The sequence below is a fragment of the Hakea prostrata genome, chromosome 4 (assembly GCF_041222555.1).
Source record: "Hakea prostrata isolate BN-2017 chromosome 4, UWA_Hpros_2, whole genome shotgun sequence".
Lineage (NCBI taxonomy): Eukaryota > Viridiplantae > Streptophyta > Magnoliopsida > Proteales > Proteaceae > Hakea > Hakea prostrata.
In genome coordinates, this window is record NC_142603.1 from 7686235 (window position 1) to 7749181 (window position 62947).

General features: G+C 37.4%; 7 protein-coding genes and 2 pseudogenes across 8 annotated transcripts in view; 1 reads left to right on the top strand and 8 right to left on the bottom strand.

Moving 5' to 3' along the window:
* LOC149017562 (cold shock protein 2-like) overlaps positions 1 to 460 on the bottom strand; it is a 1294-nt gene extending 834 nt beyond the window's left edge. Inside the window, exon 1 of the mRNA XM_089151898.1 lies at positions 1 to 460. This exon is cut by the window's left edge and continues 834 nt beyond it. Coding sequence (XP_089008024.1) covers positions 1 to 391 — 391 coding nt within the window. The 5' untranslated portion in view covers positions 392 to 460.
* A 3427-nt stretch (positions 461 to 3887) lies between these two features.
* On the bottom strand, positions 3888 to 6889 carry LOC149017563 (ferredoxin--NADP reductase, leaf isozyme, chloroplastic). Its single transcript, XM_089151899.1, has 9 exons — positions 6609 to 6889; positions 6257 to 6491; positions 5992 to 6125; positions 5651 to 5729; positions 5472 to 5563; positions 5240 to 5317; positions 4594 to 4656; positions 4246 to 4480; positions 3888 to 4155 (listed from the first exon to the last, which is right to left on the bottom strand). Exons 1-9 carry the CDS (start codon positions 6711 to 6713, stop codon positions 4088 to 4090), a joined length of 1089 nt encoding a protein of 362 aa, XP_089008025.1. The 5' UTR covers positions 6714 to 6889; the 3' UTR covers positions 3888 to 4087.
* Positions 6890 to 10006: 3117 nt separating this feature from the next.
* LOC149017564 (uncharacterized) lies at positions 10007 to 13760 on the bottom strand. The gene has a single exon (XM_089151900.1). The coding sequence runs from the start codon at positions 13294 to 13296 to the stop codon at positions 11308 to 11310; it is 1989 nt and encodes a 662-aa protein (XP_089008026.1). The 5' UTR covers positions 13297 to 13760; the 3' UTR covers positions 10007 to 11307.
* Positions 13761 to 19048: 5288 nt separating this feature from the next.
* On the bottom strand, positions 19049 to 20174 carry LOC149017565 (chaperone protein dnaJ 11, chloroplastic pseudogene; annotated as a pseudogene).
* Positions 20175 to 29013: 8839 nt separating this feature from the next.
* LOC149017566 (uncharacterized) lies at positions 29014 to 30009 on the bottom strand. Its single transcript, XM_089151246.1, has one exon. It carries the CDS (start codon positions 30007 to 30009, stop codon positions 29053 to 29055), a length of 957 nt encoding a protein of 318 aa, XP_089007372.1. The 3' UTR covers positions 29014 to 29052.
* A 3326-nt stretch (positions 30010 to 33335) lies between these two features.
* Positions 33336 to 40114, top strand: LOC149017567 (translocase of chloroplast 120, chloroplastic pseudogene; annotated as a pseudogene). The gene is made up of 2 exons (XR_016172826.1): positions 33336 to 33639; positions 33960 to 40114. The product of XR_016172826.1 is annotated as a translocase of chloroplast 120, chloroplastic pseudogene (transcript).
* Positions 39076 to 41125, bottom strand: LOC149017568 (putative amidase At4g34880). Its single transcript, XM_089151902.1, has 5 exons — positions 40634 to 41125; positions 40310 to 40524; positions 39954 to 40193; positions 39594 to 39792; positions 39076 to 39435 (listed from the first exon to the last, which is right to left on the bottom strand). Exons 1-5 carry the CDS (start codon positions 41123 to 41125, stop codon positions 39076 to 39078), a joined length of 1506 nt encoding a protein of 501 aa, XP_089008028.1.
* A 2620-nt stretch (positions 41126 to 43745) lies between these two features.
* Positions 43746 to 45026, bottom strand: LOC149017569 (uncharacterized). The gene has a single exon (XM_089154400.1). The coding sequence runs from the start codon at positions 44971 to 44973 to the stop codon at positions 43927 to 43929; it is 1047 nt and encodes a 348-aa protein (XP_089010526.1). The 5' UTR covers positions 44974 to 45026; the 3' UTR covers positions 43746 to 43926.
* A 1946-nt stretch (positions 45027 to 46972) lies between these two features.
* LOC149017570 (protein PSK SIMULATOR 2-like) lies at positions 46973 to 60380 on the bottom strand. Its single transcript, XM_089151901.1, has 13 exons — positions 60230 to 60380; positions 59697 to 59934; positions 57877 to 58202; positions 57604 to 57696; positions 57413 to 57503; positions 56604 to 56697; positions 54684 to 54781; positions 54258 to 54327; positions 51023 to 51126; positions 49354 to 49470; positions 48624 to 48700; positions 48345 to 48389; positions 46973 to 48168 (listed from the first exon to the last, which is right to left on the bottom strand). Exons 2-13 carry the CDS (start codon positions 59928 to 59930, stop codon positions 47301 to 47303), a joined length of 2217 nt encoding a protein of 738 aa, XP_089008027.1. The 5' UTR covers positions 59931 to 59934; positions 60230 to 60380; the 3' UTR covers positions 46973 to 47300.
* Between the last annotated feature and the right edge of the window lie 2567 nt (positions 60381 to 62947).

Genomic DNA, 62947 nt, shown 5'->3' on the forward strand with positions numbered 1-62947 from the left:
CACCACCACCACCTCTCCGACCGCCACCTCTACCGCCACCATTATATCCATAACCACCACCATCTCCTCTTCCAAAACCATAACCACCACCACCACCACGACCGCCCCCCCTTCCACCACCACCACCGCCGCCGTAACCGTCCCTGGAGTTAGTTCCCAGAATACTGGCGCCGTCCGGACCAGTGACATCAGCGGCTTTCGGCCTTCCGTCTTCCCCCTTCTCGATCACAAACTCTACCTGCTCCCCTTCGGCAAGGCTCCGGTAACCATCAGACTTGATCGAAGACTGATGGACAAAGAGATCTTCGCCCTCATCTGGGGTGATGAACCCATAACCCTTCTGGGAATTAAACCACTTCACAACTCCGGTGGATCTGCCTCCATGCGCCATTCTTTCAGAAACCCTAACCCCCCACAGGAAAGAAAACCGTAAAACCCTAACCCTTGAAACGAGAGGCGGATTACTTCGAGCCTAGTAAATATATATATAGTGAAAAAGCGAGGTGGGCGGGCAACCAATCCTTAGAGACCAACTTAACCTAACCTAACGATCCTAACCTGAGTAAACCTCTCCCGGGGCCCCGAATCCACTTTCGGTGGACTGCTTACAAAATACGCTTGAGTCTTGACCACCTGGAATCGAATCCCTCCCTAGCCACGTCATCTTTAATCACAATTTTAGAAGATAAAAAAAAAAAAAAAAAAAAAAAAATGCGGAAATCCTCTGCCCCTGTCCTTTTCGGCTTTATTCAAATTTTTATGCAGCTTTTTAATTTTAAAGATGTATTAATAAACTCTCATGAGAAAGTTACATCAAACTCAAAAGCCATCGAGCAAAGATAGACTAAGTCACGGCAGTGGGTTTATCCAAGCCAAGTAGTTTTATTAGGGTTTTCGGTGGAGACAAAAGGAAAGGGAGAAATGAGAGCAGCCAGAAGATGAGTAAGTAGAAGAAAGTCCCCCAAAGGGCAAAAAGAAGGAGCAACCTTCGTCATTGATTGTGCAAAGATTGTGCAAAGCCTGTGGAAGACAAAATCATAGACATGAAAGAATCAAGGGCGAGGCAAGATTGGTGCCATCAGTGACTCCATTACCATAACTCGTGATAAGACTAAGATCATTGTTTCCTCTGACAATCCTTTGTCAAAGAGGTATTTGAAGTACCAGACAAATGGTATTTGAAGAAGCACAGTGTGAAAGATCAGTTGCATGTCATTGCATCAAACGAAGACCGGAATGTTTGAGCTACGATACTTACAACATTGTTGAGAACGAGGGTGAGGAAGAGGACAAATCGATCATTAGATTTCAATGTGTTTTCCTTTCAATATTGTAAGGACATCATAAGAACATACTAGTTTAGCTTAATTGGACTTGTCAATGTAATTGAATTCAATCAATTATTTCTATTATTGCTCCAAAAAAACCAAGGAATTAAGAAAGCCATTTTCCTCTCTTAAAATACAATTTCAGAGAAAATTACATGTGACAAATAGGAAAAATAAAGATACATCATCAGCACATAACACAACCAAAATAATGGCATGCACTTCCCATGCCGCTAGTAGTTGTGCAACTAATCGATCATCTGTAACTTCCAATTGACCACCAGTAACTTTTACTAGTATTGCGGCAACATAACTTCATGTGTCAGATCCAAAGGAACCAAAATTATAGGCATTTTATCGATAACACCAAACTTCTGAGAAGCAAGTAAAGCAATTAAGATTGGACGGGGGACATCGATCCATATTTGAGCAACCTAAGAAATTAGACTCTCTTGTTCCCCAATAAGAACAAAGGTCTGCTTTTGTGATCCAAACCTACATCAAAAGTAAATAAAGAACAAAGAAAAAATCCAAAGGAAACCACGAAGGAAAATAGTTTTTTCTCCACCTATCCTAGGAGATGGCCAAACTAAGGGAATGGTTCACTACGTTTGCAAAGAGAGAGAGAGACAGTTCAATCTAGATGGATGTAGCACAGCCTAGCCATGAAATGCTTCCATAAGTTGCATGTCCCAATAGGATCTTGATTCACTAAATTATAGATGTACATAGAGATTTCGAAGGGCTGTAACAGGATGGATTGGGTCAAGGTTTTCGAAACCTGATTCTAACACTGAATGCTCTTAGAAAATCATACCTAACAGGCTAACATTTGGTTCCTCTAAATTACATTTTTGACATTAAAAGTTGGAAACATCCTAATTCTGTTGTTATTACTTCCTTTCTTCTCTTACACCAGTCATCAACAACCGTGGCTGGATAGAGTTTCATTGGGAGATGGAAAATGAGAGGCAAGAGGCCTCTCTACTTTCTTTCTGTAGTCAGCAACAACCAGGACTGTATAAGGTTTCACCGAGAGATGAAAAAAAGGTATATGGCCACCGACTGTATAAGGTTTCAACGAGGCGAGGGTGGCAATAGGAAAGAAATGGAGTTTCAATATGATTCCACTCAAATAGTAACTACTCCCTTTTTTATTTTTTCTTTCAAACAATAGATGATCCTCAACTTTCAAGAAAATACAGGAATCTATCAATACTTCAAATCTGAAGAATAAAAAATTTCCCTTTATTCCTTCTCAAAACCTAAATTGATACTACCTCTATTCATGTTAAACTAAATCTATGAAAAGAAGAATTTTAGATCCTTTTAGTTATTTTCTGCAATGGATCTAGACACTGGAAATGCCTCTTTGCGTTCTCTTTCCCTTCTTTGAGCTTGTGAATTGGTAGAGCATGGGAGAATATTCTTAATCATGTGTTTTTGTTTGGTTTTACATTCTTCTATTCATAATGTTTTCCCTCAACCCTAATTCCTTAATTAGGGTTTTTCTTAGATTCATCTTAGGGAGGGAATATTAGAGTACTCCTTAGACTCAATTAAATAGAAGAGTACTCATCTTAAACTACAAAACCATCTTACCGCCACCTATAACGCAAATTATAGTGGGACCCACCCACTAATATTAACACTTCCTCTTGCTTCATATTCTTCAACACATCTGTATCAGTTTTGTCAAAGGCATCCCTCCATCCCTTGCTTCTGAAGTTTTAATGTTCTATAATTTTTTCTTCTGGGTGAAGGTTGTATGATTTGCAGAAAAAGAAGAGGATAATTTTGGATTTTCATAAACTTAAATTGAATATTTTCATATCAAGGAAAAAAAAATTTAACAGCAGAGGTACCACCTAACTGGAAAGATTGGCAGTAAAGTCATGTTTTTAAATGGCCAAGGTAGGTTTAGGAATCATATTACGGGGAGGTTTAAGTGTCATTCAATCAACTAAGAGGAGAGGCTACTGACATTTCCCCAAATAAAAACTGTATTTATAGCTTCAACTTCATCAGGCATGTGATACCAGGCTTCTAAACTTTGAAGCAAGGAAAGAAAAAAAAGGAATTAGTCAGAAAATAGATTTTGATAGTTCACAATTAGTAATGAAACAAGATCCATATGATCAGCTTGATTTATGATAGGGGTACTATTTGGGTACGCTATAAAACCTATTTCCTTGTGATGATTAAATACAGAAACAACTAATTTCCTCGCAAATTCTCAACAAGTGGTAAACAGAGCACTTATAAATGTTCTCTGAAACAGTTGATCATTGTTTTCTGCAATAAGGTTTCTGTTGAAGAATGTTCGAACTGCTTCCACTATGAACTTCAAATGAAACATCACACTATTCTTTTCTGCAATAAGGTTTCTGTTGAAGAATGTTCGAACTGTTTCCACAAACTGTTTCCACTACGAACTTCAAACAAAACATCACGCTAGCAAGTTTTAGTCCTTTTTAAAGCATTAAGATCCATTAGGAATCAAAATATCGTTGTGTTTTATGCAGGAAAGAAGGAGTTAATATCAACAAGAGCTGAGAATGCTTACGAGAAGTTGAAGTTGGTTCACTCTATATTTTATGATCCATCATCCCTCTTCAGATAAAACTTTTGCAAAGGCCAGTATTACAGCTGTTTTATTAACAAAATTAACAGAAATTGAAAAGGTTACTTATCTACATGGCTAAGTGAAAACTATGAAGGAGCTTCTGTGGTCAGAGACACTTGAAAAGAAGCAAACATCAATAGACTTCAACATTCCACTGCCCTGCCTTCTTCAACTCCCTTTTGTACTCGGTCCAATCAATGCCTGCAAAACATATCAATGCAAAAGTTAGGAGTCCCAAGGAACAGTGTATATCAAATATCTTATGGGAAATCTATCTTGTGTGTCCCTCACCATCTCTAGCAGCTAAAGACACCATTATGTCGTCAATTCCCTTCTCCATTCCCTTCAACCCACACATATAGACAAAGGTGTTGTCTTTCTTGAGCATTTCCCATAATTCCTCAGCATATTGTGCCATTCGTGTTTGGATGTACATCTTCTCACCCTTCTCGTTTGTTTGCTCTCTGCTTACAGCAAAGTCAAGCCTGAAGTTGTCAGGTGTCTTTTCCTTCATCTTCTCAAATTCCTGTCAAATGCAATTCATACATTTTAAGTTTCAACTACTGGAGGAACCCAAACTCAGAGAGTGTATGACAAGAGCTGGAAACGTAATGTAATCACTTTATCAATCTACCTCACCTCCTTGTAAAGCAATGAACTACTTGTGGGAACACCCAAAAAGAGCCAAGCCAAACCATTAAACTGCAAAGAAAATGCAATACTGATTCACTTATCTGGTGATAACTGGCTAGAGGTAATGTAAAGCAATTAGAAGTGATTCACAACTTCGATAAAGAATACAAAGAATTAATTTTGAGAGGGAGGGAAAAGTATTTTATTTTGGTCCCTCCAGCAGTAGATAGGCAGTTGATTGAACAGAAGCAAAGAAGTTTAGAAAATTCTTTATCCTAAAATTCCAAGACCTTCACTTACTGAACCTTCTGCATTGGTACCTTTACATACCAAACCCTGGTCCAAGCCCAATGCAGACTGCCCCAGGCAAAACAAAGGCCAGTTTAAATGGTGTCTTGACAAAAATAATGCCAATCTACTGTCTCCATTGTTACCACTTTTGATATATAAAATCAAACACGAGTTTCCAGTCTGGATGAACAAATTTAAGGTCTAGTATCATTTAGAAGAACCTTATGGGTTCCACTTGCATCCTAATGAAACAAGGTTATCGACCTGTTTGTAAAAGTTGAAGATAACTTCTCATGACAATGGATGAGATGGACTCAAGGCTGATGGTCACTCCATTCTTCTATATGGACATCTCATATACCTTGTAGTCTTCATGCTTCTCAAAGAACATTTTCCACAAGAATCCACGGAAAGGAGCAATTCCGGTTCCAGTGGCAAGCTGCAATATGTCCATAGGAAAATCAAGAGCCAACCATCAAAAGATGCATGAAAGAATAAAGAAAACAAAAAGAATAACCCAAAAGGGTTCAGTATCCTTGCAAAACGAAACCATTCAAAAGATAACGTATTCTTTAATAGTGAGAATAGCTTACCATTATGACAGTGGCATTTGGATCTTTGGGCATAAGCATTTCTTTACCAACAGGTCCAGTTAGCTTCACCTCCGCTCCAGGTTTCAAGTCACCTAATTGTGAAACAGTTAGCCCTGTTAGGAGCCAAAAAATAATGTATTTCGTAACTAGCTCTAGAGGCATAATGATATATTTCTTACATAGAAAGTTTGAGCAGACTCCTTTGACTATTTCTCCCTGATCATTTGTGTAAACAAGCCTCTTCACACATAGAGAAACCTATGGAAAACATATACACAAAAATAAATGCCAGTAAGTGGAACTGAAATGACAAACATTGCATAGATGGAAACAAGTTGATAATCTGTCATCCAAGTATCAAAGTGACATCTTCAGTGCGTCCAAATGTATAGAACAGATCAATGAATCAGATAAGAGCGCTATACTACCCAGAACATCATATGGATTAATACTAAAATGTTATAAACTATTCTAGGAGTTCATGAGGATTAAATGTAGAGAATTTTAACTGAGGACTTACGGTCTTGGAGTCTCCAAAGTCCCCAATGGCGCTGCTGGCAATTGAGTACAATCTCAGTTTATGGGGTTTCCCATTCTTGTCGACACCATCAGCAATTACCCCAACAGATTGCCCTTCTCTGTAAGGGATTTTCCCTGCATCATCCATTGGAACACCCCAAACGATCAATTAAGAGACAAAAGGTAAATGATGCAGAACCAAAATAAATCAATTTGATCGACTTGAGCATATAAAGGTAACGAACAGAATTAATAAGAGCGCATACCCTCGGTGGTGAAGACCATATGCCAAGTTTCTCCGGGCGCGTCGTCACCCGTGATCTTGGTGTTGAGGAGGCATCTGCCAATGTAAGGGTCTTTGGGCTTGAATGCATTAACGACCACACCTTCCTCATTCTTCTTGGAGACCTTCTCTACCTTAGCAGGGGCTTCTGTTGTGACCTGGGCTCTGATAGGAGCCACTTTCCCACCAACAGAGACATTCCTAGAGTACAAGCAACTCTGCAGAATCGAAACCCAGACAATATTATTTCAAGAAGAAACAACCAGGTGAGATGAAAGGAAGATAGCATCCATCTTGATGAATAATTTGTTTCTAAAGCTCGTTTGAATGTTTACCTTGTTAAAGCCGATTCTTTCCAAGGTAGTAATAGAAGTTCTGGTAGGAAAAGAAGAAGAATTGGACGATGGGAGAGAGACTGCAGCAGTGACTGCAGCTGCCATGGTTGTGGTAAAGAAGTGAGAAGACCACTAAGAAAACGAAGAAGAGATGAATAGAAGGTAGGATTTGGACAATCACAAAATTGGGTAATGTAGTGAGGATTGTGGTGGTTTATGGTTGGATTCCTGGAAATTTCAGATCTTCATGAGGATAAGTCTATGTATGAACCTCCTTGTCACTGTGTGTACTATCAATGAAAGAGGTCTGTGATTAAGATTGTAGGGTATCCAACGGTCCCTAATTCAACAGTGAAGCAGGGACCCAGTTCAGAAGCCGATGACAGTACACCTTATCCGTGATCACCTTATCTTTATAGAACACCAACCAAATAGCATCATCGTTTCAGTCTTTCTCTTTTTATCTTTTTTTTCTGGGTGTATATGAAATAAAACCCAGCGACAGGGAGAGAGGGAGAGAATTTTTTTTTTTTTTTTTTTTAGAAAACCATTTATTGAAGGGATGGGCACAAGGCCAACTCTGTGGCAAACTCTCTAGCCCAGGAGGCCCGGACTATTGAGGGTGAGACTGTTTGGCCGTGGCAAACTCTCTAGCCCAGAAGGCCCGGTCTATTAAGGGTGAGACTGTTTGACCGTTATCCGCTACTTGACTCCAAGAAGCCTGATTTAATATTTTTAAGACAAATCATTGTGGAATTTTTGTTGGTTTTGGAGTTTGTTAATTGTTTCCCTCGCAGTTAAATAATGGACTAAAGGAGGGCAGCAAGGAATTTGGGGTTTTTAGTATTAATGTATATTGGGGTTTTTTCCAAGGAAATAAAAAAATAATAATAAATAAAAGAGTTTTTTTTATGTGTGAGATCTCTTTAGAGGACCACAATATATTATGTGTGGGTCTTAACCAAACTAACACCCTTGTTAGTCACTTTTAATATATTCAAATTTCAAATGTGAAATGACCAAAATGTCTTTCAAATTATTTAATATATATTTTTTCTCTTTTTTTTGGATATATATATATATATATATATATATTTTAACAATATAATTAACTGTTAATGACTAGTTATTTCTTTTTAAAATTATATATTAACATAATGTATTAAATAATCTGAGGGATAGTTTGAAATTTGAATATACTTAACAGCAACCTAACGATGTTAGTCTGCTTGAGACTCGCACATACAAAACTGAAAAAAGAAAAATATTGTGAGATTTTAACAAAATGACAATGTTAGTTTGAGTGTTTTTAAGGTTATAATTAGCAGGGGTAGAGGAATGCAAACTCATACTATTTAACGATCGTTGTAACGCACACATAATGTAGCATAAAACATGCAAAAGTTGGACATAAAACTATTACTAATTAATTAATGGATAATTTTCATCTGGACCCCCTGAGGTCTGGTCTATGTCATTTTTAGTCCCAAAAAAATGAAATTTTGCATCTACCTCCCTTGTACTATAGAAAAAGTCAATTTAAGGACAAATTATCACTTTCATGACAAATTTACCCTTTTTTTTTAATTTAAACAAAAAACATAGGAAATAAAAATGAAAAAAAAGAGAGTTAATATTCATTTGTGATTCTCAAAATCTCGTTCTTCAGAACTGTAGCGAAACACCACAACCGCTCTAAGAACATCAAACACTTGAATGTTTCTTCATTCAACTCATTTAACTTTGAATCCCTAGCTTAACTCTCTTGCTTCACGGGGCTACTTTGGAAAACTCAGGTAAGTGGAAACAAGATTCAAGAATTTGAAAAAAGTAAATTTTCATTAAGTGACGAGAAATCCGAAGAGAAATAAAAAGGGAAAAAACCCTAGTTTTGAAAAAAAAAATTATCTACGAATTGCAGAAAGTTTGATGGAGCGGATATGAGAAACCATGGCTAAAGTCAAAGATGTTGTGAAGCAATCATTGGGGATTTGGGAGAAGCTGTTGTTGGCATGTGCCATTAACCGTCATGGAACCAATAGCTGGGACTCTGTGGCTATGGAAATACAGAACCGAAACACTTCTCTTCGTCTTCTGAAGCCACAGAACTATAAACAGAAGTATCATGACCTTAAACACCGGTTCATGGCGAAAGACGATAAGAAGTCAAATCTGAAACGTCCGATAAGAAAGATATGATTCCATGGCTCGAAGGGTTAAGAAAACTTCAAGTGGCAGAGCTTCGACGCGAGGTTCAAGGGCATGATGTTTCGATCTTAAACAACTCTTTTGATTTTGAATGGCATGTGTTTCGATCTTAAACAACTCTTTTGATTTTGAATGGCATGATGTTTCGATCTTAAACAACTCTTTTGATTTCGAATGCTAACAATCGCATTTCTCTGGTTCAAAGATTTGAATTTGAATTTGAATTTGAATTTTTTTTTTCATGTTTTGTTTAAATTAAAAAAAAAAGGGCAAATTTGTCATAAAAGTGATAATTTGTCCTTAAATTGACTTTTTCTATATTACAGGAGAGGCAGATGCAAAGTTTCAGTTTTTTTGGAATAAAAATGACATAGACCAAACCTCAGGGGGTCCAGATGAAAATTACCCTTAATTAATTCTTGGTCCCATCTCAAGTTTTAAACTCAAAAGTGAATTTTTCTCTTGAAAAATTAAAAAGCAACTTTGTCTGTGAATTATTTTTTTTTATTTTAAATGAAAATAAATTTGAGAATTGATAACAAACGCACAAAGTTAAGACTTGTTAGGTTCCACAATGTAATTTGGGTGAGTTGTAAGATCCTTTTGGGATGATACGAAATCATTGAGCTCACATACTATTGGTATAATGCTTTCTAGAACTTAAATAAACTAGATTAAGAAACTGGAAAAGATTTTAATCCATGACTTCACTTCACTTAGCTTTTTGCCGATCTTGTCGCCCAAACTGATGGAGTGAAGAGTTGCGGAAATCTAGAAGAATTTAGTGCAGTGTGGGTATGTATGTGTGTGTTGGTGGGTGAAGGGGCTGATTATTGCACCAGTGGGGCCATGATGAGATGGGCCTGAGGCCCAATCACCAGAGAGAAGACCATTATCATTTGGGCCATGATGGGTTTGGGACCCATAGTTAGCCCGTTGGGCCTTCACATGTGGGGTATTCAATTCGTCTGGTCACTGTTTTATTTATTGTTTTTCAAATGAATATTTCTTTTTATAATTTTTTTTATGGCCAATGCATAATGCATAAGTGAACTTGTTAAAACAGCTAAGGTTGAAATTTGGACTAGGTTTGTCTTTAAAATGCGTGATTTTGATTAAACGTTTTTAATGCAATTTCTTCTTCCTCAATTAATATTTTTTGGTTTTTGGGAGAAACTCTTCATATAGACACCATTATTATTCTTCATATAGTTTGTCTCTTGAGTTCATACCTTTATAATAGTAATATGATAGTAATGATCTTTTACAATTGCTTTATTCGTTTTTCTTATTTCTTTTCTCAAGTTCATGAATCGAAGAAATTACAGAATGAGATATAAACATGGTAAAAGAATTTTGGCTGTCCCGATTCTTTATGATTACCCTTTCTCAAATGTTTGCTTTGAGTGCTATAATTGTTATTTGAAATCAAATGTAAATGATCATATAAGTTGTTAATGGAAGCTTAGTGGAATGGTTGAAAATCTCATTTCTCAATGGAGTAGTCGTGAGTTTAACTTTACCAGCGGCAAAACTTGAGCGTTGTAGATATTTTCATAAAACAATTTTAGAGAGGAGTTCAGCATCTAAACATAAGAACCCTTTTTCAACCAAAAAAACATAAGAGACCTGTTATCATGACAGAACTCTATCATTCATTGCTAATGATATGGATTATGCGGGTTTTCACCATTTGTGACCAAGGTTTTTCTTTATCTTCTTTATCACGAAATCCTAGCCCGTATTTTTATAAAAGGGATCCATGTTCTTCATCTTAGTCATTTCTAATTATTAGGATAAATCACCCATTAGTATTATTTCAGCTTCCAAAAGCAAGTTTTACACTCAAAACTGATTTTAGGGCTTTTCAAAGTAGAAAATCGGTGAGTTATCAAACAGTCAACTCCTAGACGTTTACAATTAGTCTAGAAAAACAATCTTCAATGGAGAAAGATTGAAAAGACTCAAATCGACCAAAAGTTACTGGAAGTGCTCATATTGGAAGTATTTTTTCCAAATATAAATTCTACACTGCAATTTGTTTATGGTATTTAACGTTTTACATACATCTATACAATTAACTACCGAGAGGAAGAAAAAAAAGGCCTCAGTTGAATGCCAAAGCTACAACTAGGGTTCTAAGAAGCAGGGAAATGGGAGCCCAAAGCAACCAAAACAGATCAACATCTAAACCCTGATCACTGAGCTCTTATCATTGGAACGAGAAACAATTTAAGACCAAACCCATCTCTCCCTTTCAAGTTCCATACCCGCAGAAACACCCAAGACATCAAGCAAACAATTGCAATTGGGAGTATCTTCAACTAGAAAACGAGGAAAAACTGAACTTTGATCTTATGGGGATCTCCTTTGAGGACCCAGAAACCTAAATGTTATGTACACTCCACAACAACAACAACAATGGTAATAAAAGGGGGGGAAAAAGAAACGAAGAAGACAACCAATTGCATCTTACACTGTGTGCGCTTTCTCAATGGAATCCCCTTGAACCTCTGGATTGATAGAGCTCCAATCTGCCTTTGGCATCCGGCAACAAGGAGTCCACGACGGAATCTTGAACCATGTAACCCTGCTTCGAAGCCCATTCGAGCACTGTAAGGACCTCTGCTTGTGCAAGTTCTTCACTGTCGGGGACATGTAATGCAATGTAGCATAATAGCACCAAAGCCGGAATCTGAACGATCTGTTCGCTGAAATACACAAGCTGAATGAGATGCTTCACTCCTCCTTCCTTGATTATGGCCTTACAATGATCGCTGTGTAGGTAATTGTCTGAGCAAGCAAACTTGGTGAGAGCAATGGCAGCGTCCCTGGAGACATCACCTTCTGCATCGTCAAGCAAACGCACCAGTGGCCCAATGATCCTCGTTTCGGTAGCTCTGAATGTCCTCGCTAAATGACCCATGGCCTTGACGCAGGGCGCAAGGAGATCCGAATCGGCCTTCTCTACTATTCTCAGTAACTGGTCAAAGACGGCCTTAGCGGCAGGGGAATTGGGCTTGAATGCAGAACGTCTCAGGTCAGCGTCTTCATCGGCGACGGCGGCTATCTCCATCAAGGCCATAGCGGAATTGTATTGGACGTCATCGGTGCCCTTTTCCAGGAGGACTGCGAAGCAGAGCAGGGCTCTAGACTCTGTGATGCTCCTACATATGGTAGAGTTGCCCTTGGCGAGATGCCATAGGGCTTTCGCTGCCATAGCCTTCATGTTGGCTTTGGTGATTGGGTCTTCAAGTTCCCTCGCCTTGATGCTACCTCCGGCCAGAGCAACGTGGTGCGAGTGATGTTGCTGAAGATTTTGTTTGGAGTTCTTGACCTGATTTGGTTGGTGAGTGTCGCTGCCACGGTTAGCTTGTGATTGGGGTGGCTTTGAGGGGTTCTTCATGGCCAGGGTGTTAGTCACCACATCATGCATCTGGTTCGGCTGCTGGCGACCGAGTGGGTGAGCGATCTGACTCTCATCCTCATTGTGATGATTATTATGGTTAACGGCGGCGGGGATGTAGCCGTCGGCATTGGGGTTGTTACTAGCCATTATCACCGAATGGATGGACATAGGCACGGCTTTGTTACTGGTCACCGCATACTTGCTGTGTTCCTGAATGGTTTCGAAGGCCAGATGCCCAACGAGCAAGCGAATTATATTGTTCTGGGCGAAATGATCCTGGCACTTGGGCTGATGGGCGGCAAGTTCAGAGACAGCCCAGGCTACCATTGCCTGAACCTTCATGGTACCTTCTTTGAGGATTTTCGCAAACACCGAACAGACACCAGCGGGGATCATCTGATCAACGCTCTCCGGGTCACGACCCAGGAGACCAATAGCACGGGCAGCGTTTTCCTGGCCTTCGGGTCGTCCTTCTTTGACCAATTTCAAGAGGGGAACCACCCCACCTTCCTCGATGATGAGCTTTCCGTAACGATCGTTGTCGCGAGCGAGAGATACGAGAGAAGCGGCGGCATCGGATCTCTCATCGATGGATCCATTGCAGAGGGTAGCGATCTGTTCCCAGATGAGACAGAGAATGGGTTCGTTGGCGGCGATGGGAGGAAGACCAAGGTACTCATCATCGCGGTCGTCGGAGGAGGCGGAAACGCGGAGGAGCCAGGAGACGTCACCGATGGAGTTCTCAAGCTGAGCGCCCATCTTCTTGAAAGCAGCGGCGGGGATGATGGTGAAGACACGTTTCATGAGGCCATGGGCACGGCACTTGAAGACAAGAGCGAGGGCCTTTTCGAGCACCTGCTCCGTGTCGTCGATGATCCGGCGAGTTGGGCGCTCGTATAAGTCGGAGCTAGCACGGGCAGCCTGACGGAGTAGCGCAGCGAGTTTCTCCGTTTTGGATTTAAGCTCCGCACAGTCCTCCTTCCAAGTGGTGTGGGCTTCATCGGCGAATTTGATCACCTGATCCGCCAATTGAATCGGCTTCGCAAGGATCTCCTTCACGATGTCCGCCATGGCCAACCCCAACCCCAACCCAACCCAACCCACAAGAGATGAGATGGAACAAGATCAAACCGAATACCACACCGGCGTGGAACCCCTTAAAGCAAAAATTCACAGAAAGAAAGAATGAATAATGAATAAATAAACGAAGACGAACTAGTTGTTTATTGATCTGTTGTTTTCCAGAATTCTCAAGAGGAGAAACTCGAGAAGAGGATAAGAGATATATAGGTCTCTCTTTCTCTGTCTCTCTCTCTCTCTCTGTGTGTGTGTGTGACGAGAGGGCAAGCTATAACTGTAAGTGGGTCCTTATCAGAACTCAAAGGGTCGTGGTGGTGGTGGTTGTGGTGGCGCGTCGTGGTGCGTCTACGGCGATTGATGCTGCCTGGGGAACGACGAAACCAGCAAACACTTGTGGGGAATGAGTAGTTGCGATTGGGTGTCTCAGCTGGTGGTGGTGGTGGTGGTGGCTATGAGTAAACGAAAAGGGGTTTAAGTGGTCAAACGCGTTTTCCTCGACTAAGTATTTCTACGGCCCCACCACCATCCCAAGGACCAAAGTCACCAAACTGGTGCCCAAGTCATCAAACCATTCGGGTCGGGTCGGGTCGAGTTGCTCACATTTCTAAAACCTACCCCTTCTTTTAGTATCAAACCATCATCTTCTGGGTTAATCGGGGACCCGAATCCAATATATCTCAGACAGTCAAACAAACCCTCAATTGAAGTACAAAATCAAATTTAACCTTCTTGACTTCTTTCTCTCTCTCTCTCTCTCCCCCCCTGGTTTGGTTCCTTCTGTGGGGAGTAAACCTTGACAGTTGACTTTGACTACGTAAGATCTTTGAAGTCCAAGGTTTACCGTTTACCTCTCTCTTTATAAGTTATAACTCCATGCTCTCTCATCCTCTCCCACCATAATTTACTACTTTAATTTTCTATAAAACTAAAAATTATGACATTAAATATTTTTCTTTTCTTTTTTCAAATCTCTTATTCACATTGATACAACTAGGGATAGATTAGTTCTTTCCTGGTATGAATCTTGCATTTCAAATCTCTTATTCACATTGATATATATATCTTTTATTATTAGTTGGTAAAAATGTATTATATTCTTTAGGTAAATAGATTGATAGGAATTGTAGAGAATGTAAATTATGAGTTGAATAGAGTAGATATACGTAAATATTAAATTGCTTTTTGGGCGTTAAGAACACAGATACCAACTTAAGAATAACAAAATATTCTCTTCTTTAAGTAGTAGAAAGGTAATATGAAAAAAGGAATCAATCAAGTTTTATAGTCTGGTAACCCTAGTGTATAAGGGAATCATTAACTTTAGTCTCTAAAATTGAGATTCCACGTGATATTCTTATGGTTATATTTGTGACGGATCATCTCCCTGTGATAGCATTACTATTTTTTTTTGTATGTTTTTTGATAAACTTCACCAAGAGACTCCATTGGAATTTTTTTTTCCTATTTGAATGGTTTGATGGGGATAGGAATGGGACATTTTAAACCCTTATGAGAAATTGAGAGGCCATGTTTTTTCAATTTCCTTTTATTTTAAGAAACCTTTTGTTTTTTCATGAAACCCTCATAGGTGGTTTATTGATCTGGAATCGCTCACAGGACATCCATCCATGTTATGAGAAACCTTTAATTATTATACCAATAAAATAAATAAATAAATAAAACCTTTAATTATAGCTAAAAATCATAGGTGTAGCAACAAGAGGACATGATCATGTCTTTCCAAAAACAAAAAAAATGGATCTTTACACGTCACAAGCATTTATTTATTCATAAAGTTAGTTACAGAAATGAGAGGACCATTGAATAAAATAAGAACATTTAGATTTGATTAGTATGGATCGTTTTGTCTCGTACGAAGAATAGGTTTCAGGTTCTCGACTTTCATCCATTGTTGCCTCCATAAAAATGGTTTAAATCTTCAAAGTGCTACTCACGATGTAAGATTCCACCAAGCACTAAAAAACACAAATCTCTTTTGTTAAAAGATTTTCTTAACTAATCAGCTTCACGTAATTTGGAGCATAGAAAGTGTCGCATCAATAAAAAAAATTCGAGAATATTTTAGAAACATTTTAAGATAATTAATAGAAAAAAAATTCTATTTCTTCTAACCAACTAATGGTTTTAACCGGAAAAAAAAAAAGAGAAGTTTTCCTTTTGATGCTTTGTTAGAAGAATGGGTAGTCCTCACATTTTTGAGTAGTATGAACAAATGAAGCAATGAAATGAAATCTAGCAAATGTCGCAGTTGATTCAGAATTTGATGTCTTCATTCACGTACAATAATTAAGATTCGTTTCAGAAGAAGAAAAAATCATACATAAAACAACAAAAGCTGAAAAGTACGGTAAAGGCAATTGCTTTAACATGATAAGTTAGAGATACCCATATCTCAATATCAGGATTCTCGATCTACTTGTGACTTGTGAGTGGTAATGGTTAACCCTTCTCATCTTCCCACTTACAAGTTTCAGATTTTTCACTTAAAATTGCAGGAGAAAACTTTGTCCATGGCAGATTTTAAGATCTTACAAGGTCACACATGGCAGCATGTAGATTGATCAAACCGTACTTGTGTTCACCATAGTCTGTGCGTGAGCCTCTAATAAGCGTATGCTTGGTTACATAAACTCAAGGAATCGAAATGAATTGAAATGAGATTTCAAATCAACAGACTACACATAAGTCAAAAGTATAAATCTCTAATTCACGAATCTAAGGATTTGAAATATATGAATTTAGATAACCAAACAAATTCTAACCTCTTGAATATGTGATGTTGAAGAGATCAAAGTATTTTGTTGACTCCATCTGCATACATAAAAGTTGAAACGTACAAATGTTGATTAACCACACCAATTACATGTTAACATGAGCCTCTTCTAGAGTTAAAAGAGTAGATGATTAATTGTCATAAGTGTCTCTTATGGGTTTTTTTTTTTTTTTTTTTTTTTTTTTTTTTCGGGGGTGATGGGGTGGGGTATCTTGTGGTTGATGATACGTGTTTCTAAGTGATTACCATGCTTGTTGGAGAGTAACACAACTAAAAAATATGTTGATTTTCTATCTAACTTTCTAATAATGGAAGTTTGTGACATAAGATTATTGATGTGGAGTGGTGCTTGGATTTAAACCAAATGTAACTATGTAAGCATGCATCCTATACATATAGTTAAGGTACGTATTAAATATTTCAATATTGTCTCGTATGCATAATGGTTCATTAATTTGTCCTATTTTAATTTCTATAATAGTGGTACAAATGAAAGCTTACCACGTCTACAGTGTTAGGCTTGTCTACCAAGGTGGCCTATAGGGAGCTATTGAAAAAACAGTTCCCAGTTTTGCCTAATTTTTTTAATTGGTGGAAATTCTTTCGAAAATTATTTGTACATCCAAAATTTAAAATGTTTTTTATGGCGTTTGTTGCATGCAGGCATTCCAGTTAAGGAACACCTGGCATGGCCCAGTGGAGCTTGGGTGACACTTTGTGTTTGCTGTATGGTAGCTGTGACGAATCAATTTGGCATCCTTTTATGAATTGTTATTGGAGTCAAAGGTCTGGGCAGCAAGACCTCTAGGTTTATAAGTGTTGAACTTTCAACAAAACACTATAAAATAGATCTTTGTCTTGGTTTTATAACTCACGGTTGGACAAACAGATGTTAATATATTTATACCACCGGTCATTATATTATATTTTCAATAATCACAAATTTATGTCCGTTTTAAACAGCAACCCGCCAAAAAATAACAAAAGCAAAATAGAAAATGTCAACCTCGAAAAAAGATGGAAGTCATAAATAATAATAATTATTGTACGAAGAAATATAATAATAACCTTTTATTATTATTTTTTTTCATATTAAAACAAGCTACCTCTTCCCATAAAAAAGAATAATAATAACCTTTTATACAAGAAAATACTAATAACCGATCCATGGATTAAGGGTTGTTTTAAGACTTTCGCATTTTATATAAAAAAGAAGAGAGGATTGAAATTTTATTTTTTCATTTTTTTGGGAGGGCCGGGGGAGGGGATGAAATGTGGTGGGAAAATCAAGTTTGTAAGAAACAAGCCCAAGAAACTGAGCCCATTTTAGCCCAACAAGGTCTTGGTTGAACCCCAAGCTGATAGGGTGGGAATGGACTGGCATTTTCAATCTCAATTCCCAAGGTTGGGTTGGGTTGGGCTGGGCTGGGCTGGGCTGGGCTGAGAAAATTTGATTTCGATTGACTCTTTTTGTCATCTTTCTTCGTTAGCTAGCCTAAAGAGTAGGTCCAACCTTATCTCAGACCAGCCCAATTATTGTAAATGAGAACATTAAGCGAAGTTTTGGCATGAAGGATATGTATTGGTGGTAAAAATGTAAATTGAAACCGTTCATCAAAATTGAATCAAACCATTTATTAAATCTGATCTAACATTGCCATTTGATCTGTAACCTGTAGAAGTTAGTTGAATTGAAAAGAGACTTAGTATGAGGTCATGATTTTTCTTTTTTCTTCTTTGGGTACAAGAATTTTTTTATTAGAATTAAAATATAATATATGTCATCAACAACACACTTTTAACTAAAAGAGACGTTGGTCTTATCGATCGAGTAATTCTACATTGACTATATTGCCCTTGCCCATATTTGTGGCTCTAGCCAAACCTTTTATCTCTAAAAACATATTAAAATAATAAAGAAAAACGGTAGCCGTCCCCTCATTTGACATTTTAGCCCCAGCGCTGGGTTTTGACTGTTAGATATTCTTAAAACATCACCGACAAGATCCATTTAAGAATAGTTTGTTTTCAAGATCTAGCTTAAACCGGTTTGATATTTAAAAAATGGTTGTGTGCTTCTCATCTCTCATGTAAATCTACAGCTCCAAGGATTAATTTATAATTGCATCCCATGCTGTCGGTGGTATTAGCTCCGTTGTTATCCGAGATGATGCTACTACTTACATTGATTTTGGCCTTTCCTTGTGGAATTTCATTTCATGTGTTTCGAGTTTACTTGGTTAGATCTGCTTTGATTCAAGCTTTGTCAACTCCATATCCCTTCAATTATTTTGGTGTCAGATTGCTTGAAGTTAAGTTAATCATCTAAATTCTAGGTCTAATATTTCTTTCTTTTCTTTTTTTTTTTTTGTTTTTGTACGCAAAAGAGGGGATGCAGTAAAGTAGCGGCGATCTAGTGCCCCCGCTACGCAATGTTTGAACTTTTTATCGAGTGTGACCTATGCAAGCATTAGCCCTGCACTACCACAGCACAAACATAATATTGGCCCGTCAGTAGAGCTCCACCGGAGGCCTAGTATAGTCCACAGAATCCAATAACACTCATGTCCAGGCCAAAAAGCACACAAACTATCCAATGCAAGAAAGAGAGAATAAACTCTGGTTCACCATGATATTTTTTTTTTATTACCAAAAACAGGGGCTTCGCTGTCCCTGGCTTGTCATTTTTAGTGTCTAGATGCATTGCATGTCATGTTAATATGATGTAGTTTTGACTGGAGCTATGACACGTAGTAAAGCTTTTCATAAACCCACATCACCGACTAACCTTTTCACACGCCTTCATCGGTGCCAGATGTTCTTCTTTTTGAAACTTATCCTTTTCTCGCCGAATCATGACCACCCAGCTAGTTTAAGAGAGTGAAAGGTTGAAAGCGTATTTTACCAAAAAAACAAAGCCAGTTAGCCAGGCAGAGAGAGAGCGAGAGAGAGCCATAAATGTAAAGGGAAATTTGTTTTCTACATTTGACTTTAAAAGTCTACTTAGCTTAGACAATTTAGTCTTTCCCTTGGGATTCAACAAGCTTTCTCTGCCGTTGTTCACTTATCAGGAAGAAATTTCCAAATTCTTTGTAAGGAAAAAAAAAAAATGAAGAACGAACCAAATACATTTGTTTCTATTTACATACTAGAAAACTAGCAATGTAAAATCGCATTAATGAATGCAAATTTCCATTTTTTTTTTCCTTCTGTTTCTAAAATTTAAACATGGAACAGCCTGTAACAAGTCTTCTTGTGGAGTACAGTTGCAGTCGCTTAATATCTCTTGGCGACTGGTTTCCTTACTTTCATCAAATGATGCACAGTTGAATCATGAATGAGGTCTCTCCCGTTTAAAAACAGGGAGAGATCTATCTGCTTTCGTTTCCTTCACGACTTCTGTTTTCCAGCTAGAATCCAGCCAGAAGCAACCGAGAGACGAGGCATAAGTCTCTACCAGCACTGATCGGTCTCCCAAGTCCGGCGACCCGTGCCGGAAAATCCAGACATGGGAGACGACGCTGAAGCATAAGAGGAAGCAGAATAAGGAGGAGATCTATAAGTCCGTTGCCCAACGAACAGATTCCGGTCGTACTCAGCGCGCTTCTCAGGATCCGAGAGCGTAGAATAGGCGGCATAGATTTTCTTGAACTCATTCGCCGACGAATCTTTCCGGTCGATCGCTACCACGTCGGGATGACAAACGCGCGCCAATTTCCTATACGCAGATTTGATCTCCGGTAAAGTGGCGCCCGTCGATAAACCTAACACCTCATAAAGAGATGCCGACGAAGCCATAATCGAAGAAGAGTAAAGTGGTCTGGTTCTCTCAGATGTGGTGTAGGAAGCAGAGATTCTCGGTGTACGGAATCTCACGGATGCTACCTGAGAAAGAGGAACAGCGACGTTGGTGTTGTGGAAGGCGAGCTGCTTTTGGCCGAGAAAATTAACACAGGGAGAATAGAGCAGAGAAGAAGAAGATGAAGCGAGAGCTACCATCGAAAGGATCGAGAAGAGCAGTTGCAGAGTTAGTTGTGGACAGTTGGATAGACGTGGAGAAGAGAGGATGAGTGAGGGAGTGGATGCGTCTGTATTTATAGAAAACACAAGCGCGTTGCATAGTTGGATTGGATAAGCGATTTGCGGAGGAATTTGGGGTGAGTGGTGGTGGAGGCAGAGTGAGTTAACCATGGTCAAAACACGGGTTTAGGATAACGGGTTAAAATGCTGAGTCAGTCTTTTTTTAACATTCTTATCTGTTCAGAAATCCTCTGCTGACTCAGCAAAAACGCATACAATATTCATATCTATCCGTTCTCTCTGATTGGTCCCATTCAAAACTGGCTTTTGGTGGCTCAGTTCTGGTCTGTTAACCTAGTACGACGCAACCGACAATCAAACCGACTCAGCAATGATACACTTTCGATTCGATGATGCTGTTGATTTTGAGGTTTGTGTCCGAAACCGGTACGTATCAGGTGAACAGATTTTGGATTCCGCATCTTTTTACGAGGTGATTCATGTTCAAACTTGGATGTGTTCATATCTCTAGACTTTTAGAACAATTGCAAGTACTTAATCTAAGAGTGTCAATTTACAGCTTAAAATGTTAAAATTCGCACCGGTCTGTTATAGCCCAAAATACTGTTAAAATATTGTTATTTTCGTTTTACAACTTGCTTTATAATTTTACATTAAATATTATTCGAATCATTATATTATCATTAAATAATTGTTATAAACTATCAGAAAAATTGAGCATGAATTCAAAAATCAAATAGTCATTTTACCACTTGTAAACGGCAATTAAAATAATTAAGTATGTATATCCAATTGAATATACCAAGTTTGTTTAAATTACGTAAATATTTATCTAATCCAAAGGTATTTTCTCTTGCATGTCAAACTAAATATCAATCTAAAAAATAGAACATTCTCATAAAACAAGAACTCAATTTCAAAACAATCAATCATAGCACAAGTTGGAATTAAAAGGGTTTTTTGTTTAAAGATTTGTTCAAGAAAATTATCCGGTGAATCTGGAGGAATGAACTTCCAGTTTTTATGTACTACTTATAGTATTTGAGTTTTTTATTTCTATAAAGTTGGTGGAATTTCTATAACGTGGAATGACTTTTTATTTTTTAATGAAAATTGATCAATAATAATTTTGTTTTCCATAGAATTTTAGCTCTTGTTGTTAAATGTTCAATTTTTTTTTTATTCTTTTTTCTTGCATACCATAAATTATTAGTCTAAACCATTAGTCAATCTGAGTGTAGACCGTTTCTCTAAACCGAAACCGGCCCAAAACAGTTATTGGCTAACGGAATGTATTTAAACTAGATATTTTTTAGCCCAAAACCGTCTAGTTGATATCCCTAACTTAATCCTACAAATGTTCGCCTTGGATCATTTTAGCAACGAGAAGCTATTAACAAATAACAAGTAAGAATGAATGGTGTGCATTACCGCAAGAAACGTTGCAATTCACCTCAACCTTCACCTCCAAGATTTAGATTATTGAATTCATAAAATGGAAGGTAAGCCAATGGCATGAGCAACCACTGTGATTGGCCATCGTTTTGTAGAGTCATGGGTGGTCCAACATTGGATTCCAATATTCCAAGCATACGACAAACTGTTTCCTTACTAAGGGTCTTGTTGACTTGGAACAAATACGTCCTTCTATTTTTATTTATTTATTTATTTATCTTCGTAAAATTTTTTACAAATATCGGCTTAGTGAGTTACTTGTACATATGGGGAGACGTCAAGATTCAACATTGGTTGGGGTCATAATGATATGTCTACCAATTGCCTTTGTGCTTAAAATTTTTTCCAATATAAGAAGGGCGGGCCAAATGTTAATATTTCATACTGGAAGAGGGCCGAAAGATTAAAAAATCCCCCAAAAAACCCAAATTTGGCTTAGTATAAAAAAAATGTTAAAAATGGGACGGGGGTAGTTAAAATTTTGACATCTAATTTATGAAGTATTGCTTTTGTCCATTGAAGCAATCCCTTAGGAAATATATCAAGCATAGACAAAAAAAAACCATGAATGCCTATCATACTTTAACTGTTGATAGGGATGCTATGTGAAAGATATATGACTGACAAACGAGTGCCCAAAACTAGATTATCTTTTAAATCGTTATTAAGTTTCGAAGAACATCCGAGTCACATTTTAAGATAGAATTGACCAGTGAAATGGACGTGACGTCTTCATTTATATAAACCCACTTGTTTTTAAAGGTGCATCACCCATGCTTTTCATTGTAGTATGCAATCCAAGAATTAAGACAAAGTTGATTAGAATCCCCCCCCCCCCCGGATCTTGATAAGTTTATCATTGTGGTCCTAACACGCACTTGCCAAAGATGTTTGAGAATCCAATCTAAATCTCGAAAAATAATGTGCAAAAAACTCGTATAAGATAGGACCACTTGCTATTTGGCAATAGGTTGGGCTTTTGAGTTGCTATCAAGTAAATGTTCGAGATTCTTCTCAAGATTACGAGCGAAGCCTTATTTTATATTATGTAATACCCTTATCCTTAATATATAACTGCTAGTTCAAAAAAAAAATTCTATCTTTTGTAATTTTGTTGGGTGGTTTGTGTGGTTGTAGATTCTCAAAGTTTATAGTTACTATTAACGCCTAACTTCTTTCATTAAAAGAATAAACACGAGATTCCATTTTTGGTACCAAATTTGATATCAAGAAACCGATCATAGTAACAATCAATCGTATGGCCCCAGGCCCAACCCAAAATACAAACAAAAGAAATTAAACCTATGGATTTGATTTGGTTAAGTTTTTTTTTTTGTCACTTTGTCTATCTCATGCCACTTGAAAAATGAAAAGGTAAAGGAAGTTGTCTATTATCCCTTGGAAGGATTTACTTCTGAAATCTTGCAAACAGTCACTTGGAGAAAAATGGGTTTTTATTTTCAGCAGTCATTACTGGTTGCTGTCAATGGTGATGCTCATATCACGTAATCAAAATAAGATTTAACGGTTGAGAATCAAATGGAGGAGTTCCTTCTGAATTCCTGCAAATAGCCACTTGGAGAAAAATGAATTTTTATTTTCTGCAGTCATTACTGGTTGCTGTCAATGGTGATGCTCACATCATGTAATCAAAATAAGATTCAACGGTTGAGAATCAAATGGAGTTTACTTGTAAATACTATTTTTTTGTTTTTACATTTTAGGATTTTAAAGTTTACTAATTTACAAGTAAACCTCACCATTTGATTCTCAACCGTTGGATTTTATTTTGATTTATGGCATGATCACCACTGTTAGCAGCAACCAGCAGCGGGAGTAAACATCCTCTATTGTGCAAGTAGTACACATATATACCAAATAAAAGGCTAGGAAAACAAAAGAACTAAAAGGTTATTTTGGACTTTTCAAATTTTAAATTTAAGCTTTTAATCTCAGCCTTTTATTTTGTATAAAGAGTGTGTTGCTATGCACAACCGATGATTTTTTTTCCAATCACAGCTGTTGCAAATAAAAATCCAAGAAAAAAAAAATAAGTAACAAGCCTGCACCTTAAAAGGTTACTTTCATGTTTTCTTCTAGACTTGTTTAATAATTGACTCTTCATTGAATTAGCTTTTTTAAAAAATGATTCTTTCAAGAGTTTTTTTCATGCTGTTTACTTAAGTAGGACCAAAACTCTTGATTGTCATTTAAATAATAAAAAATTACATGCTGCCTATAAAAAATTACACGCTGCTTCCCTAAATCAGATCATGAATAATTGGAGAACGATGAAATTCCCAGATAGGAAAACAAGTAAGGAAGTTCTAAGTCGATTTTTCTTCACCTGCTGGTTTAAGATTTTAAGATTTTAAAGTTTACAAACTTACATGTAAACCTCACCATTTGATTATCAACCGTTGGATTTTATTTTGATTATATAGCATCATCACCACTGTGAGTAGCAACCAGCTGCAGGAGTAAACATCCTCTGTTGTGCACAACATTACACATATATACCAACTAAAAGGCTTAGAAAACAAAAGAACTAAAAGGCTATTTTGGACTTTTCAAAATTTAAAATTAAGCTTTTAATTTCAGCCTTTTATTTTGTATAAAGAGTGCATTGCTGTGCACGACAGATGAATTTTTTTTACCAACAGCAGCTGTTGCAAATAAAAATCCAAGAAAAAGAAGATGAGGAACAAGCCTGCACCTTAAAAGGTTAATTGATTCTTTATTGAATTAGCTTTTTTGAAAAATGATTCTTATAGGGCTTGTTTGGTTACATGAATTCAGAGATTTGAAATTTTTGGATTCACAATTGGGAAATTTTTACCCTTTTGGTTGTGTGAATCCATAGATTTATGAAATCTAAATATTCATCTTTTTACACTAAAAACGTGAATCTGTAGATTTATGGATATGAGGTGAAATTTAGAGATTTTACTCCTACTATCAAAGCGTCAAACATTTGAACCATAATTTAATAAATATTTTTTTACATAAATCTACAAATTTCATTTCAAAAATTCAAGCTAATCAAACAGGTAATTTTATGAACCATGACCCCAGGGATTTGAAGTCTATAGATTTGAAATCTCCAGATTTTTGAAATCTACAAACTCAAGTAACCAAATAGGCCCTTAAGAGATTTTTTCATGCTCTCTGCTTAAATTGGACCAAAACTCTTGATTGCCATTTAAATAATAAAAAATTACATGCTACCTATACTGACTCTTTTCAGAAATTACAAGTTACTTCCCATCGTTTCCTGCATTTTGTTGATTTAATTCTGTTCATAGTTAATGTTTTGGTGATCATGTTTGAAATTGTCACATGCAATGTTTCTCAGTCCTCAATCTTGTTGATGGACAATACAAATTAGTGAAATGAGGACTCTTGTTGATGGACAATGCCAAAATAGTGAAATACCCCTTAGTTGAGAAATCACTAAAATGCCCTCCCCTTTCATGTCCCTCCCATGGTCCCTCTTTTCAACCCCTCCTCTCCTCCTCCAACTCCGGCTATCGGAAGAGCGAATAGAAAGACCTTTTGCGTTGAGGAAAAAAATTAATTTGTTTTTCCTATACGCCGCAATGTTGGAATTTTAAATTTATTTTTAAATTATAAGATTCAAAATATTTTTTGTGTTTTACAATGAAGGGTTAGAGGTCATATTATTCCATGTTAGATACCTAAATAGCCAATGAGTAGTATATGGAAAGTTTTGTTTGAATGCTAACAAAAAAGACTTAAGGGAAAAAACATGATCTGGGAGGTACGTTTTAGAGATACCCTTTATAGGTGTCTCTTCCTCTTTTATATAAAGAGAGGAGTTAATCCCTAGTAACTCTAACCGTTTTAACATCAATATTAGTCTTTTGGTTTTCCATCAAAGTGTGAGTGTTTTTTACGAGTTTGTGAGTATTACCTTCCGATGTTCTTTGCAAATAGATTCCATTGGAGTGCATGCCATTGGAACTAAGGAGTTGTTGTATCTTGGAGGTAAGAACGCCATGGTCAAACCCAATCTGCACTATATTGTTCGAGTTCTTCTTGTTGTTGTCGTATTGTTTCCTCGATGACATACGGATGCATAGTGATGTTACTTATTTCTTCTTCAACTACAACAAAGACATTGATATCTCTCTAAATCAGATAAGTTCAATTTCATCAATTCTATAGTCTTATACTTCCTACCCATATAATGTTTTCAACACGCAACAATCTTCTTGCCTCCGTATCACATCCCTATCATGAGAATGAGAGCCCGTCTCTTATTTTTTCGTGTTCTGGTCTCTTTCTGGTTGTGGTGGTATTGGGAAGCAAACCGCAAAGCTCCGGTTCTTTCTGAGTTGCGTGGCTCTCTCTCTCTCTCTTTCTTCTGATCGATTCATTTCTGAAGAACAGAGAGAGAAACCCAAATAGTAGATGATGGGTTGGAGATTCATCAAAGCTCAGAAGTGTTAAAAGAAGAGGAAGAGAGGAAAGAACTAGGTGAGTGCGAATTATGGACAAAGAAAGAAGACGAAAAACCAGTTCAGTGAACACTAACTACGCCCATCACATTGACTTTTACATTTTTCATTCTTCTTCTATGGCGGATTCCATCTTAAAAAATTATCATAGAGGATTAAGATTCAACATATCTTCTACAATTCCTAAGATTAAAATCCAACATAGCTTCTACAAATTTGTTGAATAGGAGGGTTTTTTTCTTCTTCATTTAAATTAGAAAAAAATTAAGTGATGTTTTTGTAAAATAATAAAAAGAAAATTATATTTCTTTTCACCCTATAAGCAAAATGGTCAGTTAGTCAAGAGCGTTGTTGGTCCAACTGTTTTAAATAGACAGTATGAATTTTTTTTAATAGTATATTTTCTTTCTATACATATTTTAATTACTTATTGCCAAGCACCCATGGTATCTTATCACCATTTCGGTTTCTATCTATATCGTTATCGCTTAGTCAAAATGGACTGCAAAAAATGACAAACAATCAAAGACTAGTGTGAGGTAAGGTGGAAGAGGTCATGTTATGTGGATTGAGATTCACACTTGATTTCTTAGGGTTCATATCAATTATATTTCGGATTTAACTTATCCATACAAAAAACCAAGCACATTTGACTAAAAAAATCAATCAAAAAAATGTAAACACCGTTCTAAGGTTTCTTCTCTTCTTTAAGATGGAAAAAGAGGAAAAATTATCATAGAGGATAAAGAGTATTTTAGGATTTTAGAATAAAACTAATTGAAGGTAACTTAAGATTCTAACTATTAAAGTAATTAAGGGTATTTTGGAGTTTTTACGATAGGTAATTTAGGGGTATTAACGACTACACTAATTCAGAGTAATTTGAGATTTTAGACTAACCTCTCTTTTTAATTAAGGGTGATTTGAGACTTTTAAAAAATAATTAGCAGTAAAACTAGGACTTAATAGAAGAGAAGAGAGACATTTGGTAACTTTACTTGGTAAAAGGGGAGTTGAGTGATATTATCAACTAAGAGAGGGTTCAAAAACCATTTGGTGAACTAAGAGGAAAGGTAATTGATGTTTATCCTTTTTTTCTTCTTAATAATAGTTTTCTATTGATGAAAAGAAACAATCGTATAACTTATTAATTAATTTTTAGGTAATCCTTGGATGGGAAAGTGAATTTTATTCATATATATATATATATATATATATACACGTATATTAAATAAAAATTAAAAAACCTGACATGCTTTAGTTTTAATGTGAAAAGGGTATAAAAAATAATACCCTGACCTGGATGGTTAGTCAAGGTTTACAGAATTTCAAAGTAAGATCGAGATTCTGCCCAAAAGAAAAGAGTAAGGTCGAAATTGCTTTGGTCATCCCCTACTTCAATTTGTAAGAATCCAATAAATATTAGTTCAAACCTTCTATGGTTACATAAGGCAACAAATCTCATTTCAGTTGATCTTAATAAAGAACAATAAACAAAGATTTACAAAGATTGGGCAAAAAATATCGTTTCATGTAAATCATTGGATTCCTTCTTTCCATCACTATATATATCGTCGGACCATATCCCAAGCTCTCCTACTCCATAGGGATTAGTGCAGTAGGAGCGGCAGCTGACTCTATGTTCTGTTTTTTTTGGTAGACTATATGTTCAGTCTTGCGAGGTTTTGCCTTTGGACTTGCTTAATCAAACACAGTTGGAGATCTGCCTAGAAAAACCCAGTAAAAACATGTGGAATCAAGATGAATCACATGTCTCCTCTGAAACTATAAGTTTAATTAACCAAGTTGGAGACCAAATTCAAACTGGAAACAGTCAAATGATGCAGATGCAGATGCAGATGCTGGTTATAAATCATTCTTATCTTAACCCTCATCAACCATCTCTAAAACTCAGTTAGCAGGCAAGAAGACTAAGAGAATTACAATGGGTTGGTTCTGCAGACCATGGGTAGTTTTCCTTTCATTGTCAGTACTATTACTGTTTTCTCCGGAGGTCACTAAGGGCCAAGCGAGAGTTCTTGACGACCTACAACAACAATCTTCAATATTGCATTCCCGAGCTAAGGAGGACTTGCAGACAAGCATGAAGAAACAGCCCATGAAGCAGATAGAAGAAAACTTGCGCAAGATGCCTCCAAGTAGATCAAATCCCATCCAGAACAAGTAACCTCCATGCCACATATCCAAGTTTTTACCTTCGATAGGATCCAAAGGTGTTATCATCTCGACATTGAACTGTTCTTGTTTCCTTTCGTGCTAGGTTAAAGCCTCGTTTTAATGGCTGAAGCAGAAGAAAATCAAATATTAGCAGTAGATGTCTTCCAGCACAAACCCTTCCCAGCTTTCTCTGCAGAAAATGGAAGCAGCATCTGTTTTGGCACTCTAAACTATAGTTTATACTCTGTAGCTAGGCTTTTTAACTGTAGACAAGGCATTTCTTTTTCTATATAATTGAATTTTCTTGTATAGAAATTAATGCAGAGAAGAAATGGAGACGATGATCAGTAAGCAGCAATATATTCCACTATTTGCTTCGTCCATACACCATAAATATTATTATTGCTTATTTATTTTATTTTTGGTTGGAATCCGAACACAGTTTCTGTCTTGCTGATAGTTGCAATATTTGTTAATTCACAAGATTTATACTTGAGTGAAATTATTCAACTATTACTCCGTGACTGATGAGTCTCATCAGGAGTGCATGCATGAATTCAAATTCTAGAGAGTTAGCTTTAGGTAGCATAAAACCCTGTTGGTCTTTCTTGGATCTTCTTTTTCTCATTGGTCTCATCAACAAGAAGGAACCATGGCTCAAGATTTTCATGATCAAATTAACTCCAAACAACTACATTTCCATCAGAATACAAATATAACTTACAGATTCATCTCTTATCACCAAAGAAGGAGAGAAGACAAAAAAAATGATATATATACTGATGATTTGAAGTAATTTCAGGCCTTGCCATCTAGTCTAGCATGTGTGAGGCCAACACAAGCATCCACGAAATCTTCATCTATAAAATCCGTCGAGAAGATCTGCAATCTATCTACACAACCATGAGAGAAGCATTGAGCAATGAAGAGTCGTCCATAATCATGGATTCTATTGGTCACCGGCTTAACACATACCACCAGATTGTCTGCCTGAGGTGTGACTGTGTTTTCCACTCTGTAAAAGAATCTCCTCTTCGAAACTGCCGGTTGCTCACTCAAATGCTTCAGATTTCCATCGAACTTGGTCGACGGCAAATCGGTGTCGACCCAGTTATCCTTTAAGTAAGCAGCACCCCACAAAGGTCCCCCATTTTTGGGTTGAGGAGATTTTCTCGGCTTCCAAACACAGATTATACGCTTAGGTAGCAAATCGGCTATAGTCTTCTCAAAAACTCGGTTGTCCTGATGGATCAAGAACTCGCCGAGTTGATCCACTAAGTACCTGTCAAACTCAGGTGGGTCTTCGTGTCCGAACTCAGTGCGTACCTCGAGTATTATGATCTCTGAGTTGGTCTCTCCAAGGAACTTCTTGATGTCATTGATGACCACATCGACGCTGTAGGTCTTGAGGGGACCATGGCAGATCCGGCGATCTTCTTGGACTCGGATGTCGAAGACTCGGGTGCCTTTCAGGAGCTGATTGTAGATGGAGAGAGTTTGGCACTGAGCGAAGGGACGAGAGATGCATGGGATACCGATTTTGTTGGTTGCCGAGTCATGGGTGCCAGGCCAAACGATTTGGTTTATGTGAATTCTCTTTGGGCCGAGACCTTGCATCCAATTGGTCCTATCAGGTGGATGGAAATCAGAACCTGGGAATTCGTTGCTGGAGTTTTGTTGGAGATCTGTAAGGATCTTCTTCTCTGCAGAGAGCGCCTTTCGACGCTTCATCTGTTTGGAAACTTGGCCACCCATTTCCCAGAATTACAGAAGAACAAGAAGAAGACTTTTTCAAATTTTCTTCTTCTTCTTCTTCTTCTTCTTTCTTCTCTCCCTCCTGGTGCTGCTGATGTGAGATTCGAAGAAGAAAGAATGGGGTTTGAAGGTTTTATCACGAGACATGGTAACAGAGAAAAATCAGGAAAATTGTTATCTCTTCGTTTTCGTTTCCAGATATCTTTGGATGTTGATGGTGATCTTTTTCGTTTTCCATTCTTCCCTTTACTGGTTCGGTTGGGCCACGTGTTTGGTTAGTTAAAATGTTCGTTTCTTTTTCTGGGTTTTTACGTTTCTTATTTGATTCAACGTAGTTGTTATTATTGTTACAGATACATAACTTGTATTTATATGGTTCTATCTTGTATTTGTAAATCCTATAGATATTGTACCTAGCTCTCAATACATTTAGTAGATTTGATATTTCTCTACACATTTCCCTTTTGGTTTCATTTATTATTGTTATATTGGTTTTCTTTTTTAATTATCCATTTTACGGGGGAAGAGGAGATGAAAACCTACTTTGTCCAGTTATGGATTATGATTATCATTGTTAGTTAGATTGTTATCTCCATACACGTCTTGAACGCTCCGCGCCCCCTATCACTTCTCTAGGACTCCAGCTCCCATCTCAGTGTGTCTAAAGAAAAAATAGTAAGTACATCAATTAGATTCTCCTTGATGACATATGCAAGTCTCTCATTCTCTAATTTAAAGCTACCATAAATTCAATGTTATCACGACACCTTATGCGATTGGTATCTGGTTTTTCATTCCATGTTATACATTAGAGAACTTTATCTGTTGTATATTTCATAACCTTATCTCATCTTTTTTTTTTTTTTTTTTTTTGTGTAAACAACAATCTTATTCAAAGCGGGCAAGGGGGGTTGGGGAACATAGCTCCACCAACCACTCAGTGGAAGATGGCCAATCTTTCGGGCCCGAAACCGAAAGGGCCTTCCTGGCTAAGAGATCTGCAATTACATTAGAACTCCTAGAGATAAAGGTAGGGATACAATGTGTAAAGTTATCCATTAAATAATGAATATCTTGGATCAAAGGCTCCACTACAATGGGGGGTTGAATCTCATCTTCAAGGTACCTGAGAATCTGTTTACAGTCTGACTCAATTAGAATTGACTCAAATCCGCATCTTTAAATCTATAGTGTATATTCCTTCTTTGTCCAAAGAGATTAGGAAACTATATGCATGAGATCCATAAGACATGTTCTTCCCCTAAATTCTCCTTTCTCTTTCTCCCATCTTTTAGGGAGTATATATGAATCCTCCACCCTATGGGTTGAATTTTTTTTCATCCACACATGTAGTTGTATGACAAACCCTATAAAACTATCCATGAAGGAATAAACTATTCATACGAGTAGATCTTGGTCTCTCAAAATTGAAAAATTAATTGCTCCCTCTCATTTTTCATCATTTTTGTGATTAAATAAACCTTGACATCTTAACTCATCTAATTCAACACTTCTTTAAAAAAGAGAGGGTTTGGATTTTAAGATCAAACATAGGACTATAAGAACATCTCTCTATTCTGTACTTATTTTTATACCAAAACAACTAAATAAAAAAAAAAAAGTTGTGTCTTAAATATTTTTCAAGTAATAATGGATATACGAAAGATAAAGAATGGATGCAAAGAAGAAAGAGAATGTAAATGGGTGGCAGAGCCACTTTGGGGTTTTAATAGTGTTGGGATAAATAGAAAACAATAAATTTGAAAAAAGAAAAAAGAAAGAAGCTTTCAAATGGTTGGATTAGTTTTAGATTAATTATCAAAAAATAAAGGATGATTTTTTAATTTAGAATTGACACATGTCACGTAACGAGATGTATTGATGACCCATGCATGTGGGTGGAGGATCCATATTTCACCTTATACTACTATATCATATAGGTTCTGATAGGGGTGTCAATTTATAGCCCGAACTGTTAAAATCGAACTGCACCGGCCCGTTATAGCTCAAACCGGCCCAAACCCAATCGAACCCGTCCATTTTGTAATTTTACAATAAATAGTATTTGAATCATTATATTACCATTAGGTAGTTGGTATAAAAAATTAAAAAAATTAAGAATGAATTCAAAGATCAAATAGTCATTTTATTATTATTATTTTTTTTATGTTGCCAACCCTGGTTTCCAAGGGCTAGTCATTTTACTACTTAATATCTAGGTTCTTGATTTTTCTATAGAATGGGTGGGTTTTTTTTAATGAAAATTGACCAATAGCAACTTTGCTTTCCATAAAATTTTTGCATTTAGTTGTAAGATACTTAATTGTTTTTTCTACCCTTGGGTGCTTCGTCGTTACCTGGCATTATAATTCTGCTGAAGAAGGAGAAATTATTGCTTTTAGAGTAGGTTTATTGGAAGCGCTGGCATGTTGATATGAATCAATCATAATTGAGTCGGATTGCAAATAGTTAATCCGGTATCTTGATGGTGAGATTCAACCCTCGATGACAGTGGAACCCTTGATCCAAGATATTCACTATCTGATGGATAATTTCTGCGCATTGTATCCCTGCCTTTATTCTTAGGAGTTCTAATGTAATAGCAGATCTCTTAGCCAAGAAGGCCCTTTCGGTTTCGGATCCGAAATAATGGCCAATTTCCACTGAGTGGTTGGTTGCATTATGTTCACCCCCACCTCCCGCAATAAGATTGTTGTTTACCCAAATTTTTTTTTTTTTTCTTGTTTTTTTTCTTACACACCATAAACCATTAGTTAACCTAAATCTAAACCATTAGTCCAAACCGTTAGTTAACCCGAACCCAAAGCGCACAAAACCGAAACTATTATTTTGTTAATGGGCTGTGTTTGGGCTAGGTGTTTTTCAGCCTCAACCGTTATGTCCAGCCCGAAACCGTCCCAAACCACACCGTTGACAACCCTAAGTTTTGAGTTGAATTTGCATTTTTTGACACGTGATTTTAATTGAACTCTCAAAATGATTAACATGTTAGATTTCCTTTTTCTTTTGGCATAAATGTAGCTGGACGGCCGTGTGTATATATTTGTAATGAAAATGTTGAATTTTGTTCTAACAACCACCAAACCGGTTCGCTAGATTTTGAAATATAGTTCTATCTGAAGAACACCCAATGGAGGGTTGGTCGAAATTGGGAAAACGAATTTTCGAACCAAACAGGTAAACTCAAATTCTACCCAGAAGAGGGGAAAGAAAACATCAAACTGACGGTCCGCTTGAGACATTCAAGGGCAGCTGTCTTGTAATAAAACTGACGGCTAGCATTTTTTTGACATGAAATCCAAGAAGTAAATACTGACCGTTCGATGTGAATCACGAGCTTCGTTATGTATCGTTTACTCATGTATCTTCAAATTTTTCTGCCATTGTTGGAGATCTACTGCTCTTATCCGCAGCTGAGGCATTGATGGCCTTTCACAAGTTTGGCTAACGAGCCGAATTGGTAGAGAGAAGCTAAAATGAAGTGAGAATATCCGCTTTCGACTCCGTAACAAAATACATCTTTCGCCCGCTTCAATCCTTCCTTCCTTCCTTCCTTCCACATCCGTCGCTGTAGAAGCGGAGAACCCTCTCTCTTATCCGTTTAGCAAGGTTCGTTCTTTCTTTCTTTCTTCGATTATTATACAGTAATTCCGTTAGTTTGTCCGATTTCAGTTATTGCAGAAAACATTTGCCACTTCTTGAAAACCCTAGAAATGAGAAGCTAATACGGGTAGCAATGTACAAATTCGAATTCATGGACCTGTATGGTTTGAGACGTTCAGCTATCCTTGCTCATTTATTTTTTGCTTTGTTTATTGGAATATTCGATTTTTTTTTCGTCTCTGCAATTGGTGATAAATTTGTTGCTATAGAGTGTAGGATTAATTCTATGGTTTGATCTACATGTATAAGTTTATTTACGTGTTCAGGTGATCATAGTGTTTTAAGTAATGGAAAATGGGGTTGCAACGCATGATGAATCTCATTTTGGAGAGACAATGGTAGTCCAAGATGGGACAAATGTCCATGGGCTTCATGAATCAAAGGATTCTCAAGGCCAGCTATTTGTGGAGGCTCCAGAAGATATTTATTTGCTGGAGTCTCCTATAGACCTTGAAGTGGATCAGGCTGTTAACAGGGTAGACATGAGCGGGGATTCTGGTTCTTTTCTAATCAGTGGAGTACCTAATGGAGACCATGAGACGGAGAATTTTGAAGAGGCTATTGGACTTCCAAGCAACGCATGTAATGATCCTGTTGATGAGATTGGGGTCTCTGATGAATATGCCAATGTGAGAGGTATTGCTCAGGAAGAATTACAGTCGGAATCAAATGGGTTGGATGATTCCATTCATGATGTAGAAACTGTTATCAACCTGGGCAATGATCAGTCTCTGGAGGGGGAGCAACAACTTGCTGTCGAGAAAATGACCACAGGTTTGGTTTTGAAGGAGCCTGTTAATGAGATTGTTCCTGCAGATGAAACTGGCAATGTGGAAACTAATGCCGAGGAAATTTTGCCCATGGAAGCAAATAGGTTTGATGGTGGTGTTTTAGAAGCTGAGCTGAGGGAGGTTTCAAAATCTGTGGCTGATGGAGATGCAGAACCTTCTACAGATGGGGCTGAGGCAGAAGGGAGGAGTGATTTAACTACTGGAAAATCTGAAAATGTTGATTCAGCTAATGTTAGTTTGGGGGAAACTCCTGTTCTTCTTGATAAAGCAGACGTAGCGAAGGTTGAACAGGTGGAATCAGATCTGATTAGGCCTTCTCATGAAGATGAATTTGATGAATTGATTATGAATCAAGATGGGGAAAGTGGTGACTTACATGAACCTTCTGCAAACTTGACTGGGGAAGGCCAGGATCAACAGTGTGTGGAACTGCTGAGCTCTTCAACTGAACAATGTCCATCTCTAAATGAGACTGGATCAGAAGGGAGGAGTGATTTAACTACTGGAAAATCTGAAAATGTTGATTCAGCTAATGTTAGTTTGGGGGAAACTCCTGCTCTTCTTGATAAAGCGGACGTAGCGAAGGTTGAACAGGTGGAATCAGATCTGATTAGGCCTTCTCATGAAGATGAATTTGATGAATTGATTGTGAATCAAGATGGGGAAAGTGGTGACTTACATGAACCTTCTGCAAACTTGGCTGGGGAAGGCCAGGATCAACAATGTGTGGAACTGCTGAGCTCTTCAACTGAACAATTTCCATCTCTAAATGAGACTGGATCTGAAGAAGTTGAAATCCCGAGTTTTGCAGAAGAATCTAATTCTGTTAAAGCTGATGTGGTCGAACCAGAGGCAGAAGATTTACAAGGTTCTCAGCCGCAGTTTGTTGACAGAAATATCAAAGAAGGTTCCTCTGGCTATACTGTGGTAGAGGAGCCTGCTTTTCAAGAGACCAAAAAGGTTGAAAACAGAGAACCACAAATTCAGTCTGCACGAAATGTTGGTTCATCAACTGGAAGTTCCTCAAATCCTTCTCTTCCACCTCAGCCTGCTGGCCTTGGGAGTGGTACACTGTTGGGACCTGCTCATCGTGCAATGCAACAGTCTAGAGAAAATGAATTGCGTCGCTCTCAGCTTGTTGAAGACCCTATGAATGGTGAGGCTGAGGAGAATGATGAAACTCGTCAGAAGCTCCAGATGATCCGGGTAAAGTTTCTGCGTCTTGCTCATCGACTTGGTCAGACCCCCCATAATGTTGTTGTTGCCCAGGTCCTATACCGGCTAGGGTTAGCAGAACAGCTGCGAGGCAGAAATACAACTCGTGCTGGTAGCTTCAGTTTTGACACAGCAAGTTCAATTGCGGAGCAGCTTGAGGCTACTGGGCAGGAGGCCCTTGATTTTTCATGCACAATCATGGTTATTGGAAAGACAGGAGTTGGTAAAAGTGCAACTATCAATTCAATATTTGATGAAGTCAAGTTCAGCACTGATGCATTCGATACGGGGACTAAGAATGTTCAGGATGTGGTTGGAACGGTTCAGGGGATCAAGGTGCGCGTGATTGATACCCCTGGACTCTTATCTTCCTGGTCAGATCAACGTCAAAATGAGAAGATCCTACATTCTGTTAAGCATTTCATTAAGAGGACACCTCCAGATATTATTTTGTATCTTGATAGATTGGACATGCAAAGCAGGGACTTTGGTGATATGCCACTGCTGCGAACAATTACAGAGATATTTGGGCCATCCATTTGGTTTAATGCAATCGTAGTTCTGACACATGCAGGTTCTGCACCTCCTGATGGTCCAAATGGTATTGCTTCAAGTTATGAGATGTTTGTAACCCAGCGCTCCCATGTGGTTCAGCAGGCCATTCGTCAAGCAGCAGGGGATATGCGGCTCATGAACCCTGTTTCATTAGTGGAGAATCACTCTGCATGCAGAACAAACAGGGCTGGGCAAAGAGTCCTGCCAAATGGCCAAGTGTGGAAGCCTCATTTATTATTGCTCTCCTTTGCATCAAAGATTCTGGCTGAGGCAAACGCACTTCTAAATTTACAAGATAGCCCACGAGGAAGGCCTCTTGCAACTCGATCTAGGGCACCACCATTACCATTCCTCTTGTCATCATTTCTCCAATCAAGACCCCAAGTGAAACTCCCTGAGGAGCAGTTTGGTGATGATGAGGATGCTCTTGATGAGGACTTGGATGAGGCATCAGATTCAGATGAAGAGACAGACTATGATGAATTACCACCTTTCAAGCGTTTGACCAAGGTTCAACTGTCAAAGTTGAGTAGAGCACAGAAGAAGGCTTATTTTGATGAGCTGGAATATAGAGAGAAGCTTTTTATAAAGAAACAGCTGAGGGAAGAGAGAAAGCGGCGTAAATTATTAAAGAAAATGGCAGCTTCTGCTAAGGATTTGCCAAATGAGTACAATGAGAGTGCTGAAGAAGAAAGTGGAGGAGCTGCATCTGTCCCAGTTCCAATGCCTGATTTGGCCTTGCCAACTTCATTTGATTCAGACAATCCCACTCACAGATATCGATTTCTGGATTCCTCTAACCAGTGGCTTGTGAGGCCAGTTCTTGAAACTCATGGCTGGGATCATGATGTTGGCTACGAGGGTATAAATGTAGAAAGATTGTTTGTGCTTAAAGACAAAGTACCCTTGTCTTTCTCTGGTCAAGTTACGAAGGATAAGAAAGAGGCTAATGTGCAGATGGAAGTAGCTGGTTCTGTCAAGCATGGGGAAGGGAAAGCAACCACAATGGGTTTTGACATGCAGACTGTTGGAAAAGATATGGCATATACTTGGCGCAGTGATATTAGGTTTTTCAACTTCAGGCACAACAAGACAGCAGCTGGTTTCTCAGCTACTCTCCTGGGTGATGCCTTATCAGCAGGAGTAAAAGTTGAAGACAAATTGATTGTTAACAAACGGTTCCGGTTGGTTATGACTGGGGGTGCAATGACCGGTCGTGGTGATGTGGCTTATGGAGGCAGTCTCGAGGCAACCTTGAGAGATAAGGACTATCCCCTGGGTCGTATGTTGTCAACTCTTGGACTTTCTATCATGGATTGGCATGGAGATCTAGCAATTGGATGCAACATACAGTCTCAACTGCGAATAAATCATGCATCAAACATTATTGCTCGGGCAAATTTGAATAACCGGGGTGCTGGGCAAGCTAGTATTCGTTTGAGTAGTTCAGAACACCTTCAGATTGCTTTGATTGGTCTGGGACCCCTACTGAGTAAGCTAGTTGGTTATTCTCAACGACCGCAGTTTGGTCAATGATGAGATTTGGTATATGGTCAGCAGCTGTGCAGTAATTAAGAAATAACCCTCATAGCATCCTCGCTACTTGTGAGTAAAACGTAATTGCTTGTTTTTTCTTTCGATGCTTTCCAACATTTCCATCCTTTATGTGGTAGTAGTTTCTACATATAGAATTCCTCTTTTGATGAGTTGAGGTCATTTCTGGATCAAGATTTTCCTCATTATTGTCCTTGTCCGGAAGGTGTCTTCCTCCAAACAGTTGCAGACTCTTGTGTTCTTTTTTCTTTTTGGGGGTGAATGCAGACTCTTTTCATCTTATGTCTGCATATTTCACTTTTTTTTTCCTCGCCTTGTATCTTCTGAAATTTTTACTGATCTGCTGTCCATGATAAATCCGATTACATACATTGTTCACACCTTATCCAAAATGACACCTTACCCAAGATGTTGAATCTTCTAATGCAGGACTAATCTGAGACGATGTTGTCCCGAAATGTTAAGTCTGCTAATATAGAATTTTTTCGATTTCACAACCTTTCTGCGTCATATTCCCCCATACTTACAGTTATGAATCCTTGTATATATGTAAGCACTACTTAAATAACTTTTTAAACCAGGGGATATATTATGTATTCCTGCTCTTATCTGGCTGGACCCCATTTTAGACGTAAGCAAGCAATCGGTTGTTTCTTCCCACTTCCCCTTCCTAATGCCCCCAGAAAAATAATAGGCAATCAATTGTTCTGAGAATCTCGTCAGTTTCTCTTAGTGACATCATCTGTTTCAGTATATTGTTCTGCAGCATTGGTTAGGTCTCAGCTATTGTTGTTTTTTTCATAGTATTATTGCTGTACATTCATTTGGGAGCTAGAACTGCTAGTTTCTCCTACCAGCGTATATGTTGCATTCTTAGGCACAGCCGCTCTTTTCATAGTTACTTCTACACTCATTTGCCTGGCCTTTTTTTTGCTCTTGTACACCTGTCAATTGCAAGTAAGTTTGTTTTGATCTCGCGTGCGATGCAGGAGTAGTTAAAAGGACTTGTGAATATCCATTTGGGAGCCTAGATGGAGAAGGACTAGGTCCCAATTTATTTTTGGTTGACTTGGGTATTTGATTTATTTGCTTGTGTAGATTCTTTATTTGGATTATCTATATCTTGTAATCTTCTACTTGGGCTAGAGTTTCTTCCCATTGTCATAATAGAGTTTGTTTCATTTATAATCTAATGAGCAAATTTATTACTAGTTGCTAAAACTCAAATCTGTTTATTATTGCTGATAAGCAAATTTTTTGGGAGTTCTCATACCAAGTATGATGGAGGCTTCCTGGCCTTTGTAGCTTGTTCGAAAGCATAAGCAATCTCAATCAACCTTGGTTCATAGCCCTGCAATCCGCTAAAACAGATACCAAATGGTGCCCCACCTTGTCCATAACCTGCTGGAATACTGATTCCTGGAAATCCTCCAATTGCTAGCATAGGAGTAACAGTAGAGTTTGCAGTGACCAATGCATCTAACTTGTTCTCTGTCATTAGCTTCACAAACCCATTCTCTGTCAAGCTCTGCATATTCTTTAGTGCTGCTTGATATGCAGGATTGCTGGTACCAGTGGTGTTCTCAGCTGCCAAAAATACAGCCTGCCCAAATTCCGGGATCATTTCCTGTATAGCACCCCCACCAAAGGTCAGTTTATTACTTGAAGATTGTTGTGTTTAACAGGGTTCAACTAGTATATGGGGCTAGATTGGATTAGACTGGTAAAAGATTAATCAGAGAGTTCAGCTATGGATGTTTAAAGTTACTTCAAAAAATGACTTACCAAAGTAGAGTACTTCAGGTTGAAGGCTATAGCATCTGCGAGTGTTTTGATTGGAGAAGAGACCAACTCTGATAGGTAAGAATTCAGAGCGATCTTGAACTCGGTTGATAATGCAATCGATTCACCACTTTCAGTGGATTTCAGAATCATGCTGATGTTGTCTATTTGCAGATTATCAAGCAAAACGGCTCCATTTTGCCTTTTTGTTTTTGGAGATCAAGAAAGAATAAGAATAAGACTCAAAGAGGAAATACGAAAATCACTATTTTTTTTGGGGGGTAGAATGGACATCACTAACTAATGGAGTAGTTTTGGCTTCTTTGAATCCACGACCTAATATCATGTGAAAATTGCTATTACCTTAGTACTTGGAAATGACTGTCGAAAGCTTGTCCCAAATAGGTGCTGTGATCGAAGTTGAAGAAGGGATCCCTCACTATTCCAATTCTCTTCCCTTGAAGTCCACTTGCATTCAAGAATTGCTTGTAACCACCATCAGGAATGAACTTTGATGCTGGTAAAGTTGCATTGTCGTAAGGGTCGTAGCCTGCAATTGCATCAAGTACATATGCTGCATCTGACACCGTGCGGCAAATTGGCCTGTTGCATGCAGGTGCAGCAATAAGCAAAATGACACAGATCAATTTTCCCAATTTGAAAGGGAAGAGAAGGTGGAATCAATTTGAAAATACAGAAACTATCATTTTAATACTCACCCAATGGTGTCCTGCCTAGGACTGATGGGAACGACTCCAGCACGGCTGGTGAGTCCTAGAGTGGGTTTGATTCCAACCACCGAGTTTGCAAACGAGGGGCCAAGGATTGAACCGTCTGTCTCTGTTCCGAGTGACACTGCCACCATATTTGTTGCCACTGATATTGCTGATCCGGTACTTGATCCATGTGGATCTGCAGACATTACATATGGGTTCTGCAAATCTCATACCATTTAGCAAAGCTTGTTTTTGTTCCCTTTATTATAAAATCTAATGAATAGATGAATGAATGAATGAATGACATTGGAATTAGCATTTCCTCACCAGCGCTTGGCCACCTCGAGCACTCCAACCGTTGGGTCCAGGGCGGTAATGAGCCCACTCGCTAAGGGCAGCTTTTCCGAAGATGATGGCGCCGGCAGCTCTAAGCTTGGTGACCACACCAGCGTCGCGAGGGACAACAGAGCCCAACAGTGCAAAGGAACCGGCTGTGGTGTCCAGCTTGTCTTTGGTGGCTATGTTGTCCTTGACCAGCACTGGTATGCCATGCAACCCGGACGTCGATATAGGAGCTCCGTCCTTCCTTTCCTGGTCTGCCTGTTGGGCGAGGGTCAGCACATCTGGGTTCACTTCAATGATGCCCCGAACCTTTGAGTTGAGTTTAACAACCTGTGAAAGATAGTATTCAACAAGCTGTGTAGAATTCAGAATGTTCTGCTTGAAGGCCTCCTGCAACTCTGCCACCGTAGCTTCCTCTATGGAAAAATTGGAGGCAGGGACATTGGCGCCATAGGAAGAAGAAGAGAAGGTAGCCATTAGAAACACTAGCCAAGCGCACGGGAGAATGGGTTGGTGAGAGTGAGTTGCCATATGGCTTTACGAAGAAGATTAAATGGAAATTGAGTTAGAAACTGTCTTGAGTGATTCTTCTTCTGCTGGTCGCTTTCTTTCTTTATTGATCCTACACTGCCCTAATGCATCATTATATACACTCCAGTGGTTTTCTTATATTAAATTTATGAAGACAGATGATGGATAAACAGTACCAGTATCATGCATGCTTCTGTCTTCTTTCTCCTATTTTTTCTTTTTTATCCTTTCTAATTCATTTCAAATTTTTTTAGATAATAATCTGACTTTTCACTCCTCGGCCTGGACACATTGCACGTTAAACTGCCTTGTCTTGTGATAATATTTGTTTTCAAAATTGGACCTCAGAAATTGTTTTCTTTTGATTATACATAGTGAAATAACAATGAGTCGCCCTCAAAGAAGATAATTCAAACCAGTGGATGGGAAAGTAAAGTTACTAGTTTTTTATTTTGTTTTTTTTGAAGAATATAAAATAAAGTTAAATTTTTTTTTTAACACTGTGCCAATAAAACAATCCTTTTGAAGAATTTAACCCATTTTATTATTTTCGTAAGTATGACATGCAAATTGCATAGAAAATAGTATCATTGTGTGCAGCATGAGAAATTTTAATGATTTATATTACATTGCATTTCCTTCCCAGAAGCATAAAGTAATTACACTTGAGAGAGTAATATTAAAAATTATTAAAAAACAGGGGTAAGGCTGCCTAGAAAGTCCCTTCCCCAGACCCCACAGTGTGATAGCTTTGGCACTGGGTACGCCCTTTATTGTTGCTAAGCTTGACTCATGACAACTTGCATTTATTGTCATCATCTAAGCTCTAAGGGATGATTCATGTTTACTTGATAAATGTTGTTTATTAAGGAACCTCATCACACTGATGTAACCTTTACATTTTTTTTTTGTGTGTGAATAAAAATTTCAATTAATAATAATATCTCTTTCTCAATAGTCATTGTCTACATAAATTTCTTTTCACTGAAAGCACAGATCTGATCCTAATTGGGATATAAAATTAGATAGCTATGTAAAAAAAAGGGTGTACCCAATGCCGAAGCTCCCACACTGTGGGGTCTGGGGAAGGGACTTTCTAGGCAGTCTTACCCCTGCTTTGCCACGACCTCCTACACACAATGGAGAGACTCCACCATTGCGCCAGGCCTGCCCTTCAGCTGGGTAATAATGTATAATTAATATTATTATTACGATTTGTTATAGAAAATTTTATCTCCTCTCTTAATGTTTAATATGCAATATATATGATTAAAAGGAATCAAACATGAGCAAAAACTATGCGGTAGTGGTATTCCATTATGTGGGGCATCACAGTTTGTTATCTAATAATATCAACTGCACAAAGGGCAATATACACAAATTTTTTTTAGTAGGAATTCTTATAGCTATTTCAGGGCTAAGCAAGTCAGGACCAACCATGTCATTCAATTTTATGTATGATATTATAATCTGGACCGATCTTATCTCGTTGAACTTAAAATTCTCTCTTGAAAAAAAAAAAAAAAAAAAAAAAAAAAAAAACTTAAAATTATCTCAATCTTGGCTTACTCATATACCAAGAAATCCACTCTCACTCCGGCCATGTCGACCTCAAAATTGTTGGGTTTAGGTTTTTCTGAACAAACTTGCACCTGCACTCTTCACATGTTGGAGAACATATAGCGAGAGTTAAAACTGAACCCACAACAAAAGACCATATAAAAAGAGCAAGTCCAAAGGTACTAAAATGCATAAGTCCAGAGGAACCACGATCAAAGGGTTGGGCTTCTAAGGGGCGACCACCAAGGCACAAGTACACACCCAAAAAGTTAAGGATGGGTTTGGTTGGAAGATTTGGAACTGAACATTTTCTGGATCATATTATGGGTTAGGTAGTTTGAGAATCAAGTTTAAAATCTGAATCTTTATCTGAATCTCTATTCGTTAAGTAGAGGAATGTGTTATCTTTATACTTTTCTGTCACATAATGAGGGTGGAGTTTTTATATTTTTCTATCACATAATGAGGGTGGAGTTTTTGACAAAACGAATTAGAAGTAGGACTTTTCAGTAGACCAGTACTTACCCCTTTTTGTATGGTAAAAAAATATAAAAAAAACAAAGACCTCCGGATAGAGTTCAAGAGGATCCGGAGTCAACCTACCCAAAGTGAATCCACTGTAATTCATTTTCCTACAATTCCTTGTAATTCCCTCTTATGATTGTGCCATGTGGCATTTAAGTAATCCAACGGTCACCCAATTCAAACTAAATTTGAATTTTATTTAAATCCACCCATAAATTTGAATTTTATTTAAACTCTAGTTTGTTGGGTGACTATTGGATTACTTAAATGCCACGTGACATAATATTAAGAAGGAATTATAGGGAATTGTAGAGAAAGAAAGGAATTACAGAGGATGTAAATCCATATGCGCTAGCGTTGTTCTCATTCGTCTCTCTCTCCTTTATAAAAATAAAAATTAAAAGGGAATAAAACAGGGGTTGAGACGTTGAGTAGGAAGGAAAACACAAGACAGTTCTACTTCTACCATAGTACCATACACTGCAGTATAACGTCTAGATTTTGCATGCAAGCTCTCGCAAAAAGACCAATGCTATAATACACATAAATTAATATGGTTTCATTAGGAACAATTCTGAAACTTGATACAAACTATAATACCAGCCTTACAATATCACAATGAAAATCCTTTACTTTTATTACATGCTTGAATCTTTTCAAATTCATAGCATGAGTAAGCCAAAGTAAGCTAGCAGAGTGACCTGAAGAACCATAACAACCCCGACCTTGAATGGAGATTCCCTTGAAGACCCACTATCAAAAGGATTATTATCCACAAGGGGTTGCTGCTGGTCATTACCCACTCCACCAAACTGCTGTGGTTGGTTCACAGAAGAGAATGGCTGGTTAAGTGCCGCTGTCTGTGGAGGTGGTTGTTCATAACCCACCACTCCTTGTGGTGCTTGCGGCAGAGCTGGAGCTCCCACGCCCACAGCTCCTACAGGTTGCTGAGGAACTCCTTGTGGAGCTTGTGGCAGATCTGGAGCTCCCACGCCCACAGATCCTACAGGTTGCTGACCCACTGGGAGTGGGAGCTGAGGAATTCCTTGTGGAGCTTGTGGCACAGGCTGCCCAAATGGACCATTGTTCTCAATTGGCTTTGCAAATGGAGGAGTCTCAGGAGCCAATCCAGGAGAACCCATTGACCCACAGTTCTGATTGGCTTGTGGGTTGTCACTGGCCTTCCATGCCAAATTCCCATCTTTGTCAACCAATCTCATGTCACCACTGTCCACCAACTCCAAGGTCTGCAAATAGTTATCAGAATTCGCGTCTGTGTTCCACATAGAATTGCTTCCATCAAAGACCTCAACACCCTGGTCATCAAACACCACGCTACAGGTGTTTACACTGCTCACTGGAGCACAATCTGATTCCCACACACTTTGTCCGGCTTCCTGCACTTGGATGTAGCAGAAGTCATTACCAAATCCTCCTGCACCGAGCACAGTTGGCCGGCGCAGTAGGAAAGCCTCGTATTTCCCTGAAGGAGAGGTTAGGAACAGTAGAGAAGAACCGGAAGACACTACTGTTGTTGGGCTTGTTCCATCGTGTTGTTCAGGTGGGAGGCTTGCAAGGATTTGTTGCTTGACAGTCCTGTCTATGGATCCAACAGGAGCCAAGGCTTGACCAAGCAACACAGACGATGAGAGGAGGATGAGAAGAGACAGGAAGAGGCTTGCTTCTGCTTGGGTTTTCTGGTTCCCCATCTTTTCTGTTGAATATCACTGCAAGAGCTATTGTATTATGTTTTTGTGTTCTCTTCTTGGTGGTGTACGTATTGTTGCTGCTCTTTGGAGGGTTAAATAGAGTAGGATCTCGTCATATGAACTCTCTCTTTCATCGGAGTATTGAGCAGTTGAGAGATGACGAGGATGATTGATGAGGTGATGAAGGAATAAGAGAAGAGAAGTTACACTAAACCCAAATGATAGGTCAGTGTCAACTGGTTCAGTTTTGATTCGTTTCAACATACACAACGTAGAATACATGATCAGCGACGGTTTGGTTTGATTTCATATTTGTTCCCTAATTAGTGTCATACGCACCAATTTTTCCCTAAAAATATATTTTCTAGAAAAACTAAGTTGAAAACTCACCAAATATTTGGAAAAAAAATCCGTTATATACTTGGTTTCTTTGTTCAATTTGAAACACAGGTGATTTGGTTTGATTTCATGGTTTTAATCATGAAACCAAAATCAAGCTGAACGAGAAAAACACAAATTTTTAGCCCCAAAAAAAAGAAAAACACAGTTCAGCTTTTAAAATCTATACCGAACCAATTGCAATTGAACCGATTTGATTCAATTATAAACAATTGTTTTTTTTCTGGAATCTACAATATTCATACTTTCAAATTTAGGTTGTCTACTCTGTAGATGATGGGGGACCTAATGGTCCATGGTTCCCAAAGCAAACGTTATATGTTTTCTCCTTCAATGGGTAGGTTAATGCCGTGGTAGCCCTATAAAATATGAGGCAGGTCAATTAAACTTTTTACAGATCAAGTGTGGTAGGCCTAACTAATGCAATAACAATATAACTATTTTGAATGTGTGGTAACACGTTGACATTCAAATTAGCCAAATTAAGAAACCAAAATTGCCAACTTAAAACGCATTTCTTTAAAATTTTTAGACTCTCAGAATCGAAAAATTCGAGATATGAAGTTTTGGTGATATTTCATCGAGATCATTTTAAACCGTGTTTCATTTCATTAAAGTCAAGATAATCAAGAATTTGCGAAAATTTGCGAGAATTTGAGCCATACTAACAAGGGACATCTTTCGCCTGAAAAGTATTTGTCACATAAAAACTTTTCCGTCACTAGTATTGAGTGTTCACTCCACACCCAGAAGTGCTTCTTAAGCGTGGAAAAGTTGGAAGTATCCATCGTAAAAGATGTCATGTTGCCCGCCACATAGGCAGTTGAATTTTTTGGTTGGCAAACTTATCTTTTAGAGTGGTCTTTTGAATCCACAACTTACTATGCATTGTTCCCTTCTTTGGAAGGATTGGACCTTGCTTAATTGGGTAGTGTGTCTAACATGGTGGTGTCTTTGGTGCCCACCTTTAAATGCACGCTCCATGTATTCTACTAAATTCTAGCTGCTCAAAACACTACGTGCACACATACGCAAGCAAGATCCCAATTATTACCAGTGATAGCACTAGTTATTTAATTGTACTGCTAATAATCCTTCTTAGCCCATAGATGATGAGTCTTTGGTGTGGGTTGCACTGTTTTCCAGGAGTTCTTAATGGCTGGTGTGTGGTGCTTTTGTTTTATTAAGAACATCAGGTGTCTGTGACATAGATCCGGATGTATGGATTAAGGAGATTCCATGGTTGCTGTAGCATATGGACTTTTTGAAGCTACAGTTTGGGACTTGCTTGTGAGCAATCTGACTATTATAATGAACCTAAATCACCTTGGCCTTATGATCTAATTCCCCAACTTCTATGTATCCTTAAAAGTGCTCCTAACCTTTGAAATATTTCTGTGAATACCTCCTGTCTCTTTCTCTCACTGACTTACGTTACTAGATGTGCTGACTTGATGCTACAACCAGGCATTAGGTCTGGTTAGGATGGAAGTTTTTAACTGTTTTTTCAGTTTGAACAGCAATTGTGCTCAAATGTAGGATCAGAAGTTCAATAAAGTTTTTTTTTTTTTTTTTTTTTTAAATTTTTTTTATCCACCACATTTATTAATTATTTATCAAGCATAAACGCAAGGCACACAATAGTATTTACATCATGTTTATTCAATGGACCGTAAAATGTTTATTGAAGAAAAAGAAAATGGAGTGTAAAATTGCAATTGGATCTTGGTTGGAATGAGTTAGGTATCCACTCCTTATATGGATTGGTCTCCATCCGATGTACACCTGATGTGGGTTTATGTGCCAAAGTAGATCCTACACCTCATGAACTCTGCGGAAGGGTGGGGAAAATCCCCACAGATCCCCAGAACCCTAAAGCGTGGATGGGTGGTGACCATCCCCACGTGGGGAGCTTGAGTGTTCACCCATCATGAACGTCCAGGTAACCTCAGCTTCTTATAATGCAGTGGATTTACTGAAGAGCTAAATGAGCTCTTGGTCAGCTTCAAATCTTGCTTTGCTTTCTTCTTGCCATCACCTAATTCTTGGTTTTTGCTCATTCTGGGAACCAGGTTTCTCCACTTGACTTCTAACATATCTCTGTCGACTTGAGATAATTTATCAGCCTTACTAATTTTACAATCTTTGTGCATTAGAGGCGACACCTGTTGCATTTCAGGCTGTAAATGTGGATTGCTGAAGTTGGCTTCACTACAATTATTCGTACTGGAAATAGATAGCTTGGATTGAAGCTGTAAAGGCTGAGGCAGTATTTGGCTAGTGGTTTTACCATCTTCATCCAATCGGGATGAGACTTGCTGGGTTTTCAATTGTAAAAGATGATGTGAGACCTTGCTGTTGGGTAGACCATTATAATTCACTATGCATGAAGTTCTACGGATTTCAGGCTGTACAAGCAGGGAACTACTATGCACTGCCGATGACAATCGATGAGTTTCAGGCTGTAAAACCAAGGAACTACTATGCACTGGGGATGGGCTTCGACGAGCATCAGGCTGTAAAACCAGGGCTTTGGAATTTATTTTACCATAATCAACCACCTGTAATGAGCCTTGTTGGGTGACAGGCCGGAAAAGTAGTGCATTAGGTGTTGGAGATCCAACAGGCAAGCGTTGCTTGAATCCATAGTCTCTGGGTCTCACAAGGCTGATCATATGGTGAAGCCATGTTACCAGTTTAATGATACATACATCTGTCTTCTCCCTATCCGCATGGTAGAGTGTCTGAAGGCGCAACAGATTATTAGATGCAGATGTTCTCTTGTTGGACTGAGAACTACAAGTCAATAAGAATTAACAGTCAATCCAACAGAAACAGGAAGCAGTTTGTCTATTTCCTCCAATAGCAAAAGAAGAAGTGTTTGCTTCAAAAGGAAACCTATAAAAAATAAACAATGGGGGATGGGAGAATGAAGGATGAAAAAAGCAAGAGAAATTATAACTAAAACTGACCAATTGTTTGCCCATTCGCCAACCCAGCCAAAAGCTCTGTGTGCTCTGATTTTGATTACCACAAGTCAAAAAGAAAACAAAGAAAACCATGAATATACGCTTTGAAGCAAAAATCATCAGAATTAAATGAATGCATCTACTTAATTGTCAACACATAAATAAATAATTGAGATGGAAAGAGAACTGATATAAGTTCATAACAGGACTTGTTAGCCAATTAGTACATATATAATATGTATAATGCATGGGCCAAAAAAAAAAAAACTTTCATTGACCTACTTGTTTGTGTTTGCAGCTAAAGGCACAAGCCATTTAAGTACTTTTTCAATCTCCTCTTTGATCTGGAAAATCGTGAGCTGCAAGTGTGAAAATGGAGATGCAGACATAAATATACTGTGCAAGAAAGTCCTACGGAAGAAAAAGTTGATGCCTATAGTCCTCTCTTTGTTTCAATGTAAAATATATTCCTGAAAGATAACTGGCCATTTATGAATTTCAACAAATTTTTACCTTTTGCTTTTTCTTTTTCCATTGGTTAAATAAGAGGCATACTTGAACATGTGACTGAGTGGGAAAAGAAACTATTGATTCGGTGAGGATGGAGTCCTCCATGTCCCAACAGTACCAACAACCATTTCAAAATTTAGGAATTTTCTTATCAAATCCTGAATTTTCAAATGGATGTTGTTTTCAAACCTTCTGTATTGCATTTCAGAGAAAAGAAAACCCTGCTTTTTGTTCTTTGTATAAATTTGTATTGGTCTTCAACAAATCCTGTAAAATATTTTACAGAAAGGAGATAAGGCTAACACAACAATGACAATAGCTACACATCCAGTTTCTCTAGGTACGAAGGCATGCAATAAAATTTCCATAAATGCCATTTTTGTCTGTCCTTGCATGTTCATAAAGGCATCCAAAACCAAACCTTCTAATGCTTACAAGCCAATCTAGTTCATGGTACAATGACACGCTCACAGGAGATGAAGTTTACCTAGATGAAGCATACCTCTTCCTTGGCCTGAAATGGCCGTAACTGAGACTGTAGAGCTGTTTTAACACTGGGTGGCAATGAATGGTACAGTGTGTCCCTTGTATTTGGAGGAAGAGAACTTGGCCGAGCTACCTAGCAAACAAAGGTAAATTGGAAAAAGATAACCATCAGAGTGCAAATTGAGACCCTCTTGGATTTAACACAAAAGCAAATATCCAACCATCCAGTAGTCTAGTTTTTTGTTTTGAAATAACAATTATTTTTTCAAGGGACTAAACAAATTTGAAGTAAAAAGTATGCTTCTTCATTTATACGTATCCTTTATCATTTTGTTAGTTGAACATTATTTTGGTTTTATGACACAACTTTGTTGACATTAAAATGCAGGAACACATTTAGCAAAAGGTGCACTTCACTCACTAACCCATCCCTTTATTTATTTTTTTCTTTTTCCTCTTTGTTTTCCTTTAAATTGAAATTCATAACTCAGGAACACCTAAAGCACAAGATGCTTTTTTCTCACTATCACATCACTTTGGTAATTTTTTTACCCTTCTCTTTTTTTTCCCTTGTTTTTTTTTTTTTTTTGGGGGTGTGTGTGGGGGGGGGGGGGGGGGGGGGGGTATTTGTCCTATACTGCATCAACCAAAAGTTGATGGTGGTTGATGGCATCTAAATAGGAACAACTCTCTAAGTCCACATTGATGGTCGAATAAAACACCCTGGAAGCTCTAATTGTTGTGAACTTAAACCTGTAAGCCACTTAACTTACTCTGACTCTAGTTTGCATAATCTTTCGGGACCTACCTTGAACTTATTATATTGAGCAATGGCACTCTTCTCATTAGGTGTTCCTCATTTGGCAACTGCCTAAACCCCCACCATCCAAGTGCAGTTCTCTGTAGGTCTGGTTTAAATGTCTATTTGATCCTTAAATATTATACACTGAATGAACGATAAAGAGAAGATGTTGGGTACGTTTCCTTATTCTAATAAAATAGGGCTGAAGTTACGAAATACTTTTGATGGCTTGAGGATACACAAATAGATGAACTTTCGATGTGTAGTATTAGAGGTCTTGAGAGTAGCTGAATGACTGCATCACTGCTTCTATATGACAAAGGAATAGATTTTAGCTATATATATAGTATAAGAATGTATTTTTCTTTATGCAGTTTACTTTTTGGTTCACTTTCTGAATATTATATACTTGTGAGCTCTGATAAGTCCCTTCTAATTTATTTATAATCCATATACCTATATATACAATGACATTGGCAAACAAAAACCTATATGAAAAAATTCCAGCCAAAATGTGTTACTTTAAGATACCTTATTGAATAAATCACCATTATTATCTAAAGGATGGCTACGGAAAAAGAAGAAAAAAGTTAGTCAAAAAAATATATCGCAATTTAATGCACGTCATCACAACATAAGAGCCAAAAGCTGCAGTGAGTGGCACATGCTTTTCAGGTTTGCGCTAAAGATATGGTAATAGTTTCCCTTATTCTTTTTTTTAAGAGACACTAATATGAGTTACGCCCTGAACCCAATCGAAGAGTTGTATAATCACCATTTTTACATCAAAGAGACAGAACCTATAAATTCAGAAAGGCTTGTAGATATACTGTAGAATGTTATGATAAAGAAAAGAGAGGAACAAAGGGATTTATACACTCACAATACGATCTATCTGACTGATGATGTTTGCATAGTGTAACGCCAGACCACTCACACCTAGTCTTTCAGATTTTTGGAATGCATCCTTGCTAATCAATGTTGTAACTGCAAGAACATACGACAGATTAAAAGAGGCGAAAGCTTCCAAGAGCCTTACAATGAGCATGTTATTTAACTGTGACTGATTCAAACCTATCTTATTCATCAATAAGTGGCAATAATTTCTGATATTCTCCAGTGTGAAATCAACCATAAAAAATAGAAGTAAATTATCCCAATGAGACACAGCAAACTCTGCCTTTAAAATACTCATCAGAGTCCCAATTTTAAATTGAGCCGAATTTTAGGCAAATAGAAATGAATTTTAATGATGCATACATGAAGTAATATTTACTTTATCAACCATGGAATTTATAAATTGAACTAAATAGAATATAGGATTTAAGATGGAAATTTGAAAAGCATTAGCAGATCAACTGTGGTAATAATGCATCAATGCATTGACTGGTAAGGTAAAATTGTATAGCTGTTTGGTACTTTCCAGATGAAAAGGCAGTTTTTGTATCTTATTCCATCCTGTAGAGAGGATAACAAGTAGGAGAAGAGGACAGAGAAAGATAATTGTAGTTTTTTATGGTGGCATGAAAATCTCCAACTACCTCCATAATATCACATTTTTATTTTTTGGTCAAAATAATATCACAGTTGTTTATATCCAACTGATCATTTTTTTCATAAGCCAGAAACTCTTTTCTATAGATAGTGGCTGCAAGGAAACCAACAACAAATAAACAAGTAATTCATTTTTCTAATGCATGTAAGCAGTCCAGCTATGGTCACCAAGAAGCTCCAACATATACCCGTACTGAGTTTGATTTAGATCGCTTTGAGAGAAAAGTCAACAAGGAGTTGAACATTGTATGATGACCTTATATATCACCAATAAATTTTTGGATCATAAATTAAGATTTCACAAAGGATTAATTAATACATATTAACCTGAGATATTCTTCAATGAGACAAAAATGATAGTGATATCTTGTAATGTGTAATCCCACATTTTACTAAATTTCAGAGTCAAATAGTTTTCACCAGCCCAAAAATGCAAATATCTTCAATGAGCTCTTTGGCATCTTGGGTAAGTTTTTTTCTTTTCTTTTTCTCTCATGTGTTTTAAAAGGTGGATTATGCAAGGACCACAGTAGAATTGACTCTTCTAACATTATTTTACAAACATGAAGAAAGACTAAATCCAACACAATGTGCATCAGAGGAAACACAGTTTAGCACCTATAAAGAAATCATTCTAGATCAAATGCAATCAATCACTCCCCCAATGATGATGGGTTCAAATACTACACTTTATCTCCCCAACAGAATACCAACTATTTTATGATTTACCAAACTCTGCTCAGAAATCCTCTTCCACAAATCCACTCTATTTAGGGGCCTATCTTCTGTTAAGTGACAACCATTAATGTCTTATCCTACAATTTCAACCCAAGTCACTTTGTTTTTCTCTTTTACCTTTCTTCTTTTTTTTTTAACACGTATTATTTTGCAGATAGTGCCATTCCAGTGAATTTATTGATCTTCATTGCACATGGTTGAAGCATTAGATGAATTGTTGTCGTCTTGCCAACAATTTTGCTATTCTGGAAATCCTCAAATTCTTTTGCCAATCATTGATCTCAAGATCTTCATCTTATTTATGCCTATTCTTTGTGTATATTTTATTTCATTTTTCCAGCAAAGTTCCATAAATCAAGGGTTGAATTAAGCTGTCTTATAAATTTCAGCTCTAATTTTGAAAAAGAAAAGAAAAAAAAAATCAAATAATCAATCAAACAGCAGTTCCTGGGTTCCCCACTGAACATCCATCAGTATTTCTTCTGGCCTCTTTGACACCTTCACTTGCAACACCAGCCCTAAACACCTTGCCTGCAGCAGATTTTGTTGTGTAATGCTCCATCCCTTAGCCATGATACTAGTGCCATGTAGTTCCTTTTTTACTGCTTGCAGTACTCATTTTTTTATGCCATCCTTTCCCTTCATATCTTCTCGAACACCATTGTAACCATGTAAAATATGTCACAAGGAAAAAACCACGTAACCATACCGTCTTTGAGGCACTTGCCTTTACATTGTTACGCCACCATTTTAACCACTCAGCGATTGATGATCCACCAAAATAATTAATCAAACTGATCACAATTGAGCACCTCCTGACTTCATCCACTTTAATTTTTTTGGGTACCAACTATCCGATTCTAATCTACATGGACCTACCTGGTTATCTAGGCAGTGCTAGGTGGGCTCTGGGGCTCCTATTTTGTGTCATCTTGCATCCAGGCCTCCTCCAATATCTTGGGCCACTGAGACACATGACAACTACGGGATCCAGAATTATAAGCCAAAATAGAAGTACCAGTGAGAGAAAAGTTCTAACTTAGACTGCCCAGGATAGAGAATGAAAAACACCTAGTGGGAATTTCCACATGATGCCAGGACTCAATACAGGGTTATCATATAGACCGTAACACAGCAATGAAGAGTTTCTGACCCTACCTTAAGGGTGTTAACTTAATGTACCACAATACCTCGGGCACTTGCCATCTTAAAATACACTTCACGTGCTAATATTTATGAGATCCTCCTTGTTACTTTTCCCAGTCAAATATCAAGCACTATGAGGGGTGTTTTTCATGTCACCTTGTAAATAAATTCAAGTTTATTTTCCTATAATGAACAATAAGTTCATAGCAGAGCAGAATTCAACATAGGCTCTGCTTGTCTCTAAATTCAACTAATGCAAAAGTCAACTTTGAACCAGGAAAAATCAATGAGAGATCAGTTGTAGCCAGAATTAATTCAATAAGGATCAAAAAGAAAAATGTACTTAATGGTGAAGGTCCAGAAACGGGTAGGGCTCCTCCTATAACAAGTGTCCAGGTAAAAGAGGGATGGAGTACAATGATGATAGACTATTTATAGTCAATATAGATAATTGAGATAAGGCTACATTGATTCGTTGATTGATTTATAGGTCATCAATCGACATTTAAGTAGACAAGAAACTATAATGTTAGTCAACTGCAAGTGCAAGCATGAGCTACAATTTTGTGAAAGGATGATGATGATTACATGCATAAATAGAAACATTAAATGAATAACACACATTAGCATCTTTATTGCATTGATATGCTAACATGCACTACTATTTGACGAGCACATACCATTATTTCCGAAGGCTACCATGATCTCTTTATGAATGAAAGCAACAATGTCAACGAGCTTTCCCATGATCTGCAACAAATTTCATAGTATAAATGCGAAAATCATTAATGATGACTACCACATACAGAATTTTGTATGAACGATGTAAAAAAGTTTGTCCTTGGTGGATTATGCATGACTAAATCCTAATATGTTCAATGCTAAAAGTTAAAACTAGTAAAACATTCTCTGACCTTCAACTTCATGAACTCTTTTAAAATACTAAATTCAGAGTATCTAGTTAACAAAGGAAAATCAGACAAAATTCAAAATTGCTTCACAAGAAAATCATAACAAAAGGCAGGAAATGAATCCCATTGAGAACTTCTCTAAAAGCATCCAAGTTTTTAACCGGAAATTGAAACAAATCATGCACCATCAAATACCTCTTCCAAACTTCTTGACCAAAGAGATTTCTTTTCCAAGCTCTTCACAAGCTTTCTTTGATGCTTTAGTTCACTCAGCAATATCACAAGATTCTCTCCTACAAAATCAAACAAATTTTCCAATTGATTAGAGATCACGGTTTACTATTTACAGAGACTTATTATCAAATAGAGAACTTAACAATGAAATATATGCAAAAGAAGTCCAATAAAACATATTTTTCTATTTTAACCATATGATAATGAAGTCAAAGCATTTCATTAGCTTTAAGACTATATCATCACAAATAAAGCAAATGAGTTGAACTATTGACTGTGAACAAATGTGTTGAACCATCAAAGAGAGGGAGCAAGAGAGAGAGAGAGAGAGAGAGAGAGAATACTAGGAGATAGGATATGCTATGAACAAAATATTTGGAGAACAGAAAATACTTTGCCAGTAGAATTTCATAATGAGAGCACTGACAGGAAAGTCTACAGAGCGACATTCCAAAGATGGAAGGCCTCCAATTAGCTTCAGCTAGTACTTAGTTTCAAGTTGTTTAGGAGAGTAATGATTTTTCATGATGTGCTTCAATTCATCAGAGTTTTACATAATTTCAAATACTAAACTAGGTATATAGTGTATACAATGACATCTGAAAATATGTTGGATTCGGATCAGATGTACATAAATCTGTATCCAGTTATAGAACAGGCACCAGTTAGAATCACATTAGAAGCCCTTCAATGCATTAGATGCATTAAAAACAAAATTTGATGGCAATATCATTATTTTTTTTCTTCCCCAACAACTTCCCCCATCCCCAGCCCCAAAGACCCCCAGCCAATTTGGACACTTGGGACTCAAGTCCATGGTTCAATAATGGTGGTATGTTCAATAGTGATCTTGCCACTTGCCATTATACCGTTCAAAATAGTTACTTAGGCCCCAAGTGAGGGCTTCAGAATTATTTTGTATATCTAGCTGACATCAAATATAGCATCGATCTGAAGCACATTCAAAATTTTGGTTGCAGTTGAATCCAGTATATTTTGTTAGTGATCTACTAAGCATTTCTAAACTTATTCTAACCTTTATATGATTCTTAAAGAAATTTCCAAATGGCTTACAATCCTGGGTCAGTATTGTACATTTTATGTTTCAGTATCCTTTCTCTTATATAACCTACTCTACACACAATTTTAGCTCCATAAACACAACATGTAAAAATAAAAATAAAAACTGAAGTACGTGTTAAGAATGAAAAGAAGTAGATAATCTTACACTAATTTCAAAAAGAATCATCATTAACAATTAAGAACCCTAGGACATATGGTGGCTATGAGATCTTCTCCTTGAAAAATCTCTCGAAGTCCATCACTACAAATCTATAAGTGAAAATTTTGAAACTTGGGAACACTTGGCCAAAATCGATACTTCAAATCCATCCAAATGTTGAAGTGGATGCTCCACAGTTGACCACCAGGTCGTGAATCAGTAACAAATGAAGGAGTTCAACCAAACAAGAATTTAAGTTTTCTTGCAGCTATGGAGTCATAACAAAAGTGACCAACATTTTTTCAGCTAAAATTTCAGTCAAAATATGGTATGTCTATAGGGTCAACTCCTATTTCATGTCAAAGCTTCTTGAAACCGAAATTTTGGTCCCTTCCGACCAAACGCTTGAAATATGGTTGCGTCTAAATGAGACTTACCTGTGACTTTTATTAAATCCTAGAAAATAGTCTGATTTTGGATTATTGTTTAATCTTGAACTTATCATGTGGCTTTAGATTATATTGGAGAAAGAATCTGACCTGTTAAAAAAGAGGTTGATTATTGATAAAACTCCAAAAACTAACTGAAAAAAATTATAAGAATTGCTTGATAAATCTTTGAGAGAATATAGGAACAGAATAATGGCAAAGAGATCCAACCTTTTTGGGTGATATGCAAGGACTCTAGTTCCTCCATCTTCCTTTGATAATCTTTTTCCAGCCTATCTAATGCATGTAGCTCATGGTACAATTCCTACACATGAAAAGGGTTTTGATTGTCAATAAGGGAAAGCAATCTCACAGGACTAACCTAGTTTCTAAAATGAAGCATTTTTCGATTGATGAGTGGAGAATCTTCCAAACCGGACTTAAAAATGTATCAAAATGTAAATCTTTTTTGGGAAAAAGGTCGCGGCCTGATGGCGTGCCCCCTGCATAAATGTGGGGGCTGATGAGAGTGCACGGAAGGGGATTGCATCAAATCTTTTTACTTCATGGGGTGGGGCAGTACTTTCAAGCACCCTTGTGTCTGGGCGTAGGGGCTACATGATCAGACAACATTCCTCCCCCCACCAGCCCCCATTTTCGTTCAACATAAGTAGATCCCAGAAGAGCTTGAACTCTTGACCTCTTTATTGAAAAGTGTTGGTCTTTGCCAACTGAATATTTGGCTAGTCCTAGTCAGTTTTGCAGTATATTGGCAGCCTAAAGAAGTGATTAGCATGACTTCCGATAGTATGGGATGCACAACTTAAAGGAAATGATTGGGAACTGTCAATTGAAGCGGAGATTCTAATAATATCATGCAGCAAGTATATAGCTTGGCTTGACCACGAGCCAAGATAATCATACAGTATCAACTCAATAAACTAAGCCTTTGCTGTAGATTGGCTGAAAAAATCAAACACTTCAGAAAACATACACGGAAAGAAAGCATGAGCACTAAAGTGAGACTATAATATACTTACAGCAGTATTTAGAGCTAAAGTTTCCAGTTCCTCCATTGTCATTTCTATCTCCTCTTTGATCTGATCCTGGGTTGAACTTTCTGAATGCAAACTGTAAAGTCAAATAAATTGAAGACATTCATCCCCCTTTATCAGTAATCACCACTGACTTCAACTTGCATAGCTCAAAAATCTATTAAGCATCTATCTACCTTTGAAAATAGCGACCCAGGTTGTGCCACTGTGGATTTTTAGATAGGTTCCCAAACCTAATCACTTCTGTGGAAAACACATGAAGTTCCTCCCTGAATAGAAGGAAATAAAAACAATTGAAACAAAATAAGGCATAAAATAACAAAATCACGAGGACACCCTAATCAAAATCCTAGATCTGTCCTTATAAACCATCAATAAAATTCATAAGAAAGCATATTTGAAATGAAGGTGAAAGCTTCAAGTTCACACACACAAAAGTCCTCCCACACCTTTTGTCAGCAGCAGCAATGCTTAGCAATTCCTCCAAATCATTTGATACTAGTTGTTGTATTCCATCAGAGTGTAAAATATCCTTTTTTAGGAACTGGATATTTCCTTTAGACAGTGATTGCAAAAGATTCGCACCTTTCACAATTGTATTAGCTACTTCAAATGCCAAGATGGATATTTTGTTTTTCCTTGAAGCCATCCCAGAAACAAATATTGTACTGCCATTAAAATTTGATACACCACTTCTCAGCGTGTCTAAGGCCTCCACAGCCCTCTCGAGTCCAACAACTCCAGCCTTTCCCAAAATTGAGCTCATTTGTGGCACCTGAAAAGGGTAAAACGGTCAAGGTTGGTCTACAAGCTGTTTTAAGATATTGCATTCCACAATCATGACAGCATAGACCAGATAAATAAACAAAACTTTTTCATTTTACTAAGAAAATAAAACAAGAAAAAAGGGGCAAACCCAGTGCTGAAGGCTTCCACACAAGCAGCATTCACAGGGGCAATTTTCTAGAACCTTACCCTGTAATTTATGCTGAGAGGCTGTTTTGATGCCTTGACCTCAGGCTACAAGCCTACAACTATGGTCCACTGACCATTGAACCAAGGCCTGCCCTTATGAAAAATAAAATAGAGTTATATAGATTTTCTTCCATTAATGTATTTTGTCCAAGGCATCATCTCTTCTAAGATAATAGGGCAGCTTATCTGTTGTGCAGCCTGATGTATAGTTTTAGGCTATTCAGCTGGGATAGATAAAAGATATTATTGTAATTGAACAGAGCAAAGGAGTCACATCAAGAATGGAAACCCTTCTATGCATGATCTTCCACCTAAACCTCCAAAAGATTTGTTGCCACATAGAGAATTCGTTGCCAACCAAAAGAGAGAACTATATCTAATGGTGTATTTAGGAAGGTCACAAGAATGGTTGGGGTTGGTTATTAAAACAATGAGAAACAACATTTTTCTTGCCAACCATCAACCAAAGAATGCTTCTTTCTTAATTAAATGGCACTCTCATCAATTACAAGCATTAGCATATCCAGCCAGTAATATAAACAATCCATATCTTCCTTTTCTTCTAAGATTATATAGCCTAATTGACATTCAGGATTAAATAATGATGCTCTAAAGGGAAGAAGAAAAGAAGAAGAAGAAGAAAAAAAACAGAAAAAAAAAAAAAGGGTATTTTGAAAACAAATTTTAAATTAAGTTTCACTCTGTAACCTAAAAATTTTGACTAAACGCATAAGTTAGCCAGGGATGTACCAGATTGTGTATCTTTCATATTCCAAAAGAAAGCAAAGCTCTGAATAAGATAAGCTACTAACTATTTTGCAACCATTAGAACGAACCTAGCAGTAAACTTCAAGAAGTGAACTTAGTAATTCATCCAGGATTACAAGGACAATTTCTTTTTTCCTTGTTTCAGCAATTATTTATCCTTGAAACAAAAGTATGCTTTTAATAGGAATTCTTGTTTGGCAAGATGTTCAGAGCAACTCTCTGAATACTCTGATATGTTTTGGAGAATGTCAAGGACCCAAGATAACAGATTGGCTTATTTCCAAAGATCAGACGAAAAAGCAATTGAAAGAAGAAAAAATTAAAATTTGGCGATAGGACTGAAAATTTTCCTGTTGGAACAGTACAAGAGATGAGCAACGGGTGAAAGAGAATCTGTATGTTGATGCTCTCACTGCTTGTCGTGGTAACTATAAGGTAAATGTATAATGGGTCATGAAAATAGCAACAACATAAAATTCAGAATCCACACCCTTCGAATTCAAATAGAAGAAAAAGAAAGAGCTACCTTACTGGATGTTGTCCTTGTTGGCGGTGAAGGCTTCAGTTCACCAGAGAAGGATAATGGTTGAACAGCACGATCGCTCTTTGGCGGGACCCATTCACAATGATCCCCATCGCAAAACAAGAGATCATCTTTTCTACCCTTTGCAGAGCTCTTAACCCGTGTGCCCTCTTCATTATAACCGGAATCATCCTCTTCATCTGAGTTAGACAATTCAGCCGAACAGATCCCTCCCATTGCACTATTACGACAAAATTATAACAGAAGTCTCTGAAAACAACAACTCAACTCAAAAGACCGAACTCGAAAGAACAAACTTCCAACTCTCACAAGCTATCCCGCTAATGGAAACATTCACAGGAAGTAACTCTAAGAAGCAAAAGGTGAGATGTAAGGAACTATAAGAAATAGAAACCTAGAAAGCTTGTTAGAGAAATAGAAAATGTCCGAAAAATCTGTGAAGAATGAGTAATCGTTATCATCAAAGAATTTGTGAGGAAGGGAGAGAAAGACAAAGATTAATGACCGAAAAGTACATTTTGAGAAGGCCAGAAACTGGTCGATCGGTATTGAAGCTTCGATTGCTGTTCTTTGTCGCTAATGGCAGATTGAATGGGAATTTGAATTGAAATACACAGTGACTACTGCCCAGATGCTCCAGCTCGACAGGTAGGTAACTCGCAAGAGCGCGAAAGGACTTTACTTATTTTTTATATAAGAATATTCAGAATCTTTTTACCAAAAAAGAAAATAGAATGTTAAAAATTCCAGCCGTCGGATTCGGAGTCCAAGGTGTATCATTTACTATCCTACCCTTACAAGTCTGAAATATTATCAACGAAGTATTGAAATAGAGAGAAATCATCGTCTCAGTTGTCATTAATTAACACATATTGCACAACCAGTAAGAACGCATAAAAAGGCATCTATCTAGATAATCTGACTTAGTTAACATGATTCAGACGATAATCTCGTGTAGCATAGACGCAATAACCTGAAGAGGCGTGGCATGCATAACGCGCTTTGAAGCTACAGTCCCCTCTACCTTCAGAGGAAAACGACAAAGCTATATAAGTATTTTGGTCAATGTCTTAAGCCTTTGACTTTTGTATGAAAATTTTATTTACTATTTTGGAGCAGAGCTTGTCCAATGGTCCCCCAAGTGTGTTACGTGGTTCATCCCTATTCTTTAAGAGATGAGGACATTTTTGGCACATCACTGCCCTTTGACTTTGTTAAAATAATTGATTTACGTTTCTATTGCTTTCGCTTCTTCTTCTCCTTTTAATAAGTTAAAATTAAAAAAAGTTAAGAAAGGAAAAAATCATTCCACACAATAAATATCTCTAAAGAGTATACGATTTTCGCGAGACATTTTCAGTAAATGCTGAGCTGTTAAAAGATTACGTGGCACGTGCTTAACTCCGAAGATCCGAAAGGATGGAACACGCCTGTTTCCGAACCCGGAGATATTTATGTGTGAACCCGTTTTTTCTTTTTTGGTAACAACTAACAATGTGTGAACCCGTTTATGGAACAGCAAACGAGTGAATCAGAAATAAGAAATGCCATTACTGATAAATGATAACGAACGTATTTATGTTTGATTTTTGTGATGTTTTTAAAGAAGAGTAATGAATTTGTCTTCCTTGCTACGAGTAATGAGTGATATTTTTCGATTCATAAGAAATAGGAATATTATTTTATATCATAAATGAAATTTAGGGATTCTTCGTGACCTATATAGATAACGTCAGCATGGTCGTCACAACTTCGTATATTTAAGCATAAAAATACATTAACGAATATGCCTTGAAAATTGATTGACCTTCACATACAAAACAAAGATTGACAAAATAAGGAAACAAAAGCCCAAGTCTTAAGTTTCAAGTCTTTGGTTCTTCCTTAAATTTATTTCCATTTAAGGAATGTTTGGCATTCGAGGAAAGATAATTAAATTAAAGATCAAGAAAGAAAAAAACACATCTTATTACTACATGTATTTATTTTTTTCTTTCCCTTTTTTCTTCGATCAAAGAGAAAGATCGTCTACAAGCGTCGTATTTCTCAATCTTTAATCATGTCAACCATGAAGAGGATTTTTCTTTTCTTTTTTTCCCTTCCCCCAATAAACGACCAATCCTTATTTTAATTCTAATCCGCATATTTGAGGTATCAATTTTGTCTTAATCCCTCTCTTTATCCTTCCGGCCTTTGTAATATTCGGCAAAGAATAATCTTTATCTATTCTAATATAGTTAAAAAAATGTTAGAAAATATGTATAGGGAGATATCTCAGTGTTGAGGGTATCTGTTCTTTGGTAATCCATAGAGTCAAGATTGAAGGGTGATTCAATATATTCAAGTCTAGATTAGTCATTCATATCTGTATAGATCGAAATAAAGCTGAACCATTCATGGGATCCATGCCCTATGGAGCTAAGGCTTCTACACACCCATTTGGAAAGGTTTCTCAGGTGGCCTAGTGTCTTTTTTTTTTTGGGTTCAAAATGTGGCCTAGTATCATTATGCCACGCAGGCATAGTTAGCCACATAAACACCCTACCTTGTATTGGCATGGATTTTGACTCTATTAGAGTCATCTCCTTCAATTACGTACCCTTGGGATAAATAAATCTCCTTCAATTACGTACCATTGGGATAAATAAATATCCTTGACTTTTCATAGTTTGTAAATTAATGGCGGCATCAGAAGTTTGGCTTTAGTGTTCACCTACAAACACCGGGAAGGAAATATAATGTTTTTATAGATATATTTTTTTCCTCCTCAATGATACAAAAATTGTGGGTGGACCACGACTCAAGTTGTTCTTATGGAAATCAATTTAACAAAATATGATAATGTAATACAAGCTGAAATAGAATGATATAGAGTTGAGGAAGAGCATAATAACTATTTGATATATATATATATATATATATATATATATATATATATATATATATATATATATATATATATATATATATATATATATATATATATATATATTTTTTTTTTTATTGTTTATATTGAAGAGACCTCCAATGAAGTTATCTGGACATCTATTATACAACTTATATACATTTGGCTTGTTTTTAAGAGAAACGTGTGCTGTAGAATTCTTTTTCATGCAATATTTGTACAAACCATATTTTTTAAGCATTTTCTTAATGCAAAATATTCTTCAAAAACTCAACTTTCACTAGATAATTATTAATTTTCCTTTGATAAAGCATTTAAATAACTATTA

Bases quoted from the DNA above. Each gene is read 5' to 3' on its own strand.
- LOC149017566 (XM_089151246.1), bottom strand. From the start codon at position 30,009: ATGGGTGGCCAAGTTTCCAAACAGATGAAGCGTCGAAAGGCGCTCTCT.
- LOC149017563 (XM_089151899.1), bottom strand. From the start codon at position 6,713: ATGGCAGCTGCAGTCACTGCTGCAGTCTCTCTCCCATCGTCCAATTCT. The intron at 6,126-6,256 runs GTATGCGCTCTT...TGGATGATGCAG, and splicing joins TATGGTCTTCACCACCGAGG to GGAAAATCCCTTACAGAGAA. The intron at 4,481-4,593 runs GTGAGGTAGATT...TGCATTTGACAG, and splicing joins GTTCATTGCTTTACAAGGAG to GAATTTGAGAAGATGAAGGA.
- LOC149017564 (XM_089151900.1), bottom strand. From the start codon at position 13,296: ATGGCGGACATCGTGAAGGAGATCCTTGCGAAGCCGATTCAATTGGCG.
- LOC149017570 (XM_089151901.1), bottom strand. From the start codon at position 59,930: ATGGGAGGGATCTGTTCGGCTGAATTGTCTAACTCAGATGAAGAGGAT. The intron at 57,504-57,603 runs GTAGATAGATGC...TTGACTTTACAG, and splicing joins CTGGGTCGCTATTTTCAAAG to TTTGCATTCAGAAAGTTCAA. The intron at 49,471-51,022 runs GTGAGTGTATAA...TTTGTTTGCTAG, and splicing joins TCAGTCAGATAGATCGTATT to GTAGCTCGGCCAAGTTCTCT.
- LOC149017569 (XM_089154400.1), bottom strand. From the start codon at position 44,973: ATGGGGAACCAGAAAACCCAAGCAGAAGCAAGCCTCTTCCTGTCTCTT.
- LOC149017568 (XM_089151902.1), bottom strand. From the start codon at position 41,125: ATGGCTACCTTCTCTTCTTCTTCCTATGGCGCCAATGTCCCTGCCTCC. The intron at 40,525-40,633 runs GTGAGGAAATGC...TGAGATTTGCAG, and splicing joins CTCGAGGTGGCCAAGCGCTG to AACCCATATGTAATGTCTGC. The intron at 39,436-39,593 runs GTAAGTCATTTT...GGTGCTATACAG, and splicing joins ACCTGAAGTACTCTACTTTG to GAAATGATCCCGGAATTTGG.